The 72,089-nt window shown below is 33.3% G+C and overlaps 1 protein-coding gene and 1 long non-coding RNA gene across 3 annotated transcripts; both read left to right on the top strand.

The window, feature by feature from the left end:
- The first annotated feature begins 27,326 nt into the window (after nucleotides 1-27,326).
- Nucleotides 27,327-40,164, top strand: LOC143066385 (uncharacterized). The gene is made up of 3 exons (XR_012975589.1): nucleotides 27,327-27,420; nucleotides 30,042-30,115; nucleotides 40,063-40,164. It is a non-coding gene; the product is annotated as an uncharacterized LOC143066385 (long non-coding RNA).
- A 2,870-nt stretch (nucleotides 40,165-43,034) lies between these two features.
- LOC143066384 (uncharacterized) lies at nucleotides 43,035-69,328 on the top strand. 2 transcript variants are annotated; one of them, XM_076239330.1, is made up of 14 exons: nucleotides 43,048-43,146; nucleotides 45,172-45,189; nucleotides 50,959-51,038; nucleotides 52,428-52,577; nucleotides 53,685-53,763; nucleotides 54,386-54,471; nucleotides 55,584-55,724; nucleotides 57,009-57,105; nucleotides 58,222-58,298; nucleotides 62,218-62,352; nucleotides 64,380-64,590; nucleotides 66,682-66,773; nucleotides 68,308-68,454; nucleotides 68,940-69,328. In XM_076239330.1, the coding sequence occupies exons 1-14, from the start codon at nucleotides 43,108-43,110 to the stop codon at nucleotides 69,064-69,066; spliced, it is 1,479 nt and encodes a 492-aa protein (XP_076095445.1). In that variant the 5' UTR covers nucleotides 43,048-43,107; the 3' UTR covers nucleotides 69,067-69,328. The 2 variants fall into 2 exon arrangements, with proteins under 2 accessions (XP_076095446.1, XP_076095445.1); XM_076239331.1 differs by lacking the exon at nucleotides 45,172-45,189 and having other exon boundaries at nucleotides 43,035-43,146; nucleotides 68,940-69,326.
- The last annotated feature ends 2,761 nt before the right edge of the window (nucleotides 69,329-72,089 follow it).

The raw sequence follows: 72,089 nt of genomic DNA, 5'->3' as shown, positions 1-72,089 counted from the left end.
GGCGTTCTACAGGATCCCCTGGTCGTTCTACATGATCCCCTGTAGTCTGAACCTCATATATCTACTACAGAACGTTCTATAGGATCCCTTATATTGTTTGTTTATCATGTATATACACTAAAGGACGTTCTCATGGTTCTACAGGATCCCTTGTTGTCTGAATATTATATATCTACTATAGTATAGAACGTTCTCTATAGGAACAAGTTTTTGGTCAGGATTCTTCTGAAAAAGCTCATACCAAATTTATGAAATATATTTTTGGTATAAACTGAAAGTCAAGTAATATAGCTGTAATGTCAGAGATTGGTAGATATCCTATGTATTTTACTATAATTTTATCAATGTTAAAATATTGTCATAGACTGGAACGTTTGAAAGAAGGATTATTATTTGATGCATTTATATGTTGTAAACATACAGTTACATAGTTCTTATGTAAATACATGGTATTCTATAGTATAGATTATATTCAGAAAGAGATTGAATTACCAAATTTTGACCAATCAATTGTTTTTTTTATGTCAGTATGTTAAAAATAAACTATGTAAAAGTTCTTTCATATTTTGGAATAAACTGAAGCATCAAACCATTAACTCCGAAAAAGGGAAAAAATTGTTTTAAGAAAGAAAAATATTTAGAATTACAGGACTTCAAAAAAAAGACAGTCAATTTGTAAATTAAGAATAAGCGCTCATTTTAAAATTGAGACAAACAGATATTCAAAAAAACATATAGAAAGATCTGAGCGTCTTTGTTCTAATTGCTCATTCGGTAAAGTTGAAGATGAGCTTCATGTTTTATTAGAATGCCCTCTTTATGATATTCAAAGGGACGATTTTTTCCAAGACATTTCTAACAATTGTTATTATTTTATAAATTTAAATAAATCTTCTAAATTTTTATGGCTCCTGACCCAAGAAAATGTTACTCTATGGAAAAACTGGGCTGTTATATTGGTGACTGTTTTGAATTAAGGAGATCAGGTATGAACACTGCCACTAAGTCAAGTAAACAATTTGAGAATAAATACATATATAATGTAATTTTATTATTCTTTTATTCACAATATATATGTGGTTTTTGGCTTGATTCTGACCAATGCTTATATTCCAAATATATATGTATATGCCTCTATAATTGTTGTTGTTACCAATTATGTAAATCAATTGTATCTGATTTTATACCCTTTATGGGCCCTGTAATTTTGGGAAAAAATATATATAGGATCCCATATTGTTTGTTTATAATGTATATACTAAAGGGCGTGTTCTCCAGATCCCCTGTTGTCTGAAAATTATATATAAACTATAGAACGTTCTATAGGATACACTATTGTTTGTTTTTGATGTATCTACCAATCTAAGAGAACGTTCTATAGAACCCCCTGTTGTTTGTTGTTCAGGTTTATGGTATAGGGCGTTCTACAGTATCCCCATGGCGTTCTGCAGGATCCCCTGTTTTCTCAACATTATTTACCTACTATAAGACGTTATAGCAGGTTCCCCTGTTGTTTGTTTTTCAAGTGTATACTATAGGGCTTTCTACAGGATCCCTTAGGCGGTCTACATGATCCCCTGTTTTCTCAACATTATATATCGACTATATGACGTTCTATAGGGCCCCCTGTTGTTTGTTGTTCATGTTTATACTATAGGGCGTTCTACAGTAACCCCTGTTGTTTGTTTATCATGTGTATACTAGAGGACTCTCTACTGGATCCCTTGGTCAGTCTGTGGGATCCCCTGTTTTCTCAACATTATATATAAACTATAGAACGTTCTATAGGATACCCTATTGTTTGTTTTTGATGTATCTACCAATCTAAGAGAACGTTCTATAGAGTCCCCTGTTGTTTGTTTATCATGTGTATACTAAAGGACTCTCTACTGGATCCCTTGGTCAGTCTGTGGGATCCCCTGTTTTCTCAACATTATATATAAACTATAGAAGTTCTATAGGATACCCTATTGTTCGTTTTTGATGTATCTACTAGGCTAAGAGAACGTTCTACCGGATCCCCTGTTGTTTGTTTTTCAAGTGTATACTATAGGGCGTTCTACAGGATCCCATAGGCGGTCTACAGGATCCATCGTTTTCTCAACATAATATATCTACTATAGGACGTTCTGTAGAACGCCCTATAGTATACACTTGAAAAACCAACAACAGGGGATCCTGTAGAACGTCTTATAGTAAATGAATAATGTTGAAAAACTGGGGATCCTGCAGACTGCCAAGGGGATACTGTAGAACGCCCTATAGTGTAAACATGAACAACAAACAACAGGGGACCCTACAGGATCCCCTAGGCGGTCTACAGGATCCCCTGTTTTCTCAACACAATATATCTACTATAGGACGTTCTATAGGGTCCCCTGTTGTTTGTTGTTCATGTTTATACTATAGGGCGTTCTACAGTATCCCCTGGGCGGTCTACAGGATCCCCTGTTTTCTCAACATTATATATCCACTATAAGACGTTCTATAGGATCCCCTGTTGTTTGTTGTTCATTCACTGGACGGTCTACACGATCTCCTGTTGTCTGGACATTATATATATACTAAAGGACGTTCTATTAGACCCCCTATTGATTGTTTTGAATGTTTATACTATAGGTCGTTCTACAGGATCCCCAGGGCGGTCTACAGGATCCTCTTTTGTTAAAAATTATGCATCTGAGAAAGGAAATTCTATAAGTCCCCCTGTAGTTTGTTTTTCATGTATATACTATAAGGCTTTTATGATCCCTTGGGCGGTCTTCAGGATCTCCTGTTTTCTCAACATTATATATCTACTATATGACGTTCTAAAGGGCCCCCTGTTGTTTGTTGTTTGTTGTTCATGTTTATACTATAGGTTGTTCTGCAGGATTCCCTTGACGGTCTGCAGGATCCCTAGTTTTCTCAACATTATTTATTTACTATAAGACGTTCTACAGGATCCCCTGTTGTTTGTTTTTCAAGTGTATACTATAGGGCGTTCTACAGGATCCCTTAGGCGGTCTACAGGATCCCCTGTTTTCTCAACATAATATATCTACTATAGGACGTTCTATAGGGTCCCCTGTTGTTTGTTGTTCATGTTTATACTATAGGGCGTTCTACAGTATCCCCTGGGCGGTCTGCAGGATCCCCAGTTTTCTCAACATTATTCATTTACTATAAGACGTTCTACAGGATCCCCTGTTGTTGGTTTTTCAAGTGTATAATATAGGGCGTTCTACAGGATCCCCTGTTTTCTCAACATAATATATCTACTATAGGACGTTCTATAGGATCCCCTGTTGTTTGTTGTTCATGTTTATACTATAGGGCGTTCTACAGTATCCCCTGGGCGGTCTGCAGGATCCCCAGTTTTCCCAACATTATTCATTTACTATAAGACGTTCTACAGGATCCCCTGTTGTTTGTTTTTCAAGTGTATACTATAGGGCGTTCTACAGGATCCCTTAGGCGGTCTACAGGATCCCCTGTTTTCTCAACATAATATATCTACTACAGGACGTTCTATAGGGTCCCCTGTTGTTTGTTGTTCATGTTTATACTATAGCACGTTCTACAGTATCCCCTGGGCGGTCTGCAGGATCCCCAGTTTTCTCAACATTATTCATTTACTATAAGACGTTCTATAGGATCCCCTGTTGTTTGTTGTTCATTCACAGGACGGTCTACACGATCCCCTGTTGTCTGGACATTATATATATACTAAAGGACGTTCTATAAGACCCCCTATTGATTGTTTTGAATGTTTATACTATAGGTCGTTCTACAGGATCCCCAGGGCGGTCTACAGGATCCTCTTTTGTTAAAAATTATGCATCTGAGAAAGGAAATTCTATGAGTCCCCCTGTAGTTTGTTTTTCATGTATATACTATAAGGCTTTTATGATCCCTTGGGCGCTCTTTAGGATCTCCTGTTTTCTCAACATTATATATCTACTATATGACTTTCTATATGGCCCCCTGTTGTTTGTTGTTTGTTGTTCATGTTTATACTATAGGTTGTTCTGCAGGATTCCCTGGACGGTCTGCAGGATCCCTAGTTTTCTCAACATTATTTATTTACTATAAGACGTTCTACAGGATCCCCTGTTGTTTGTTTTTCAAGTGTATACTATAGGGCGTTCTACAGGATCCCTTAGGCGGTCTACAGGATCCCCTGTTTTCTCAACATAATATATCTACTATAGGACGTTCTATAGGGTCCCCTGTTGTTTGTTGTTCATGTTTATACTATAGGGCGTTCTACAGTATCCCCTGGGCGGTCTGCAGGATCCCCAGTTTTCTCAACATTATTCATTTACTATAAGACGTTCTACAGGATCCCCTGTTGTTGGTTTTTCAATTGTATACTATAGGGCGTTCTACAGGATCCCCTGTTTTCTCAACATAATATATCTACTATAGGACGTTCTATAGGGTCCCCTGTTGTTTGTTGTTCATGTTTATACTATAGGGCGTTCTACAGTATCCCCTGGGCGGTCTGCAGGATCCCCAGTTTTCCCAACATTATTCATTTACTATAAGACGTTCTACAGAATCCCCTGTTGTTTGTTTTTCAAGTGTATACTATAGGGCGTTCTACAGGATCCCTTAGGCAGTCTACAGGATCCCCTGTTTTCTCAACATAATATATCTACTACAGGACGTTCTATAGGGTCCCCTGTTGTTTGTTGTTCATGTTTATACTATAGGGCGTTCTACAGTATCCCTTGGGCGGTCTGCAGGATCCCCAGTTTTCTCAACATTATTCATTTACTAAAAGACGTTCTAAAGGATCCCCTGTTGTTAGTTTTTCAAGTGTATACTATAGGGCGTTTTACAGGATCCCCTAGGCGGTCTACAGGATCCCCTGTTTTCTCAACATATTATATCTACTACATGACGTTCTATAGGGTCCCCTGTTGTTTGTTGTTCATGTTTATACTATAGGGCGTTCTACAGTATCCCCTGGGCGGTCTGCAGGATCCCCAGTTTTCTCAACATTATTCATTTACTATAAGACGTTCTACAGGATCCCCAGTTGTTGGTTTTTCAAGTGTATACTATAGGGCGTTCTACAGGATCCCCAGGGCGGTCTACAGGATCCTCTTTTGTTAAAAATTATGCATCTGAGAAAGGAAATTCTATAAGTCCCCCTGTAGTTTGTTTTTCATGTATATACTATAAGGCTTTTATGATCCCTTGGGCGCTCTTTAGGATCTCCTGTTTTCTCAACATTATATATCTACTATATGACTTTCTATATGGCCCCCTGTTGTTTGTTGTTTGTTGTTCATGTTTATACTATAGGTTGTTCTGCAGGATTCCCTGGACGGTCTGCAGGATCCCTAGTTTTCTCAACATTATTTATTTACTATAAGACGTTCTACAGGATCCCCTGTTGTTTGTTTTTCAAGTGTATACTATAGGGCGTTCTACAGGATCCCTTAGGCGGTCTACAGGATCCCCTGTTTTCTCAACATAATATATCTACTATAGGACGTTCTATAGGGTCCCCTGTTGTTTGTTGTTCATGTTTATACTATAGGGCGTTCTACAGTATCCCCTGGGCGGTCTGCAGGATCCCCAGTTTTCTCAACATTATTCATTTACTATAAGACGTTCTACAGGATCCCCTGTTGTTGGTTTTTCAATTGTATACTATAGGGCGTTCTACAGGATCCCCTGTTTTCTCAACATAATATATCTACTATAGGACGTTCTATAGGGTCCCCTGTTGTTTGTTGTTCATGTTTATACTATAGGGCGTTCTACAGTATCCCCTGGGCGGTCTGCAGGATCCCCAGTTTTCCCAACATTATTCATTTACTATAAGACGTTCTACAGAATCCCCTGTTGTTTGTTTTTCAAGTGTATACTATAGGGCGTTCTACAGGATCCCTTAGGCAGTCTACAGGATCCCCTGTTTTCTCAACATAATATATCTACTACAGGACGTTCTATAGGGTCCCCTGTTGTTTGTTGTTCATGTTTATACTATAGGGCGTTCTACAGTATCCCTTGGGCGGTCTGCAGGATCCCCAGTTTTCTCAACATTATTCATTTACTAAAAGACGTTCTAAAGGATCCCCTGTTGTTAGTTTTTCAAGTGTATACTATAGGGCGTTTTACAGGATCCCCTAGGCGGTCTACAGGATCCCCTGTTTTCTCAACATATTATATCTACTACATGACGTTCTATAGGGTCCCCTGTTGTTTGTTGTTCATGTTTATACTATAGGGCGTTCTACAGTATCCCCTGGGCGGTCTGCAGGATCCCCAGTTTTCTCAACATTATTCATTTACTATAAGACGTTCTACAGGATCCCCAGTTGTTGGTTTTTCAAGTGTATACTATAGGGCGTTCTACAGGATCCCCAGGGCGGTCTACAGGATCCTCTTTTGTTAAAAATTATGCATCTGAGAAAGGAAATTCTATAAGTCCCCCTGTAGTTTGTTTTTCATGTATATACTATAAGGCTTTTATGATCCCTTGGGCTTGTCTTCAGGATCTCCTGTTTTCTCAACATTATATATCTACTATATGACGTTCTATAGGGCCCCCTGCTGTTTGTTGTTTGTTGTTCATGTTTATACTATAGGGCGTTCTGCAGGATTCCCTAGACGGTCTGCAGGATCCCTAGTTTTCTAAACATTATTTATTTACTATAAGACGTTCTACAGCATCCCCTGTTGTTTGTTTTTCAAGTGTATACTATAGGGCGTTCTACAGGATCCCTAAGGCGGTCTACAGGATCCCCTGTTTTCTCAACATAATATATCTACTATAGGACGTTCTATAGGGTCCCCTTTAGTATATAAATAATAAACAAACAATATAGGGATCCTATAGAACGTCCTATAGTAGATATCTAATGTAAAGACAACCGGGGATCCTGTAGACCGCCCATGGTATCCTGTAGAACGCCCTTTAGTATAAACATGATAAACAAACAACTGGGGATCCTGTAGAATGTTCTATAGTAAATATATAATGTTCAGACAAAAGGGGATCCTGTAGACTGCCCAAGGGATCCTTTAGAACGCCCTTTAGTGTATACTTGATTAACAAACAATAGGGGATCCTATAGAACGTCTTATAGTAGATATATTATATTGAGAAAACAGGGGATCCTGCAGACCGCCCAGGGGATCCAGTAGAACGCCCTTTAGTATATAAATAATAAACAAACAATATAGGGATCCTATAGAACGTCCTATAGTAGATATCTAATGTAAAGACAACAGGGGATCCTGTAGACCGCCCATGGTATCCTGTAGAACGCCCTTTAGTATAAACATGATAAACAAACAACTGGGGATCCTGTAGAATGTTCTATAGTAAATATATAATGTTCAGACAAAAGGGGATCATGTAGACTGCCTAGGGGATCCTATTGAACGCCCTTTAGTATATAAATGATTAACAAACAACATAGGATCCTATAGAACGTCTTATAGTAGATATATTATGTTGAGAAAACAGGGGATCCTGTAGACCGCCCAGGGGATCCAGTAGAACGCCCTTTAGTATATAAATGAAAAACAAACAACGGGGATACTTTAGAACGTTTTATAGTAGATATAGATTTTTAAACAAATGGGCATCCTGTAGACCGCCCAGTGGATCCTGTAGAAAGCCCTATAATATAAACATAAAAAAAAACAATCAACAGGGCATCCTGTAGACCGCCCAGGGGATCCAGTAGAACGCCCTTTAGTATATTAATAATAAACACACAATATAGGGATCCTATAGAACGTCCTATAATAGATATATAATGTAAAGACAACAGGGGATCCTGTAGACCGCCCATGGTATCCTGTAGAACGCCCTTTAGTATAAACATGATAAACAAACAACTGGGGATCCTGTAGAATGTTCTATAGTAAATATATAATGTTCAGACAAAAGGGGATCCTGTAGACTGCCTAGGGGATCCTATTGAACGCCCTTTAGTATATAAATGATTGACAAACAACATGGGATCCTATAGAACGTCTCATAGCAGAAAAATAATGTTGAGAAAACAGGGGATCCTTTAGAACGCCGTATAGTATAAACATGAAAAAACAATCAACAGGGGGTCTTATAGAACGCCATTTAGTACATATATAATGTAAAGACAACAGGGTATCCTTTAGACCGCCCAAGGGATCCTTTAGAACGCCCTTTAGTGTATACTTGATTAACAAACAATAGGGGATCCTATAGAACGTCTTATAGTAGATATATTATATTGAGAAAACAGGGGATCCTGCAGACCGCCCAGGGGATCCAGTAGAACGCCCTTTAGTATATAAATAATAAACAAACAATATAGGGATCCTATAGAACGTCCTATAGTAGATATCTAATGTAAAGACAACCGGGGATCCTGTAGACCGCCCATGGTATCCTGTAGAAAGCTCTATAATATAAACATAAAAAAAAACAATCAACAGGGCATCCTGTAGAACGCCCAGGGGATCCAGTAGAACGCCCTTTAGTATATTAATAATAAACAAACAATATAGGGATCCTATAGAACGTCCTATAGTAGATATATAATGTTCAGACAAAAGGGGATCCTGTAGACTGCCCAAGGGATCCTTTAGAACGCCCTTTAGTGTATACTTGATTAACAAACAATAGGGGATCCTATAGAACGTCTTATAGTAGATATATTATGTTGAGAAAACAGGGAATCCTGTAGACCGCCCAGGGGATCTTGTAGAACGCCCTATAGTATACAAATGAAAAACAAACAACGGGGGATACTTTAGAACGTTTTATAGTATATATAGATTTTTAAACAAATGGGCATCCTGTAGACCGCCCAGTGGATCCTGTAGAAAGCTCTATAATATAAACATAAAAAAAACAATCAACAGGGCATCCTGTAGAACGCCCAGGGGATCCAGTAGAACGCCCTTTAGTATATTAATAATAAACAAACAATATAGGGATCCTATAGAACGTCCTATAGTAGATATATAATGTAAAGACAACAGGGGATCCTGTAGACCGCCCTTTAGTATAAACATGATAAACAAACAACTGGGGATCCTGTAGAATGTTCTATAGTAAATATATAATGTTTAGACAAAAGGGGATCCTGTAGACTGCCTAGGGGACCCTATTGAACGCCCTTTAGTATATAAATGATTAACAAACAACATGGGATCCTATAGAACGTCTCATAGCAGAAAAATAATGTTGAGAAAACAGGTGATCCTTTAGAACGCCGTATAGTATAAACATGAAAAAACAATCAACAGGGGGTCTTAAAGAACGCCATTTAGTACATATATAATGTAAAGACAACAGGGTATCCTTTAGACCACCCAAGGGATCCTTTAGAACGCCCTTTAGTATATACTTGATTAACAAACAATAGGGGATCCTATAGAACGTCTTATAGTAGATATATTATGTTGAGAAAACAGGAAATCCTGTAGACCGCCCAGAGGATCCTGTAGAACGCCCTATAGTATATAAATGAAAAACAAACAACGGGGGATACTTTAGAACGTCTTATAGTAGATATAGATTTTTAAACAAATGGGCATCCTGTAGACCGCCCAGTGGATTCTGTAGAAAGCCCTATAATATAAACATAAAAAAACAATCAACAGGGCATTCTGTAGACCGCCCAGGGGATCCAGTAGAACTCCCTTTAGTATATTAATAATAAACAAACAATAAAGGGATCCTATAGAACGTCCTATAGTAGATATATAATGTTAAGACAACAGGGGATCCTGTAGACCGCCCAGGGGATCCTGTAGAACGCCCTATAGTATAAACATGAAAAACCATCAATAGGGGGTCTTATAGAACGACCTTTAGTAGATATATAATGTTCAGACAACAAGGGATCCTGAAGACCGCCCAGGGGATCCTGTAGAACGCCCTTTAGTATATACTTGATTAACAAACAATAGGGGATCCTATAGAACGTCTTATAGTAGATATATTATGTTGAGAAAACAGGGGATCCCGTAGACCGACCAGGGGATCGTGTAGAACGCCCTATAGTATATACTTGAAAAACAAACAACGGGGATACTTTAGAACGTCTTGTAGTAGATACATAATGTTGAGAAAGCAGGGGATCACACAGACCGGCCAAGGGATCTCGTAAAAATTCCTCTATTAGATACTTCAAAAACAAACAATAGAGTATCCTATAGAACGTTCTATACTTTATATATAATGTTCAGACAACAGGGGATCCTGTAGAACGTCCTTTGTTATATACATACACCAATAAATCTAAATGTGTTCACTTCAGAAAATCAAAATGTAAGCAGACTGATTACAATTTCATGATCGGAAGAAATAAACTTGAAGTTGTTGACCAATACAAATACTTGGGTGTTATATTTACATTTAACGGAAATTTTACCACAACCGCCGAAGCACTGTCAAAAGGGGCTGGTAGAGCACTTGGAAAAATAATTTCTAACATTCATTCATTTAAAGAGATTGGAATAAAGTCATTTGAAAAGTTATTTTACTCGTGTGTTGTGCCTATACTAGACTATGCATCCGGAGTTTGGGGGAACCGAAAGTTTCAAGCCATAGAGAACATCCAGAACCGATCTATACGTTACTTTTTAGGAGTTCATCGTTTTGCCCCACTTCTTGGTATTTATGGGGATATCGGATGGATCCCGTGCCACTACAGACATTGGACTAATATTGTGCGTCTCTGGAATAGACTTGTTCAATTTGATGACAATCGCATTACAAAACAAGCCTTCAATCACGACTATGAAAAATGTAGACATAATTGGTGTTCTGACTTCAAAGACATACTCATGAAACTTGGTATTGTGGACTACTTTGAGCGCAAGGACGTTATAAGTATGACTTTGTTCGAATCCATCTTGAAGGAACACTATAACTGTTTATGGAAAAATGACATTGTGAAAACTCCAAAGTTGAGAACTTATGTGAAAGTAAAGACTAATTTTGGAATAGAAACTTATGTTAAATTAAATTTGAACAAAACTGAACGATCTTTCCTAACACAGCTGAGATGTGGAATTCTTCCTTTGAGACTAGAGACGGGTAGATATAGCGGCGAGCAACCAAATGAACGCTTATGTAAGTTTTGTAACAGCAATTCCATGGAGGACGAGTGTCACTTTATTCTCCACTGCTCCTTATATAATGACTTGAGAGAATCTACTTTTAATGATATATTTTCTGGCAATGAACTAATAGATATGACAAACGATGAAAAAATTATCTTTTTGATGACAAACTATCCTAGAAAGCTGGCTAAGTATACAGTGAAAGCGTTCCGGCATAGACGTGAAGTGTTATATAATACATGAACAGTTTGATAAACAGTATATTGCAATTCCAGTTGACAGTATTGATTGTATTTGACTGTAATATGAAAATGTAAAAAGGTTACCTCATGGTCAATCTAAAGATTTCCAGTTTTCTTTATTATAAATATTAATTTATTATGCATTCAACTTGACATTTACTAAATCGATTTTCTAATAACTTCATTTTTTATATAAGTTTGAATTTTTCATTATTGATTAATTATGCATTCAACTTGACATTTCTTAAACCGATCTTCTAATAACTTCATTTTTAATTATTTTTTTTTATATAAGTTTGAATTTTTCATTATTAATTAATTATTTTGAAATTTAGCTTAATCTTACTTTTCATTAATTTGTTTGAAATCCGTGATAAAAGAATTATGTTTTATTATTTGAAAGTGACTTATAGACCCAATGGGTCGGGTGTATTTTATTGTGTATGTAATATTTTTGTACTTTATTGAAATGTGATTACACAGGTCACTATAATAAACATTTACTTACTTACTTACTTACATGATAAACAAACAATATAGGAGATCCTATAGAACGTTCTATAACTATAAATATAAGGTTCAGACAACAGGGGATCATGTAGACCGACCAGAAGATCCCGCAGAACGCCCTAATAGAACATGTAGCTTCATTATAAACAAATAACAGGGGAAACGAAGACCAGCACCCCCTTCCCCACCGCCACTATCACCACCCCCTCACACCCTGTAAAGGTAATGTCTCGTTTCTAAGAACGTGTTAGCTACATGTTTTTTTTATCAATTTGCCTACATCAAAGTACTCTATTAAGCAGATAATAAAAATATTATTAACTCCATAGTATATTCAAAGCCATGGGATCACGTGCATGGGACATTTGCAAGTCTTTACAACATAATTAAGGCACCAATACTGTGTGTCATATATACTAGTATGTGAAATATCATATATATCTCAAAAAGGAATATGTATTTGCTTAATGAGGGCACAATGATATATGCTACTGTAATGCGGAACATTTTCCTATTTAAGTTCACGTTGAACGTGAAATAATTTCTGTCATGAACGTTGCACGAAAAATAAAGACTTTAAGGTTAACCTTTTGTGACTGAGTCACTGTCCTCTTGTATATATGAAGTCTTTGTTTTACTTAATATTCCCTATTTAGTGTGTACACATTTTATGATATAAATAATTTACAGCTTTTAGAAAAGTATATATAAAGATATCCTGAACTTTAAAAATGCAAATAAAGGAACAACATCATTGGTCTTACCGCCTTATCATTTCTTATCACGGAAACAAAATTATATCAATTTCGTTCTTGTCCATGTTGACGATCCCTGTTTAGTGTTGTTTTTTTTTTTTTTTTTAAATACTGAGCACGCAAAATAAGCATTTGAATCACGAAGCACGTATAAAATTTACATAAGCAGAACATATTGAACATGTTGAACACCTCGCTGTTTTGCACGACTGAACGTTAAATAAAAAAGTAAAAACACGTTGAACGTGAAATAAAAAAAAACCAATCACGTACCACGAATATAACCCTCTACCACTCTCCATGAAAGTTAATGATTTTGCATCGTTTTTTTTAGATAGTTTTACATGTTAAGAAAATTCTATTTTTAGCATTAGTATTTTCCGAATCGTTTAAAAATAGCCTATAAATAGAATATGCATAATTCATGAATCGTGACGTAGGGCGGTCTACGGGATCCCTTCTTCCGCTTACCTTTACAAACACTCTTTTTCTACACGAAGTTTTTGACGCAGTTTTACAAAAAAATGAGACGAAGGACATATAATTTTCATTGGATTTGCTGAATGATATATGTACACAGTTTCAGAAACAGGTATAACTTCAAGCGATTGAAATTCTACTTTTAGCCAAATTTTGGGGAAATATGTGACATCTTTCCCACTCCTTTTTGCAATATTTTTTAACAAATAAATGCAGATTGTTGCCATGGATACACCAAAAAGAAATTATATTTTACCATTTTGTATACTGGATATAAAATCTATCATGAAGATTCTGATTACATACACATGCCCATATATGACACAAACAGTAAGCTTGATATTGCAAGAAAGCAATGAAAAGGGGATGGTAAAATTCATAAGGGGAAATTTTAGTATTTTTTCCTAACTGTTTATTGCTACCTTATGGCATACTTACCAAGCTCAGAATTGTATAATTTAAGACTTCTCATGCCACAAATCTATTGTTATTTAGATTCTAAATCAACTTCTGAGTAAATTAAGTGTTTAAGAATGACAATATATGTCAATTTTATTGTTTACAGTCCTTAGCAACCAAAATTAGACATTTTGACACAAGGCTTATTTTTGTACTCTATCGGCTTAACTCTTGCTTCTGATGGATTCGGCTGCATGTAGTAGCCTTAGTATTGAACGCGTTGGTTTTTTTCTTGCGAATATATCAAATTATTGTTTTTATCAAGATTTCATGTTACCTTTTGGCATATATTAAATGTATAGTTAAATCAGATGTAAGAAATTGATTCCCTATCATCAAGTTTTTTAATCAAGTCTTTGGTATGCAATAAGCATAAAGATTAACATTTTTATGCTTGAAATTGCTAAATTTTATACAATGTTGCATCATCAGAGATCTTATTAAGATATTCAACATTAAAAAACTGACAAAAGAGGTACAGTTTTTAAGATTTGGCTAAAAATTGAGGAAGAGACAAGATTTTACACTTTGACTTGGCACCTTTCTTTAAAATCAGTTTTTGTCGCGTTTCAGTGTCAACTGCTAACCTTCATTAAATATTCATTACTCAATTAATTATCAAAAATAAAAGGCCATTTTTACTCGTATTAGCTAGCAGAACTCAGAAAATAAGTTAAAAGGGAGAATTTGAAAAAAAAAATTTACTATTAAGGTAGCAATACACAGTTAGGAGTTTAGTTTCGCATATTGGCCCCTGTGGATTTTTCAAATAGGAAAGTTATTGTGTAATAAAATTCATTTTTAGACAGATGAGTGCTAATTTAGCCTTCAAAGATGGTTTATAAGTGCATCAAGATTATTTTTTACATGTTTTATGGGCTTTTTTCTGTTTGACAATCCGTATTTTCATAGCTAGACCGGCCATCGGCCCAGAAATTAATGTACTGTTTACAAACACTCTTTTTCTACACGACGTTTTTGACACAATTTTACAAAAAAATGAGACGAAAGACATATGATTTTCATTGGATTTGCTGAAGGATATGTGTACACAGTTTCAGAAAAGGTATTAATTCAAGCGATTGAAATTCTACTTTTAGCCAAATTTTGGGGAAATATGTGACATCTTTCCCACTCCTTTTTGCAATATTTTATAACAAATAAATGCAGATTGTTGCCATCGAAACACCAAAAAGAAATTATATTTTACCATTTTATATACTGGATATAAAATCTATGGAAGATTCTGATTACATACATATGCGCATATATGACACAAACAGTAAGCTTGATATTGCAAGCAAGCAATGAAAAGGGGATGGTAAAATTCATAAGGGGAAAGTTTAGTATTTTTTCCTAACTGTTTATTGCTACCTAAGTATAATTTGGTAGGTCACATTCTGGAAAAGGTTACGGAAATGTAGTTACGACATAAGGAACATATCCGTTATCTCCTGTGAAACGGTTATTCCGCAACGGTCAACCAACTCGTGATGGCTTCCGTAAAATCACGAACGAATGAATTCAGCTTCACCACATGGAACTCTTGGTTTTATAGCTTCCTTTGTGAATCAATGAAATCAAGATAGGAAATACAAGCCCTGAAATATCAACCCGAAGCATTTATACAGGCGCTTCTATCATGTTGCTACATAGAAACGAAAAGTATTCTATTGTGGAGCTGAAATCATCGGTTTTGTCGTAAAGTTTTGTTTTCAACTGACAATTATAGTCAATTTCTAGATGTAAGTCAAGATATTGTGCAGACTTAACTGTATCTGATGGTTATCATTATCCTTTATCTCTAGTTCGATGGGATAGGCGTTTAAAATAGTCACAAAATTTGAAGTTATTTAGATTATGAATATCATATTTACAGCGGAAGATTGAGCTAAAAGATACTGCTTACATCTTTCTTATTCAAAATATTTTCCTGTATGAAGGAAACCTCATATTAATAAAGCAACAATTCGACAAGAATAGTGGCACAGAAAAAATCTTAAGAACCACAAATAAATGTTATCTGTATTGACACAAGAAATTTTACTTTCAAAAACGGCACGTTTGATAATTACACCGTAAACAAAAACTATGAAAAATGGTATACCATCATTTGTACTATGCTTAACTTACTTACATTTTTTTGTAGTTTTAAACACTTTGATATACTTTGAGAAGATACATGTGGATTACAAAATCACCTTGACTGCCATGTTCGTGGTACCAGTGCTTGGTAAAATCAATAGATATCATATGAATTCTTTACATTTTAAATGTAAATTCAAAATTAACATATATTCAAAATTACGCAAAAATAAACTGTATTAAAAAGAGGTCACCCATCGCCAAATTCTAACTTTTAATTTATTTTATGTTATTAGAAATAAATCCTTTTAAGATCAATCATTATTTCAATTAAAAATTAGTACTGAAATAAATTTCTTTCCAGCTTGCTATTGATGTAAATGACTTTAAACAAAAACTGTACAAAGATTGTGGAATACGAATAATAATCAAATGGGATGACGGATGCTTAGAGAAACAATACTTTTAATAAGATCCTTATGCAGATATTTCGCCGATATTCAGTTAGCATCCATGTTCTTATTTAATATTAATGATACCCATAAGATCTGTTTTAATATATAGTTCATATTATTTTTATCTGAAATCATTCCCTAGGATTTAATATTCATAATCATAAATTTCAAATTTTGTCCTTTCGGATTCTAGTGTTTGCAATCATACATAACTTTCACAGTAATTCGTTACAGCAAAATGATAAGCTATAATTTCATTACTGAGGACAATATCACAAATCAAAAGTTTGTAATTTCTGAATCGCAAATGAAATAATATTTTCTGTATTTAACGTCACTACATTTGCCCTAAAAAATGGAAAACAGAACTTTCAAAATGGCGTCTTATGTACAATGTGTTAAAGATTTTTCTTTAAATTTAGAATTTTTTTTTTTCAGATTGCATGTTTGCTATTAGCATAGTTTTCTACTTCAAAATACAAAAGGTGTGGTAACTTTTTATTTCAAATTGATAATGTTGTAAATCGTTCACTTTAATTAAGATAGCTTGTTATTCTTATTACACAAACCATGAACTAAGAATAGTAACATGCATTTGATTTTTTTATATTCTGCAAAGGAAATCAGTAAACTTGCAAGCTATGTTTATCTTACCAAAATGAGCATTTCAATTCAGCGAATGACAAAACGTTCATTCCATATTAAAGACAACGCGGTTAGTAAATTAACTTATATATATTTTTTATTTAGAAAACTACCCCTTTACATCGGGGGCACCAGACATCAGGGTTGAAGTGATGGTGCGTCTATACTATATTATTTACAATTATATACATTTTAGTTAATGTTTTCATTTTAGAATGTCTTTGAAACAATAACATACATGGCACATTAATAAGACAAAAATAGAGATTTCTAAAATACATAATCATAATAAATAAAAAAAAGACAATTTATAGAATGTTAAAATATACATGTAATTAAAACACTCATAGACAAATATGACCATACAGCATGTATAAAGCATAAAAACTAAGATCAATCAATATATAATAGTACATACGAGTAAGTTAACTCAAAGGTTTATTTTGGTTCAACCATAGTTTGACGTAATCTAAATAATTCTAAGAGATACATTCTTCCATAAACATCATAAAATAACCAATTTCATCGTTAAAAGCATAACCAATATCGCCAACTAAAAATAATACTTGTGCACGTGGCGACAGTTCCAGAAAACTTACATTTCTATCATTAAAAGAGGCAAATAAGGTGAAAAATTTAGACCTGGTTTGTTCAAGAGATGTACACCCGAGCAGAATATGTTCTAAATCTTCTGACTCCCCTGAATCACAAATGGGGCATAGGTTGTCCTCGGACATATGCATTCTGAAAAGAAACTGTTTTAATGGCAAATAATTTGTTCTTGCGAGCAGTTTAAGACGGGATGAATTAAAATCGCTTATGTCCTCTAAGTATAGCTGGCTACCTGTCTTAATATAGCAGTGCTGATACAAATCAAGGCTACTTTTAGTAGTAACATCAATAATTAAACTTTCCCTTATGGCATTACCATATTGACAGTTAAATTTATCAGACCTAATACTTTCCGTGTAGGTGTTCATCTCTTGAACATATTTCCAGACACTTTCGTTTAATTGAACCATTTCACTAAAGACTCGCTTGCACAGTCTATCGTCTGGTAGGTTATTAATCCTTTTAAAGTACGCAACTTTTTGGCGGGTGATAAATGCAGATACGGGTTCCCATCCAAGCTCGAGAAGGAGAGCGGAACGGGGAATATTCATTTTAGTGTTCATAATGATCTTAGCTGCGCGGTATTGCCAACTGTCGATGATCGATATATTTGTAGCTGAAAGTGGCATCCAGACGACGCATGCGTGTGTTAAAGAAGGCCGGAGCACTGAGTTCCAAAGGGCGTCTCCAAATTTAACACGGTTAAAATTTCCATGTTCACCGAGGACACGTAACAAATAGTTCAGCATATTATCCATCTTATCTTTCAAATAGTTATTTACATGGAAATTTGACTTTAGTGATCTATTTATGTAGTAACCGAGGTATTTATATTCGTTCACTTCCTCGATATTTACATCACCAAGAGACCAGACTCGTTCCGGATTCAACCGCTTCCCAACCACAAGAACTTTAGATTTCTTATGATTAAATTTCAAGTTCCATTTAGTTGCGAAATCGTGTGAAATCCGAAGTAACGTCTGTAAGTCTTCTGGCGATTTGGCAACAAGTACAACGTCATCTGCAAATAGGAGACAATTTATAAGTTTAGTTGTTGCGAAAGATCAAAACCTACACCGCTTTCATTAAGTATATCAACCAAGTCATTCATGAGCACAGAGAATAAAGTGGGTGATAATACACAGCCTTGTTTGACACCATATTCCTGTTCAAACCAGGTAGATTCAATGTCACCAAATAGTACCTTATTTTCTACATGACTATAAATATTCTTAACTAGACGCCATACCTTCCCTTGTATCCCACTTTGCCATAATTTAACAAAAAGCCCATCGCGCCATACCCTATCAAACGCCTTTGATAAATCCAAAAAGGCTAAGTAAAGGGGTCTTTTAGAAGAGCGTGACAAAGCACAAATACCTTGTAAAGCAAATATTTAAATTTCATACAGAAATAGTTTTAAAAAATCTAAATATTGAAAGATATTCAATTTATCCTAGTTAAATTCCAGGTGACACGGGAATAATATATCAGTGGTTAGTATACCAACAGAACAAACATTACTACTGCTATCAGTACGGCAGCTACAAGAAGAATTATGTTCTAGATAGTAGTTTATATAAATTATTACCGTGTACAGCAGATTTATGGATTCGATACAATGCATTTTTTCCATTATATATATATATCTATAAACGCACATATATTAATACAAACAGAAATGGATCAAGTATTTGGGAATTTCATATATTCACGCGATACGTAATACTTGTTAGAAACCGTAAGTAAAAAGAAGTATGTTAGAATAAATCAATGTTTACGAAATATTTCATATTTTGTAGAATCGCACCATATATAATGAGCTATACGAGGTAAAAATATTTGAACTCCTGGATGCCGCTAAAAATGGGAACGTTCCTGAGTTACGACGGTTAGAGTTTTAATGTATTCTCCTTGGTATTTACTCTAAAAGCCCCAAATTTCGTAAGAAAATTATCGATCCTTCTTTGGTACCTGGTAACTTGTCTGTACCCTTAAACAAATCAGAATATCATCACTTGAATCTGAAAAGCAAACAGTTGTAAAATGAAGAAACAAAGGTCAAAATTATTTAACTAGATATTTAAACTTGACTGTCAAAAAATTAACGATCCTTTTTTTAAATGCACTAAATGTTTCTTTTCAATTAATTGCATTATCAAATCTCAAAAGAAGCTCGTAGCCGAAATATTTGAAAATCCAAAAGTCTATGACAGGTGGTAAAAAGCTTATTAAATCAAAAAGGGACAAAATGTCACTCCAATACCAGATATGGAATAAGAGTCATGCACGAGGGAGATTCATTTCATAATTCAAAACTATTTCGAAATATCATGAAAGCAAATTTCATTTAAAAAACGTATCCATATTTTCATGCCGGTACCTAATTACTGACTCATGGACTGGTAAACCGTTCAGAGTCAAACAGTCCAACATATCGACCCAGTGCTAGAAATATCATCAAACTATACAGATTTTAGTGCACCAGATAAACATTTTGACCATTTTGACAATCCTTATTGATGCTCGAGGCCATAACATTTAAAAATCCAAAAATATTACAATGAATTAAGAATTATTAACTGTTGTGTTAATCGGGTTTGTGATTCTATCTTATATGAAATACCCGGTGTGGAATTATCAACATTCATTCCATAACAAGAAGGTTCATATAAAATCAACAAGAAAATATAATGTTGAACCGTCATTATTCTAAAGTAATTGTCTAAGTTTAAAAAGAGTAGTTACAGAAAACTAAACGAAGCAGATCGAAACGTAATTTGTATTTCCACACCGATAAACAATCTTATAAAACTATGAGTTTTCACTTTGATCCGTTTGGTTTGTTTATCGCTCATGTTTGATATACAGTCAAAATGATACATTTGGTTTTATTTGATTTAGCATAGCACACGAGAAATACGTAGAAATGCATGATGTTGATTATGACCAGCGGAGTGCTCTACATTTAGCTGCTTGTGAACTCAAAGTAGAAACTGTGCAATACCTACTAGATCATCATTTCTATATCCCAGGTGCAACTGATAGGTATATATCTATAATACTAAAATTACGAGGTCCAATTTGTCAGCCGTCATGCATCACGTAAAAACGACGAATCACAGAATTCAACTTTATATATAACTAATATAGTACAAAGGTGTAGATTAAAAATTACACCACTCCAGGCCCTTTTGTTTTCCACGTAATTAATATTGCCAATAATTAAGAAGTTCCGGGTCGAGTCCGCTACCGATACCAATAGTATATTCACCTGTTACCTATTACCTTATCTGTACGTTCCGCATCTGACAGGCGCACCACCAAACGTTGTATTCAGGACTAATATGCTATGTACACGGGTCATAACCACAGGGTTAATTTGACACTACTAAATTGTAAAATTGTTACCTTTTGTAGTATTTTAATCAGTAAGACTTTCTAAGATAACACTACGAATACTAAAAATCTGGACTAAAAATAAGGTGTATAGGTACAGTTTTCAATTTGTTAGTGGGCATGACGTAAAACAGCAAAGCAAAGAATTCAACTTTATTTATGACTTATATAGGACAATGCTGTTGATTAAAAAATACTCCATTCCAGGACCTTTTGTTTTCCAAATAATTAATATTACCAATAACTGATAAGTTCCAGTTCAATGGGTTCAAACAGAAAGACTTGAAAGCAGAGAAAAACTGTGTATCTTATAATTTGTCAGCCGTCATCACGTAAAAACGACGAATCACAGAATTCAACTTTATATATAAAATATAGTACAAAGGTGTAGATTAAAAATTACACCACTCCAGGCCCTTTTGTTTTCCCCGTAATTAATATTGCCAACAATTAAGAAGTTCCGGGTCGAGTCCGCTACCGATACCAATAGTATATTCACCTGTTACCTATTACCTTATCTGTACGTTCCGCATCTGACAGGCGCACCACCAAACGTTGTATTCAGGACTAATATGCTATATACACGGGTCATAACCACAGGGTTGACACTACTAAATTGTCAAATTGTTACCTATTGTAGTATTTTAATCAGTAAGATTTTCTAAGATAACAATACGAATACTAAAAATCTGGACTAAAAATAAGGCGTATAGGTACAGTTTTTAATTTGTTAGTGGGCATGACGTAAAACAGCAAAGCAAAGAATTCAACTTTATTAATAACTTATAAAGGACAATGCTGTTGATTTAAAAATACTCCATTCCAGGACCTTTTGTTTTCCAAATAATTAATATTACCAATAACTGATAAGTTCCAGTTCAACGGGTTCAAACAGAAAGACTTGAAAGCAGAGAAAAACTGTGTATCTTATAATCGACATGACTTTATCAGATGACAATACTAATACTAAAATAAGGCTTGCGCATAGTTATATACTTTAATTCAGTCACGGACCCGTGATATCACGGGTGTGTTCTAGTGTCTACTATAAACCAGTTTAAATAATTGTAAATGATGATAACTTATTATTGCTTAAGGTTATATTTTCATAAAGTTTTGGCGATTGCTCAAGATTGCTTCTTCCACTACTATATGTAGTATGATATCAATGAGACATTTGAATTTTTTATGTTAGAATGGAATACGTAGCTTCGCCAATAGTGCATAATACGCCCTTACTATGGATATTGGATTTTTTACAAAAGTACAAAGAGCTATTCATAAGACTTTTATTCAGAAGCAAAATAGAATAACATGCAGGATACCCGTATGCGTAAAAAAAACAGGTTTAATTCACCATTTCTTTTAGTAAATGCCTAAATATTTTTATGAAGGAAATTTTGCGATTTTTAAGATATTTTTCTTTCACTCGGCTAATAATAGAGTTTAATAAGCTTTTATTTTTAGAATTTATATTTTTTTACAAAATTTAGTGATATAGAAAGACGTAGAAAGAATCAAAGAGAAAACAAGCCCTCAATAGGATGTTCATGTACCAATTATTTTATACTATGAAGGGGGGGGGGGGAATGTTATCCTTGTATTCTAAAATATTACTTGAAAAAATAATGTCATTCCAAATATTAAAAACAATTTACAAAGAAAGTGAAATTTTTAATTTTAGGAACTGTTAGGAAATCAAAATATTCAATCACACATGTCTTAACATTGTAAAATCACGAGGTTCCAACAAGTCAATGTGTGCGTTTGAAAAATAATAAAGCTATATCATTGGAATTATGTAAAACAAAATATGCAAAACTGGAAGGACCGATTTGTGCTGAATTTGCTTCACTCGCATACGAAAGTAGTTAAAAGCTACTAGAATTTGAAAACTGTAGAATCCATATGATGTTCTTAAAACATGTCATTTTTAAATGTTTGCATCGTAAGACATCATCAATCTAAATGAATCAAATGATGTACTTTTATCTTATATCATTTTGTGTTGTTAAAATATTATATCTAAAAGATTTGACTAAACCTGAGGTGGGAGAGAGTTTTAATTTTTGATACAATTTTGGTATGATAACTCTAAATCTATCCATATTGCAGTTTCTAGCCATTTCTAGAGATTCATCGAAATTAAGTTTACGTGTTCAGAAATATAACATTATGCTGTTAGAGCCTTGGTATAAGCAAACGAAGCTGTCATCATATGAATTTTAATCAAAATCGGTATTCTGTTTTTCTTAACTGTCACTCAAGTGAAATATATCAAGTGAAACTTGCCCTATATCTGTTTGAATTATTAATAAAACAAAACAATAGTATAAGTAGCTGTATTGGTAGGTAGATATAGGAAGATGTGGTGTGAGTGCCAATGAGACAACTCTCCATACAAATAACAATTTAAAAAGTAAACCATTATAGGTTAAAGTACGGCCTTCAACACGGAGCCTTGGCTCACACCGAACAACAAGCTATAAAGGGCCCCAAAATTACTAGTGTAAAACCATTCAAACGGGAAAACCAACGGTCTAATCTATATAAACAAAACGAGAAACGAGAAACACGTATATATTACATAAACAAACGACAACTACTGTACATCAGATTCCTGACTTAGGACAGGTGCAAACATTTGCAGCGGGATTAAACGTTTTAATGGATCCAAACCTGACATATTAAATGATGTTATAAAGGAAACTATTACAATTAATTCATAAATAAAATAATTGTTTTAAAACTAAGGATGCAAATTCTTTGGGCAAGGTGGATGTGTATGATTAATTTTTAAGGTCATATTTTGATACTCACAACATGATTTTACATTTGCTTTCAAACATCTAATCTGATGAAGTTATTTTAGATTAATTGATTGTTGGTTGCTTAACCTCTAGTGGCAAATATTTCATGCATATTCAGGACGAGAACAAGTTCACAATAAATACAATAGGTAGGTCATGTCATAATAGAGACCATAAGGGATAATGGTCGGGGAATTTTCGACTGCCACTGAAAATTAGGGTATATTGGATAAAGACAGCAATTTTGCCTTACAACAGCCACCTACGGGCCCTCAAAGAGTTGTTGTAAGGGTTCTTAACGTGCAAAGAGCGTGGCACTCTCTTTACACGAGACATCTGATTTAACGTCCTCATTCTGACAGGACGTGACTGCGAACTTAATACATCCCGCACAGCCAAACGGACGCTCCACTTCGTCAAGCGTTTTACTGCCGGTCGGGAGAAGACCAAGTGACCATATTTCTATTCCCCAGTCACCCTTGGGGTAAGTTATTTTAGAAACACGACGACTATTATTTAGCAGATTTGTATATTTTTGTTCCCAATGATCACTGGGGTAAAGCTGATGACCGTAACTGCATTCACGGTCATCCCAAGATGTCGGATGAAAAATTAGGTCAGTTTCTGTATTGTCTGTTCAAGTGTTTCTATATCATTTTCTTTACAAATCATACATTGAAACGATGTAAATTTATAAAAGAATCACTCGGAAATCACTAATTACTTCTGAGAAATGTGCATGAAACGGGAAATTCGATTTGAAAAAATCGCCAAGATGACCGTAAATCACAATCGAGATGACCGTAACAGAATCAGCGATTCATAACAAGGCTGACCGTAACTGCTTTTAAGATGACCGTAATTTGTAAATGATGACCATAACTTTTAAAGGATGACCCTCAATTCTAAGAAATATCCGTATTTATATAACTATCTTTTTGTATCAAATGATTAATCGTGTTGGTATACACATATTAATATGAGAGTTTTATCCTATAGGTAGAAGAAAATAAGACGTGCTTCAAATGCAAAGATTACCATATGTATCTTTTTTACAGTAGAGTGTTTAATTTTAAAATGAATTTGCCAAAAGACATGCAAATGAACAGGAAGGGAAAACATGCTACAAAAGCGCGATAAAATGACACCTTACAAGCATAATGAAAAAAATGCGGTGCACAGTTCAACTGCTCGACATAAGATTTTTTTTTGTTTCTGGGATTCCTTTTAATGACATATAATAAATACACATTTTTAAAAATGCCAAAAAAATGCATGTACACCCTGGCATTGATATTATATCGTCTTTCATTTTGTCGTGCAAATAAAATTACAGAAATATTTTGAAAATATCATTCGAATAAACTAGTGAAGGTGAGCTCCAGCAAAGTAGATCCTTAAAATAGTATTGTACGAAAAGCGTATCACAAGGCGGAACGTTGTCAATTTGTATATACAATGTATACAGAAATGTTATTCATACAGTCAGGATTCTACTTCTTCAAAATTATCTCCCCATTACGCCAGTTCATGCTCAAAATCGTAGAAAGGGAAGCCATTGTAGGGATGACGCTCTGCCAATTTTGCTCTTGAAAACTGATAAATTTATCCACATAGCACCATTACGATCGATCGTTATATGTCAGTTATATTTTAAAAGACAAATGTATCTACTAGCTAATGAGCATTATTATTTAGTTAATGATCTTGTCTGCATTGATTCAACTTAAAAATATTGTCTGTTCTGATGTCAGATGGAATTTTTGACAATTCTTAAGCATTTAAAAAAATTCTAATTAAATATTTCGTGGAAGGGTAGACTAAACAATTTTAGTGGTTGAAGATTATAAACCCTAGTTATCACACACAAGAAAATCATATTTTTTCGAAGATATCCATTTTCATCATCCAAATTAAAAGACTGTCGTCAAGTACTTTTAGAAAAAAAATAGCTATTCGAACACACCTACTCTGTTTTTGTGATTCATTAGATAGGTATCTCACTTGACCCATATATTTCATCTTTTCGTACTGTCATTTTTTTACGTTATAAAGTCAACCTGTAGCTTTGACATATAATAATGATAGAATCTGAAGCGAGATGCTATATAAAATACTCTTGCTTTGTATGTTTTAAAGACAAAATATACACCCAAACATGCCCTAACATAAAAAGGTGCACTCGATTTTTCTCTTTTCGATACAATCGTTACCTGTTTTGGGGAATTGTTTCTTGATTCACATAATGGAAGGGCAGACACGAAAATTTCTGAACTATAAGATTGATATGTTCTCCGTCCGTGATAAAAAAAAAATCGGAGGTTATGCATTTTCTACATCCAACTTATAGATACTATATATAAAAAAGAAGATGTGGTATTATTGCCAATGAGACAACTATCCAGAAAAGACCAAAATGACACAAACATTAACAATTATCGGTAACCGTAAGGCCTTCAACAATGAGCAAAGTTCATACCGCATAGTCAGCTATAAAAGGCCCCGATAAGAACCATGTCGTCGACTTGATATCTTATTGTTTTGCATTACTATGTAATAGATACATTGAAAACTTATGCAAATGGTGCTTTTAGAATAAGAAAATTGTCGTTTTATTTGTTTCTATTAACTTTCAAGAATTTTGTTACTATATCAAACATTACAGTTAACATTTATCGCTTTCTCGATACACACAGAGCTTCGATTCTTTTGTTCTATTTCAAAAGTGTTTCCGCCTGCATATACCAAGACAAATTAAGATTTTAATCTGCTTCCTCTGGAACCATACACATGGGCTCGATTACTAAATATTCGTATGTATTATTAATGTTTTTAATGCTCCATTTATTGGCATTATGTTTTTCTGGTCTGTGCGTACGTTCGTCCGTTCGTCTGTTTGTTTGTCCAGCTTCAAGTTGAATAAAATTGAAACTTAGTACACATTTTCCCTATAGTATGATCTTTTTAATTCTAATGCCAAATTACAGTTTTATCCCATTTTCATAGTCCACTAACCATAGAAAATGATAGTGTAGATGAGGCATCCGTGTACTAGGGACACATTCATGTTTCTTCAAATTTTCGTCGTATCGCTGTCAATTTGTGTTAAAATTTTAACGTCGATATCAATAAATATTTCATTGTTTATGAGAAATATGCAATTTACTATCATTGTTATAAATCCTAAATATGGCCAATTATATTATAGTTTAAAAAAAGAAATTGATGAAACATATTTATATCCGCTAACCGTCCCCCTATTAAGATCGACAAACTCAACAAAAAAGCTTTGAATACAATACGGATGTTTCTTAGAATTGATGGTCATCCTATAAAAGTTACGGTCGTCCTATATAAATTACAGTCAGTCTTTACAAATTACGGTCATCCTTTACAAGTTACGGTCATCTTTTTACCAATCACGGTCATCCTTGTTTTATGTTACGGTCATCTTGAAAATATTTTGATTATGATTTACGGTCATCTTAACGATTTTTTCAAATCGAATTTCCCGTTTCATGCACATTTCTCGGAAGTAATTAGTGATTTTCGAGTGATTCTTTTATAAATTTACATCGTTTCAATGTATGATTTGTAAAGAAAATGATATAGAAACACTTAAACAGACAATACAGAAACTGACCTAATTTTTCATCCGACATCTTGGGATGACCGTGAATGCAGTTACGGTCATCAGCTTTACCCCAGTGAATGATGTTTATATTCTGATAAACATTGTTGGTACCAATGTATGATGTAATAAAAATGTTTCTTCAGATGGAATCGCACAGCACGTGAAGATGCAGAATGGCACCAAATGTACGCCGAAAACATGGACCATAGCGAAGTTATATCCCTTTTAGCTTTAGCAAAATATAAAACAAAGAAAACAAAAACGGTGAGATCAAGAAAATTTAACATGAAAAATATTGAAAAACGCAATTTATTGACTGCAATGTTTAAAATGTTTTTATGCCCCACCTACGATAGTAGAGGGGCATTATGTTTTCTGGTCTGTGCCTCCGTTTGTCTGTGCGTCCGTTCGTCCGTCTGTGCGTCCGTTCGTCTGTGCGTCCGTTCAGGTTAAAGTTTTTGGTCAAGGTAGTTTTTGATGAAGCTGAAGTCCAATCAACTTGAAACTTAGTAGACTTGTTGCTTATGATATGATCTTTCTAATTTTAAAGCCAAATTAGACTTTTGACCCCAATTTCACGGTCCACTGAACATAGAAAATGAAAGTGGGAGTTTCGGGTTAAAGTTTTTTGTCAAGGTAGTTTTTGGTGAAGCTTAAGTCCAATCAACTTGAAACTTAGTAAACTTGTTGCTTATGATATAATCTTTTTAATTTTGAAGCCAAATTAGACTTTTGACCCCAATTTCACGGTCCACTAAACATAGAAAAAATGAAAGTTGGAGTTTCAGGTTAAAGTTTTTGGTCAAGGTAGTTTTTGGTGAAGCTTAAGTCCAATCAACTTGAAACTTAGTAAACTTGTTGCGTATGATATAATCTTTTTAATTTTGAAGCCAAATTAGACTTTTGACCCCAATTTCACGGTCCACTAAACATAGAAAAAATGAAAGTTGGAGTTTCAGGTTAAAGTTTTTGGTCAAGGTAGTTTTTGATAAAATTGAAGTCCAATCAACTTGAAACGTAGTACATATGTTCCCTATAGTATAATCTTTCTCATTTTAATACCAAATTAGATTATTACCCAATTTCACGGTCCATGGAACATGGAAAAGGATAGTGCGAGTGGGGCATCCGTGTACTTTGGACACATTATTGTTTTCATATTTCATAAAACCTGCCTGAATAAAAGTTTTATAAAATTATTATTTTTAGATACTTATACAGCCGAGGATTATGCCAGCAATGGGCTAAGCACGAGAAGGAAGACGTAAACACTCTTTCCGAATGGGTTAAGGCAGTGAGGTCGTTGATACAAATCAGAATTAAGAAACTGAATAGGTCTATCAATGCCCATGCTACGTCAATCTTTAAAGACCCTACCTCCATGACAAATATGTTGTTGTCCCCGCAGATAAAGCCCCAAGCAACATCGTTTTTGTGTGTAAAACTCATTACATTAACTGCTTGATAAACGAATTAGGTTATGACAATTCACTTTGAAACTCAACATATACCCTTACGACACTTACCAAAGAGGAAATCCTGGATAATCATGGTCTGTTCTATGTTCCTTTGGAATTCCAACCAAAGATGAAGAACTGGATCTTCCATCATTTGATTGGATACCTAAACTACATAAGTGTCCTTACAAACAACGGTATATTGCTGGGTCTTCCAAGTTGGTATTGCTTTGCTTCATAAAAAAAGAATGGTCAACGTAGATACAAGTATTTTGTCTTAGGGAGGAATAAATTCTACTTTGTAAAGGATTACTCTGATTAAAACAAAATATTATCTGAAACTGATATTATCAAGATGCTTGATTTCTTGATTGACAACATATTTGTTACGTTTGGAGGACGTGTTTTTCAACATACGGTCGGCATTCCAATGGGAACAATATGTGCCCCTCTACTTGACGACTTGTTTCTTTATTATTATGAGGCTGACTTCATGCAGGAACTTCTTAGGAAGAAAGATAAGAAGTTAGCAATATCATTTAATTCTACTTTCCTCTATATAGATGGTGTTCCATCACTAAATAATTCAAAATTTGGTGACTATATGGAACGCATCTATCCCATCGAACTAGAGATAAAGGATACTACAGATACAGTTAAGTCGGCCTCGTATCTTGACTTACATCTAGAAATTGACAATGAGGGTCGGTTGAAAAGAAAACTTTACGACAAAAGAGATGATTTCAGCTTTCCAATTGTGAACTTTCCATTTCTACGTAGCATCATTCCAGCAGCACCTGCATACGGGGTACATATCTCCCAATTGATACGATATTCCCGTGCTTGCATTTCCTATCATGATTTTCTTGATAGAGGGTTGCTGCTTACAAGGAAGCTATTAAACCAAGAGTTCCAAATGGTGAAGTTGAGATCATTCCTTCGTAAATTTTACAGACGCAATCACACGAGTTGGTTGACCGTTATGGAATAACCGTTTCACAAATGATATCGGATATGTTCCTTACGTCGTAACTACAATCCCCTTCCCTTTCATGAATGTGACCTACCGAATTAGACTATTTACCGGATTTGTTATCACATCACATAAGCTACACGACGGGTGCCACATGTGGAGCAGGATATACTTACCCTTCCGGAGCACCTGAGATCACCCCTAGTTTTTGGTGGGGTTCGTGTTGTTTATTCTTTAGTTTTCTATGTTGTGTCATGTGTACTATTGTTTGTCTGTTTGTCTTTTTCATTTTTAGCCATGGCTTTGTCAGTTTGTTTTAGATTTATGAGTTTGACTGTCCCTTAGGTATTTTTCGTCCCTCTTTTATATAGGCAAAATTATTTATCAATTGCTTAATATAAATCAATTCTGACTACTAGAGTTTAGTTTCTGATATAAAGTGATTTATATTGCAGGAACATTTCAGAGAAAAATGTGCTACAGAAATAATACATGCAGCGAAAAATGGAGAAATCCACACTCTACGGAGGTAATTTCACTCTATTAAATGCAATGCGTATATCTTAGCTGAGATTGTTTATCCTTATGTATAGTACGCATGTAAATAGAGGTCAGACCACCGATTACTCCCTTCAAATTAGAATGTAAGCCTACTCGGACAAAAAATAGTGCATTCGATGTTATTATTTACTTAAACTAACCAACAAATTGCCAGAAATGAAGCTTTTTGTGAAAGAGAAACATATTAAGACCATTTTCAGCCAAAATGTACTTGTCTTTGAGTTTGCATTTTACATTGGGAATAAGTGCACTCCATAGTATACTAATTTAAGATTTCTAGAAAACCAGGGGTCAATTTTGGTGGTACCTCTATTTGATTTTAAAGGTATGTTAAAAATTGGAACAACAACAATACTTTATTTTAAGAGGGTTACACAGTTAGCTATATAACTAATCTTCCCTGAGGCCCTCATCACGAGAAATCAAACGAAATGCAAACATATACATTGCATACATCAGTATAAAAAGTCAAGTATGATAATAATGTGCAATACAACTTGATAAAATGTGATGAAAAAATAAACATGATGACATGATCAGTTTTTAATATTATTGATACAGCTAGGTTGATTTCATTAAATGATCTGTTATTTTGTATTTGAAAGAATTAACATTTGTAATATTTCTTAACGGTATTGGCAAATTATTCCACAAGAATGGTCCAGAATACATAAAAGATTTTTTGAACAATTCTGTTTTTGGTTTAGGGAGTTTGAGGTTTCCTTGAATAGCATTTTTCAAGTGGTATGGTTTTCTGTCTGAAACGTAATGAAACTTGTTAGTAAGATATGATGGGGCATCACATTTAATGCACTTAAATGTCATCACTAACTTATGATCTTTTAGTCTCTGTTCAACTGTCATCCATTTTAAGTGTTTAAATAAAGGTACTGAAGGAGCGAATGGGTCTGTTTCTAGTATGACTCATTCAGATCATCATACTAGTGACAATAGCAATATTACACATATATACAGCCATGCTCCGTTCTCCTAAAAGATATTTTCGATTTTGACTTTGAACAACACTGTCGCGTTTCGAAATGTGAAACCCGAGGCTGCAAAACTTGTGAAATTTTAATAACAGATGCTTGATTCACTAGCAATTTAAGTAAGAAGTCATATTTTACAAGAAGTTACGATGATCTGAATTGTAAATCGATAAATTTCGTCTTCGTGTAACCTTTTAGGATTGGTATACGTCGGTGAAACGAAAGCAAGGTTAAACAAACGTATATGCTGTCATAGATGGGGCAATATGCGCATTTGTTTCTACATAGGCGGTAATGGTAACGTTTTCTTCTGTTGCTCAGGCCAAATCATAAACTTGTATAAGTATATGTATGATGGCTTGTTTCGAAGCTGAGACATTTTTACATATGTGGTTAAATTTTCGGGGTACGAAGTGTGATTCATTTTTCCGTAAATTAGCAAACCCCGAGTATCCTTTTGCGATGTGGCTCCTCATGGTAAAAAATCCCATTTTTGACACAATAAGTTCTACAAAAATTTAATACTTTGAACACATTTAATGGCTCCATAGTTTTTACACATTTATTCTGTGTTCCCTTACTTTCTAAATTAACACAAATGGTTCAGCTTAGTCATTTGTTTATCATAGAAAAGTGTCAAATATCACTACACAGAGATTTTTTGTTTACACGTGACTTTTGAGTTCCTCATTTCAAGGCGCATTAGGGATATTGTCCCATATTGAAATCCATAGTTCTGATTTGACCAAATATTTTAGGTGATCTTCATCGGTATGACATTCTGAATAAATCTGTGTTTTTTTGTCCATTTCTGAAAAAAAATAAAGTCGTTTCAGCACTTTATGGCAATGACACTTTTATCGCTATATTCATTTATTTTTAATACAATGTGTATGTATAATTAATTTCTTCCAGTATACCTTCACTATTCAAAACAAGGACAAAACTTCTGATGATAACCTTAAATTACAATACACAGACCCTGTTAAAAGCATTCCATAACATTTTCTTGTGTCTAAAAGTGCATTTTGACACAGAAATTATGCAAAAATGTAGATTTTATAAAAAAAAAAAACCACCAAAATAATTATATTTACTAGTGGACATCTGGTACCTAATACTGTGGAAACCACTCGAAACTACTGAGAAATTCATTCTTATCATGTAATTAGAGTGCAATGAAGTGCAAATTTTCAAAACTTGTCCTTTCACATAATTCTTTTTGAGAAAAAAAAAAGGCTTTTTACATGTATTTCAGTAAAAACTTTTATCAGTGAGAAATCCACATGAGGTATTAAAGGAAACATTGTGACATCACATGTATTATGGCGTCATTAAATAACGACAGATCAAAATAGTGCTAAATATAGTTTGCAGTGTTACATGGGAAACAGTTGCCGCAAGATTCAACTCGAAATATCGAGTCGAAAAGATCAGTAACCAAGCCTTTTCATTTAATATCAAGACCATAGCAACAGTTTTCATATTAGCATATTTCTAACATACCGACTGTAATTTCAATTGCACAAATACCATAAATAAATAATTTAGAGCTTGCCTAATAAAACAAAATGCTTACCAGTTATTCAGGACTTTTTAAAACCTTTGCCATCTCATGTAAAAAAGTAATGATATGTCTGGAACTGAAATAAGACAAAAAAATTTACTCAAGCTGTGTTATCATTTATTTTAAATACATAAGTATTTTTGAGAGAGAAAAATCTAACTTTTGAAAGTTTTATCGTAAAGAAAGAAAAAAGCTTTTCCTTGTTGCTTAGCCACCTTCACTCAGACCGTTTATATTAGATGCAATGAGTAGTAGCTAACTAGCTTAATAGTTGAATAGCAATATTGTTTTCAAGAAGGTTTGACCCTCCCCCTTTTCACTGAGAAATGTCAATATCTAGTGTTTTGCTCGTGTGTATTAAAAATAGTAATTCATGATTTTCTTGATACATGTACATGTTTGTTTTCTGTTTATTTGCATATGATATCTACTGACCAGGGTCAAATCATTGGATAAAAGCACATGTGATGATGACGTATCTCACTTTACTCGTGTGAAGTGTGTTATCTCCCTTGATTGTCAGTTATTCCTGTAGACCAGAGTGATAATTACATAACCAAGACTATATTGTGTCATGTTTACTTACGATTTAATAATATTACATGTAAGTTATTTCTTGCAGCCTTTTTCAATAAATAAACAATTCCTTTCGGATCTCTCGGGGCTAAACAAAGTTATGATTGTGCCTAAAAAAAGTGTTCAGCCCCGTGCCAGTAATGCATTTTAAAAGCGAAAATTTCATTGCCTTTTGGCTGATCTTTATCAAGAATATTTATCTTAAACTGTTTATGATAACTAGGTATAAATAAAAAATACTAACCATCATTTTCACTATTTTCTGTGGTGTACAAGGTGAAGTCATCTTAAGATATCTCTGGATTTTTTGTTAGAAGATGGGGCAATATGCGCAATTGTTTGTACATAGGCGGTAATGGTAACGTTTTCTTCTGTTGCTCAGGCCATATCATAAACTTGTATATGTATGATGGCTTGTTTCGAAGCTGAGACATTTTTACATATGTGGTTAAATTTTCGGGGTACGAAGTGTGATTCATTTTTCGGTAAATTAGAAAACCCCGAGTATCCTTTTGCGATGTGGCTCCTCATGGTAAAAAATCCCATTTTTGACACAATAAGTTCTATAAAAATTTAATACTTTGAACACATTTTATTGGTCCATAGTTTTTACACATTTATTCTGTGTTCCCTTACTTTCTAAATTAACACAAATGGTTCAGCTTAGTCATTTGTTTATCATAGAAATGTGTCAAATATCACTACACAGAGATTTTTTGTTTACACGTGACTTTTGAGTTCCTCATTTCAAGGCGCATTAGGGATATTGTCCCAGATCAGACATTAACCTCAATGCAAACGACATTATTTACCAGCATTTAAATCAGCCTGATCATTCCATCGTTTCTATGACAGTTCGCAAAAATATACCACAACACTAACAATCCTCATCTTGCAACGCCTCCCGGTACAGAAAAAGAGGGCTACTGGATTAGACAATTGGGAACTACGACACCATATGGTTGCAATGACAAAATTGATGGTATATGTATTCTATCTAGTCCATCTTGTAGCTCGGTGAATGTGGTGAATATTTTCAACTCTACTCCTCGGCGTAGACGCAATCATGGTCGTCGTCATTATACATCACCTACTTTCCATGATGTCTCTATTAATGACTTGCTGCCATTTATACAAAAGCCGTTGGATATTCATCACCTTCGCACGAAACTTTATTCATTACCCCTTTCAAAACTTCATTCTCTGTTCAATAAATGTTTGGAAACCACCGTTACAAACCCTCATTCAAACCAATACAAACTTACACCTATCATTACGGATATTGCAAGTCACAGACTTTTCAAACCAGTTCGCATTGGAAAAGATGAAAAAGAGAAAAGATCTTTCCTTAATCTTTCATTTGCCAACAAAGGTCTCGATGGCGTCAACTTAGGCAATATCCGTCATCATAGATTAGTTCAATAGAAAATACCTCCTTATTTCAAAGATCAGTCTGTACCAATTATTTCGTATACCTATGCCAAACCTATCGCAACTAAAATTTTCAATTACAGACAGGTTTTGCAGGATCTCAATATTGACGACTTCAAGTCTAAACTTCCCCATTGTATTTGTGCTAGATCCGAATTCACATATAATCCGGCTGGCCACGTTATTACGGATGACCTAAACATTGTCAATAACCCTTCTCTGCGAAATGTGTTACGAAAGGTCCGAAATATCGTGTGCCTTAATCCATCAATTGGAAATACAACTTCAAAATTTTGATGGATTCAGTCGAGGATTATGCCAGGCAATGGGCTAAGCGCGAGAAGGAAGACGTAAACACTCTTTTCAAATGAATTTAGGCAGTGAGGTCGTTGATACAAATCAGAATTTAGAAAATGAATGGGTCTCTCAATGTCCATGCTGCGTCAATCTTTAAAGACCCAAATGTTGCAAAACACTTATCCTACCTCCATGACAAATATGTTGTTGTCCCCGCAGATAAATCCCCAAACAACATTGGTTTTGTGTGTAAAACTCATTACATTAACTGCTTGATAGTTATTGACCAAGCAAGTCGGTATTTAGGATTTAATATGCACGGCTCGTGTGACCCTAGTTAACCCGAACGACTTAGGAGTGTTGAAGGGTCACACGAGCCGTGTAATTTAAATCCTATATACCGATTTGATTTGCCAATAACTGTTTTAACACATGACGCAATCAATGTACGTGAACGTTTTAGAAATGTGGACGACATTCCGCAATCTACGGATCATAGGAAAGTTTCTTGTAGGGTAAAGTAAGGGGGAAATACTACTTTGATAAGTTATGAATTGATGACTTTTTTATATTTAGACTTTAAAAGTAGGTTTTTTATCGTTTCCCAATTTTTTTATTTAATTAGACTAAGTGACGATTAAGACTTTAAAAAAATGTGTACTTTCAAATCGGTGTATGAAAAATAACATAACTGAAAGGGTTATTGAGATTAGATTAATTGCTTTTGAATTTCTTTCCCTCAATGTTATGCTTGCAGAAAGATGAACCGAGGTCGAAGGAAGATGTTATATTACCTAAATTTAAAATGTTGAATAAATAGAAAATACGTTTCTCTTTCCAATCGTTTACCACCCCCCCCCCTCCCTCCAATTTCTTTTTATCTACTATATCAATTTTTAAAACACGTCCATCTAAATGAAGTCTGATTGAACTCCAGCTAATCCCCCCTGTTTTGAAACAAACTTAAATATGATCCTCATTAAATTCGATCAAAAAAAAGTCACTTTATAGGAATAGATATATAAATTCCATTGAGTCTAAAACTAATCCAAATCAGATTTCTGTTACTCGGATATTCTTAGATTCATTTCTTTTTTTTGGGCAGAAATTTGCAAAAAATGTTTTGGCCATCTTCCTGACTTTAAAACACTGATTTAAGATTTACGTTGTACACAAAATATAATAAAAATATTTATGTCTCAGCTTAGATACATCGTACGATTTAGATACAAAAACGGAATGAGAGACCTTTCTTTTTTCCTATTTTGAAACTATGATGTTTGTGCAAAGTTCAACTTTGTCGTAATTTCAAGGCAGAATACAGATTCGGGATTTGGGGCGGATTGGTAGTTCACCCTTAGATTGGACACAGTATCATGTTTAAGCATAAAATCGTCACTATTGTTTGGTGTTTTTGTCTCGCTACACTCTGTGAGATTTAATTTTAATTTTATAGACTGATAACGCCCCTTTCAAAATCAAGCAACCGCGCCTATAGGTAAAAATAGATTTGAACAGTGCAGTATATCTGAGGTAGTTAATGCACACCTTCGCTGTGCATTATTGATTATAGCACAGTAAGAACAAAGACATGCTACCCATGTTATGTGTTAACATAAACGAATTTGGTATTGACAATTCACTTGAAAACTCAACATAAACGCTGACGACACTTACCAAAGAGCAAATCCTGGATAATCATAGGTCGGTTCTATGTACCTTAGGAATTTCACCAAAGATGAAGAACTTGATCTTCCATCACTGTATTGGATACTTAAACTACATAAGTGTCCTTACAAACAACGGTATATTGCTGGGTCTTCCAAGTGCTCCACGAAACCTCTTTCTAACTTATTAACATCTATTTTATCAGCAATCAAAGCCGGGCTTCAAAGTTATTGTGAAACTGCCTATTCTAGAGATGGCGTGAATCAGATGTGGATACTGAAAAAATCTAAAGATATTTTAGAGTACATACTCTCTTTCATCTTGCAATAGTATTAAAACATTTGACTTTTCTACACTTTACGCAAGTATTCCACATTCCAAACTAAAAGACAAATTGAAAGAGTTGGTATTGCTTTGTTCCATTAAAAGGAATGACCAACGTAGATACATGTACCTTGTCTTAGGGAGGGATAAATCCTACTTTGTAAAGGATCACTCTGATTCAAACAAACAATTCTCTGAATCTGACATTATCAAGATGCTTAATTTCTTTATTGACAACATTCTTGTTACGTTCGGAGGTCGTGTTTTTCAATAGACTGTCGGTATTCTAATGGGAAGCAATTGTGCCATCTTCTTGCCGACTTGTTTCTTTATTATTATGAGGCTGACTTCATACATGAACTTCTTAGGAAGAAAGATAAGAAGTAAGCAATATCATTTAACTTTACTTTCCGCTATAGAGATGATGTTCTCTCACTAAATAATTCAAAATTTTGTGAATATGTTGATCGCATCTTTCCAATCGAGCTAGAGATAAAGGATATAACAGATACATTTAAGTCGGCCTCATATCTTGACTTACATATAGAAATTAACAATGAGGGTTGGTTGAAAACAAACCTTTACGACAAAAGAGATGATTTCAGCTTTTCAATTGTGAATTATCAATTTTTAAGTAGCAATATTCCAGCAGCACCTGCATACGGGGTACATATCTCCCAATTGATACGATATTCCCATGCTTGTATTTCCTATCATGATTTCCTTAATAGAGGGTTGCTGCTCACAAGGAATCTATTAAATCAAGAGTTCCAAATGATGAAGTTGAAATCATCCTTTCGTAAATTTTACGGACGCCATCACGAGTTGGTTGGCCGTTATGAAATAACCGTTTTATAGATGATATCGGATATGGTTCTAACGTTGTAACTACAATCCTATTCCCTTTCATGAATGTGACCTACCGAATTAGACTATTTACCGGATTTGTTTAAACATTAGCAACACGGCGGGTGCCACATGTGGAGATAATCTGCTAACCCTTCCGGAGCACCTGAGATCACCCCCAGTTTTGATGGGGTTCGTGTTGCTTATTATTTAGTTTTCTATAATGTGTCATGTGTACTATTGTTTGTCTGTTTGTCGTTTTCATTTTTAGCCATGGCGTTGTCAGTTTATTTTCTATTTATGAGTGTCACTGTCCCTCTGGTATCTTTCGTCCCTCTTTCAGGATATACATGGTTTCTATGAAGTAAAACTTAAGGTAAAATATTTAGAACGCTGTAAAAATTGCAAAATTTGCTTGAACAGATAAGGACTTTTATACAAAATTTGGTCCTTTTAATTTTTGAAAATCTAAGGCTTTTCTACCTCAGGCATAGATTACCTTAGCTGTATTTGGCAAAACTTTTAGGAATTTTGGTCCGTAATGCTCTTCAACTTCGTACTTTATTTGGCCTTTTGAACTTGTTAGGATTCTAGCGTCACTGGTGAATCTTTTGTAGACGAAACGCGCTTCTGGCGTATATACAAAATTTGGTCCTGGTATCTATGATGAGTTTATTTAATTGGTCGTCTGTCACCTAAATATACATGTAGTTTAATATTCAAAATCATATGTAAAGTTGATAACATACACACTAGCACGGAGATGAAATTAAGATCTCATGAAAGGATTCAAACAATGATTCGAACTATTCAACACACAGTGTATGTTATACAAATCGATATACCTTTCCAGTATGCACTATAAACGACAAAAACTCTTTTTGTGACGTCCTTGTTGATTTTACACATTTTTTTTGGCTGCTGAGTCACATTAGTTATTTTTTTTTCAAAATACTAAGGATTGTTGGCTCCAGGAATTATCTGAATTTAGGCTGACTTCCGATCGTTCTTGGCTTGTTCGAATATAACAGGAAAGCTTGATTTTTTTAATATAAAATTTCAGTTTTACATTCCTCATCATGGGCACAACAACCGAAGCACTTGCAAGCACGTGCCTTCTTATGAATATGATAGTTGCTGTCCATTCGTTTGATGTGATTTGTTATTTAATTTTGCAACTTGAATTTTCCTCGGAATTCAGTATTTTTGTGATTTTACTTTCTTCTTATTAAAGCTGGAAAGTGTTCTTTATTATGATATAGAAATTGCCCTCTTAGGTTATAGGTGCCAGAGATTTATAATTATCTTCGACAGCTTCCAATTATTGCCACCTTCACTGTTCCGGTGCTAACCAAATGGTGATATGGTCGTTCTTGTCACTATTGCCGTTATATAGCCTTTTTGTGCTGATGCAGCGTCGGACAGTCACCAATCAATCAATCAATCAATCGTTCTTGTAAATAAGAGAGAGATGGATACTAAATACCAGGTTTCGTGCCTTATCAGTTGCCTGAAATTGGGTGATAGAATGAGTCGACATCTTCTTTAATATACGATATAAAAGGATTAACACTAATAAAAATCCGAGAATTCAAATGGCTGTTCGATTTCACATGTTGGTCGTTTTAATGTATTACATGGTGTGAAAAAGAGTTATCTTTCAAGATGTAATAGTAATAGATAATCTTGTTTATTGCAAATACCAGATAAATATTACATAGTCGATGGGTGACATTATATGTTATACAAAGAGTCATAAAATTTCATATGAAAAATACTGACTGTGAATATACCTCTATACTCTCACATGATTTAAAACTTCTGGCTGTGTATATGAACATAGTTCAAAATAGTATTGTCCGTATTAAAACTTAGTATTAGGTTTATGTGTGAAGTTGAATCTGTAGATATGAAATAATGACAGTGATCAATCAATAAATAATAGATGATGTACTCTTTTCTTTCTATTATGTTTAGGATTCTAACAAAATTGTTAAAAAGGACTAATAACTTGTGAAAATTTAACAACGTTATATATAGTATATATCATCAAAACTGTTAGTGTACAATACTGCTCTTTTTATTGGATCTCTTTATTTCTACTATATTTCAAGAACGGACCAGTTTATGATACATATCCTTATCAGATTGGCGTTAACTATGATAATAAAATTTTTTATGATATACTATCATGGTTCTTATTTCTTCAATTTTTAGATTACATCAATTCGGTGTGGACATGGACCTTTCAAACTCAGAAGGTCGAACCGCCTTGCATGCAGCGGCGGTTAACGGTATCGAAAGTGTGGTTGATTTCCTAATCAATGAATGCAATGTTTCTCCATTTGTGAGATGGATGTGAGTATGTTGTATAAGAATTGTTTTTTTCTTAAACTAAAACTGAAAATTAGAAATATCCTAGTAGATATATTTATCCTAGTAAAGTTGTTTAGTAACATGAATTAATTGCTAATTTGTCAATGTGACACTCAAAACAGAGAGAACGCGACTGTCTTTACAATTAACATATCTTACATTTCAAGTGAGTGCAACAACTGGTTTCCACTAAATCATAAAGAGGACATTGCTGTCAAACTCTATTTTTAACTTACATCGTCTTTTCAAATTACAAAAAGAAACAATTTACAATGCGTTATAAAGTATCACGTTTCATGTCTTCTTTAGAATAGATGCAATCTTATTAACCATCGAAATGATCTCCGACGAATTCCGCAGGTCGTTTGACCTTAAGAAAAAATGAATATAAATATAGATACACAGACAAGCACATGTAATTAAACAAGGACGATTTTTCAAGGTCCGTTTGATTTCATGTTAAAGATTAGAAAATACGCGAATCGTCGTTCGTACTGAAATATTGTTTTGTGAGCAGAACAATCCAACGACATGGATCTTCTCGGTGGCTGCCTCATTTCACTTTTCATTATTGTCATTCTTTTCTTTTAAATAACTGAAGATACCTAGCAAATGCGTACCCCGTCCCAAGTTAAAAGGTTAAATTGAAGTTTCTATGACACGGCTTCAAATGAGTTGAATTATTGATTTACAAGCTAATAACACATACACGATGATTTCCAGCTAAAATTGAACCAAAACTGACAGCTAATAGCGATATAGCATGTGAAATTCAATTGTAATAATTGTTTGAAACAAGAAAAACTCATGTCAGCTAATGTCCCTCTTTAGTTCACCTTGCCCTTCAATCACAATTTTTGTCTGTGTATATTTTATATCTGAAAAAAAAACAGTTAAGCAAGATCTAAAAACAATTCAGATAGTTGATATTGTCTGACATCCCTTTATTGGAGTTATTGCCATTTAATGAGGATTTTTGCCAATATTTAGATTTTTTTTTACAAAAATCTGAAAACTTTAGTACAAAGAACAAACAAGGTAAGATTGTACACGCAGTTCGGTAATTTTGTTATTCTTCTTTTCTCTATAATAGATTGTCTGTAACTTAAATAAGCTAAAATGAATAGCAAGTCGAGTTTTACAAATATTGAACACGGTTGAAAGCATAAAGATATATATATATGCTACAATGATCCAGGTGTTTTGAAACCATGTGAAATCATTGAGAACATGCAATTATGTAAACATTTCTTACTATATACAATGAAACAACCGCAATGTTTTGGAACTAGATGGCGCACTGACCACCTAGTCGAACAAAAAAAGCCAGACTCAACTTTATTCTATTCCAAATTCTCAAAAACTGGTAATTAAACTCATCATAGATACTAGGACTAAAATTTGTATATACGTAAACGATTATGAAACATTTTCTAAAACAACTTCATTGTTAATTCCATCTGATTTGCAGCCACCGTGAATTTTCAACCTTCAATCAAGTGTGTTATTATGATTGGCAGCTGTAGCCCCGCTAGTGCTTAAATGTGTGTACCGAAATAAGTTTCACTACAGCCAAATTAATCAAATGTCGTAAATTATCTTTCGTTTGTTCCATCTTGTGTACAACGAACAATTTTTTTTTCTTTCTTATTACAAATTAATTATGACTTCAATCTTGAGATTGATCTAAATATATACATATCACATGTCATATTTATATTAGTACATCTAAAGTTGAAAAACACAAGTATTAAGCGTTGATTTCTTAACATGGCTGTCTTTACCAAAACATTCCGTTTTGCTTTTGTCGACAAAAATTTATAAAAGTTCAGCTTTAAAATGTGGTATTTTTAAAGTGGAAACCCGAGTATCAGCTAAAGAACATATAGGAAATAAGCGAAGGTCTGATATTTCTATTGCAAGTATTATTTCAGCAAAAAGCTTAACGCTAAGAGAAGTATCAGGTCCCTTTTTTGTTTGAAAGAATTAGAAATGTTCTTCATAGTTTTCACAGTATAAAAACACCCAGTGGTTACAGAACTAAACACATTCTTCATGTCTAAAGAAGACCGCGATTTCAGCAGGGGTTTCAAACTAAAACAAAGAGAAACAACAGAAACAATGAAGTACAACAAAAAACAACAATGCAACACACACTGAAACGAACTGTAAGATAACAATTCACATTTTCCGGACTTGATACAGGACTTTTTAAGAAAAAATGGTGGATTGAACATGCTTTGTGGCTATCCAAACCTCGCGCTTTTAAGACAATGTTTAATATAACACTAGAATGACAATATTATTTCATGGATTCAAAATCAAACCTAATCAAATTAAATTCATACTTATTCTTACAGAATATACGAAGAGGGGATAAAGAAATAATCCGTTGATTTATACCTCGATTCGGCTTCTAGAAAAGACGAATGCACTCCGTTCGAAGCATCCATCCTCCGTTTTCCAGATACACATAGCTAAAATTGATAACAATTAAAACTATACAAAAAGCTAAACTTGTAATGCCATGATGACAGCATAAAAAACTAAATATAAGAATTGAATACTTTTTATTGTAATTCTAAAGGATAAACAATTGTTAATCGTGTGCACATATTTGGTATGGATCGCTTTTAAGAAAATGTGCTTCTGTGCGATAACACTTTTTTTAATTAAGCGTTTAATTATTCAATAACATAAATAATTACATTTGTTTTGCCTCAATATTCTTTTTTTGAAATGTCAAATGATTGATAAGTCAGATTGGAATCTTTTCTATGTAACACTTAATTGGTGATATTTTACAGGCAGAAACGACCTGTTGATTATGTACCCGATAACGGGAATAAAGTCAATCGGCACATAAGGCAGAAACTACGTGCCTACATGGATGCAATACTACTGAAATCTGCAAGCAAGTCAGAGGTAATACATGAGTGATGATAATACATTTTTTTTCGTTAAACAAATTACAAAAGATTATCTGCCAATCTTTACAATTTCCAGGAATTTTTTTTGTATTGATTACTTATTATCCATATACAGGTAAAGCCCCAGTCCCACTAGACCACGATCGCACCACGCTCACCGCGATCTAAAATAAATTTAGATCGTGGTGAGGTCGCGGTATGAGCGGCATGAAAATGTAAATTTTCGTTGCTTTCACGATGCTACTACGTCCTCTCTACGCTTCTACAAAGATCCCGCTACGATTATACCACGTTCTCACCGCGCTTATTCTGCGACCTCACTACGCTTATCAAGATCTTTCTAGGCTCTTCACGTTCTCACTACGACCATACCACGAGTTATCCGATTGCAACACGATCTTGCTGCGATTATAACACGTTCTTACCACGATTATAATACGTTCAAAGCGCGATCTTACTACGTTCTCAGCAATAACGTCAACATCGTGTTCCATATCAATACAGTTCAATTTCTTCTGTTTCTGATTAAATTAGATTTCTCGGAAACAATACAGTCATGCCATCAAAATCTACCAGTACACGTGGGCATGGTGGTAGGAGTTGATGTAGAGGCAGAGGGAGCAACCTAACGAATCCTGATCAAGCAGAGATTTCGGACCGACCAATCCAACCTAAATTACAACATATTGCTGGTCCATAAAGCTCAATGACGATATTTTAGTGAACAATAGCAGAGATAACATAGATGTATCAATATATATAGGAAGATGTGGTATGAGTGCCAATGAGACAACTCTCCATCCAAGTAACAATTTATAAAAGTAAACCATTATAGGCCAAGGTACGGCCTTCAACACGGAGCCTTGGCTCACATCAATCAGCACGTTATATAGGACCCAAAATATTACTAGCATGGTTGAGCCGTTAGAGAAATTAATAATTACATTAAAAAAAACAAAATCTAGGAAGCTTTTTTTATATATTTTATGTGAAAATGACAATGAGAATGATGGTCGTAGTGTGAACGTAGTCAGGTCGTAAGAAGAGCGTGATGAGGACGGCAAGGGCGTGCTAGAATCGTACTATGGTCGTGAACAGCGTGGTATAGTCGTAGTGGAAGCGTAGTTGGGTCGCAGTGAGAACGGGATGGTCGTAGTGAGGTCGTGATAACGTCGCTGTGCGATCGTAGCGCAGTCTCTCCGAATAGAATCACGCTTTCGCTACGCTTTCGCTACGCTCTCGCTACGATTGTACAGCGACCGTAACGATCTTACTACGATCTCAGTGCGCTCTCACTACGCTTCTACTACGACCTGATTTCACCACGACCGCACCACGATTGTTTTGAACATGTTCAAAGTTGGCCACGCTCTTCACGATCTTGAAGACCTCACCACGACCGTGATACGACCTTACTGCGATCTACACGATCGCACTACGATCATCAAAATTTGCATTTTTTTCACAGATCGTAGTGCGATCGTGGCCTAGTGGGACTAGGGTATAATATAGCTTCAAGTGTAAATATCATTTTATCATATGTCTTTTATACTGTCTTTGAATCAGATTTAATAATCCCCAAAATATTAAGAGCAACATTGAAAAAAATAGTTTATATATATGAGAGTGACAGTTTTAATAAAGACACTTTATTAACGACTTTAATGCACTATCTAAAATTCGGCTATATCATACACAATTCGAAAGCGTATTAGCTGTACTTTTTGTTTTGACCGATCCTTAAATCGTACGGTGCAGTTTTCGTTAAATAAAGGTCAAAGGTCAAAACTGAGCTTTCATATTTTTTGCTTCAATTGAATAAAAATGTCCTTCTCTGGTACTTGTATGATATTTTTTTTATAATGTCTGAACCGTATCTTAGGTGGGCGCATTAAAAATGAAATGTTATGGTTAATGTCACTGGTCTTATAACAAGACCTTTCTCTTTGTCGTCTAAATGATATTTAAAAAAGTCTCTAAAACTAACCAAACTATAACAATGTATTTTCTATTATAACAGTTGCAAAACAAAACTGAGGTAAAAGACGAAGGTTGAAGTAAAATCATTAACTTATTTTTACACTTACTAATAAATTTCTAACTTATAAATATAGTCTGTTTTATATAACAACGTCACAGACAGTAATTGGAAACTAAGAAAAGTTTGTCAATAATACATCAACGATGTTGTATGGCTTAGTTTTGGCGAATTTTCACCTAACTAACTGCTGCTATCGAAATATTATTCCAAAATTCTGTTTTCATTAATACTCGGGGGGGGGGGGGGGGGGGGGATCGTTTTTCCCATTTTTCTTTAATTGTAGGTAATGGCCCTTTGTTTTTTTTATTCTATATTTATGTATTGTTGTTGTTGTTTAATTTATTTTATTTGACTGTCTGTTTGTTTGTTTATCTACTTGTTTGATTGAATACTTTTAAAAATATATTTTATGCTTGGGCTCATCCTATATAACGATTTTTTTCTGGATTCAAACTAGCACTAGATACAGGCAACAGTAGTATACCCACAGTGTAGATACTATTCTGTACGCTATCCGGAAGTCGCGATTTTCGAAGCGAGAACTTTTTGGATCACATTTTAAATTTGATGGGTATACTGAATTAAACAGCAAGTTGATCATCTGTACATTGCTTAATGATTAATTCAGCCGACATCGATATTCTCAAATGGTTTAGAATTAAATTCCGCACATTCAATATTCGTGTCTTTGCCTTAATCAAGAGATTTTCAAGTGCATCACTAAGAAAATTCAGTCGGCTAACCTAAAAACAATCTTTTTACCCTCTTAGTATACAAATTAACGTAAAAACAGACTTAATTAACTCAATGAAGTATATTCCAAGTGGTGGTAAAAGTTTCAACCAGATATTTGAAGCCAGAAATAAGAAAATTACACTTGTTTGAATTTCTCACTGTACGATCAGTCTCTCTTGCTATTTTAAAACTGTATGATCAGTCTTTATGTCACTGTATTCTAGTGGTGATTTATAAGTTATTTACGATACATTAGAAGGTGGCATTTTTCTAAATAACACAAATATATTTCAATACATTCACATCCTGAAAACTTATGAAACATGTTTTAGCTTGATAGGGTGTACTCGACTTACTACATTAAGTATAAGGATGTTTAAATGTTGCTAAAATAAGAGGAAGGTTTGATAGTATACTAGTATATAAGTTTCAGAAATGTCCTCCGTTATACTTAAAATTGTACAAACACACAGATTTAGTTGTTATATAAAAATGCATGTATTTACACACATTCGAGGCCGTACTGTAGCCTATAATTGATCACAGTTCCTTCACTTTGTTTAAGATGTAGAGTTATATAAAAAAGAAGATGTGGTATGATTGCCATTGAGACAACTATCCACAAAAGACCAAAATGACACAGACATTTTAAAACAACTATAGGTCACCGTACGGCCTTCAACAATGAGCAAAGCCCATACCGCATAGTGAGCTATAAAAGGCCCCGATAAGACAATGTAAAAGAATTCAAACGAAAAAACTGTCTCTTTGACACACAATTGTACACCACTTTGTCAAGCGGGGGGTTATAGTGATAACGAAGTCCGTCTTTCCGTTCGTCCGTTGGACCGGTACAATATGTTTCGCCGGTTTTGTAAGCGCATCTCCTCATAAACCACTTAATATACATTGGGGGCTCCGGACATTTTTAAATGGAGAGGGGTCCAATCCAGGAGAAAAGGGGATTCCAAATATATGTTCCCATACGTTAAATAAGGGTTTCAAACTGCCGGATCCTATTTTTTTTAATCCGTCACTGATATAACTATTAATTAATCTTATTCGGATTCCTTATCATAAATGATAATGACTGTATTGTGTACCGTCTATTTCGAATTTTAGTAAAAATCTTTTATGGGGTTACTTTATATAAGATACAGACTTGAACATTACATTATATGGGGGCACCTCCAACACCTCCTAAACCAATCATTAAAGTTTTCTGAAATTGCTCCATTTTACTCGATTAATGCATTATGGACCTTCTATTTCTGTAAACTTACCAAAATTATATCACATGAATTATCCCCCTACGGAAAGCTGTCTTTATCCATTTTTTGTTATTTTAAAAGACAAGCTTGATTTATGTTATCATCAATTGGTCAACGGCGGACGGTGTAAATAATCTTTAAAAATGTAATAGCTAAACAGATAACTGTAACGATACACTATTACAAAGTCCACAAGCGAATCATGTATTTCTTTTTAGGCATTTGATTTTAAATAAGACTGATGGAACAAAAATACAATTATTTTGCCGTCTAAAAAATTCATCAGAAATATATTTGTATTGTCTGATGAAAGTAATTACACGTTATAGTTCCCTGGATAGTTCATAATATCACATATACACGTATATACCTTCAAATTGCTGTTGTTTTTTCTTCAAAATCACGACTGGTCATACAGTCAAAAAATCTGAAATCGCTTCTAGAATACAGTCAGTTTTAGACTGATCGTACAGTAATTTATTTTGGGATCCTCAAGCAAAACATATTTTTTATGGGAAATACGAATATTCTACTTAAATACGAAAAGAACATTGAAACAGTATATATTTAACTGTAAACTGATGCAAATATTTGCAATAAAAGATTATTTGCTTTGTACTACGAGAGCAAAATTGTCCATCGATTTCACTTTTTTCTACCAAGTTGATGTGATGCACACGTATATTTTATATTCTAATGCATGTTTTTGTTACAGTTACTCATATTTATGATGCTATATAATACCTTGAAGATGTTCAAAGCACTTTGTAGATATAGGAGTAAACAAAGGATGAGAAACGTTACCGTAGGCAAAACCGTCCTGTTAGCCAGTTGGAAATCATCGCTTCGAAAATCGCGACTTCCGGATAGCGTTCAGAATAGTATCTACACTGTGATACCGCTGTTCGAAACTCATAAATCGATAGAAAAAAATCAAATCCGGGTTACACTCTAAAACTGGGTAAAACGCATTAAATATAATAGGAGAACAACGACACACTGAAACGACTTAAGCATTTGACAAAATCCGATGAGAATAACAAATGTAACATCAAAACTAAATAGCTGAATTTGGGATAGAAAAGTACCGTGACACGTCTTATAGCAATGCGAATTAACTCTCAAATAAACGACACAACATTAACACAACGTTAAAATGTAACACACACAGAAACGAACTATAATATAACAATGGCCATATTCCTGACTTGGTGTAGGACATTTTTTGAAGAAACAAAATGGTGGGTTGAACCTGGTTTTGTGGCATGCCAAACCTTCCGCTTTAATGACAATGTTAAATATAACATTAAAAATGACAACATAACATTACAGGACTACAATACAAATAAATAGGAGAACATATTGGACAAAGAAACACACGAATAATAGCTAACAAAAGGCACCAGGTTTAAAATTTAATACTCTTTTCATTTGGTATTTGATTCACTTTTAAAATTGTATAAGTACAATAGAGAACAAGGTATTTTCATCGCACCATAAATCTTATTGTAGAGATTTTACAATCAAACTTAAAAACGAAAATATATAAATCAAATTATTTCGTAAAATTGTTCTAAACCATTTTTTATCAAACATGCAACCCCTTTTCATTGTTCTAATTTGCTGTTCGTTTTAAAGTGATCACTTTGATTGCTATCTGAGAAATTTAAATTATAATGTCAACTGTTAAGATTCCTATTATTCTAGTGCATATTTTCTTCAACACAGTTACTCTTTTTCATCTGAATTAAGGTAATTTATTCCCTGTGCATAGCGTTGTCTTCTGATCCCGTCGACTAGGTAGAACATTCCAATTTTATATAAGTCTATAAACCAAAACAAAGTGCTCAATTATGATTCAGTTCAGTTTCATCAATATGTGGCTATTCCAGTTAGTTTATTGCTTTTAAAGCCGCGAATTTTCAAAATAACCAATGTGCAATGAAGTAACACCTTCCAATAGATCATCTTTGTCTGACTATTATATTAACATAAATTGTTACTATCAACTATCGATATTTTTATCTTCTTTTTTTTCCACCTTTTTGACTATATGAGAAAAATACTGAAAAATATCTTACCAAGTGTAGTTCTCTGTCTTATTTTCTTTAGAAGTCTATTAAATTTCGTTAAAAAACTAATTCTTTGGTATACTATTTGAAACATAATTAGGATTGAATACAATGTATTGATAAAATAGTTTATCTATTTCATCAAGGTGGCAGCGTTTTTCTGTTTACGTTAAATCTATGCGAAACTGCTGATACACCAAATGTGTGCGTTTGTTTTCATTTTTCTTTCCTCACTTCACTTGCCTAATATTCATTTGCCAATTTAACTGTTATACAGTAGTCATTTTCATTGACCCATAGACAGATAGTTCGTGTTTGGCGTTTTCGTGAGGTGTACATGTATTCTGTCGTTATTGCACTGTTTCTTTCTGTTCACTTTACTTTTATATGTTTTTATATGGACACAAACGTTCATTTTTTGATTTTCTATTAAATACATTTAATAAAACTGTTTACATTATACATCTTTAACCATCCCTAGTTCACCAGCAAATATTATTATAACATTGCAATATTATTATCGAATGAATATAATTAAGCTGAATTTTATCTGTATCAGAAGACAAAAATTGTATGTTTTATTTTTATTTATTATTTTCTCAAACAAGAGACTAATTGGAAAGTAAAATTTTTTTGGGGGGATTTTTTCTTAAATTACATATACTTATTGTGTAAAAGCTGGCCATTTCTGCCTTTTGTATGACAACTGTCATATGAGTGAGAGATTTGGCGCTATAAAACTAGGTTCTATCCACCATTTTTTACATTTAAAAATGCCTGTACCATGTCAGGAATATGACAGTTTTTGTCCATTCGTTTGATGTGCTTTATTATTTTGTTTTCTGTTTTGAAAATTCACTCAGTATTTTTGTGACTTTACTTTTTATTGTCGATTTCGACGGTACAATTCGTGGAGGATTAGCGATACATTGGTCCGAAGTTATATTGTAATCTAAAATAGGCCAGATTAATATCATTCATTATCAGCGTTATAATTTTCAAAGTTATGTATCTAGCATATTAATCTATTGTAATAAAAATTCATAGTATCTAATATAATTTGTAGATTTAGCTAACAAAGTCCTTATATTTGTATAAAGTAACATTCGTTTATAGTGTAAAATTGTTTTAACGTTAAATAAACTTCAATTAAAACTTGCTAGCTATTCCTTCTCTGTAATTAATATTAGATAACTGGTTAATTTTCCAATCGATCTATCATGAAGGACTTTTATTTATAGTCTTATACAAACATGATGAACGGTTCTTTATATTGGTATGTAATCATTTTAAACGTTTCAAATTTGTGAAATTATATTCGTACATTAATGTTTTTTTATACACCAATAACAAAAACTGTAATATATTGAATTGATACATTTTGTAATTATTCAAAATTACATCAGAAACCTATACTTAATAATTGTATCGTTAAAAACGTTTCGGTAAAGTGAGGGAATTTTAACAATATTGGAGACAGCAACTGTCCTAAAGTCCTGTCATTATGAAACCATTATATATAACATTTCTAATAAATTAGTCTAATAAACTGCAAATGGTTTACATTTTAAATATACATTTGATGATTTTTAATGTGTTAGAAATCATATCTCTTTTGCTATAAACTTATTATATTTGATGCAGACATTCATTACATGCATTTTCATCTTATCTTTTTTCACAAATAGGAACTACCACCAAATAGACAAACACAAATCGTTCGTTTGTTGAATTGTGCATCTAGGGGAAATATTCAACGCATGAAAAAGTAAGTTTTTCACATTTCATTATAAAAAATAAAAACAATATAGCTTTGGTTTTTTTTTTGGTTTTTTTATTTGGTCGGGTTGTTGTCTCTTTGACACATTCCCCATTTCCATTCTCAATTTTATAAGCATTATAACCAACGAATCGAAAACTAGTTTTTATTGTACAGACATACTTAATAGTCCATGGCAAGATCTGAGTCACTATCATAATAGATGAATGAACTAACAGATACTAGAAATCGACAGACGACTATACAATATCGTCGTGGTTTTTTATGAGAATGAATCTTCAGAAAACAATACGTTGAGATGTATGGTCCTATTGTTCAGTGAATGATCTACATGTCTGATGAGGAAATGAATATATTATTATTTTTTTTTAAATGATTTGTCGGAAAAACAATACAAATCTGTTCTAATATCCGACCATGAAAATTCCCTACATATAATGCGCCTGGTCGTCGATGAATTATTACTGATACTCCATCGTCGAAATAGAAATATACTTGATGATATCCTCGAAATGCGAAATTAACCATTCGGGTCAAATGCTGAATTTTTGTTTATGATAAAAGCCATATAAATACTTCGACGCCAGCACGATCGTATACGTGCATACGAGCGTTTTTCTAAAACTATGATAGAAATATTTTGGCGGAGGCAGTGTAATGTAGAAACACAATTCTTAAAAAGTAATCTTAAGGTGGCACTGTAGTATTTCCTGACCCATAAGGGATAATGATAGCCTTTTTAGAATTTTCACCAATTTCTAACACTGCAAAAAATTCTACATTCACAGTTGACTGAGGTACTTTCATTTTACTATTCAGAAATGAATTTGAATGTGTATCACGACCGTTTACTTTTTTTTTGATATTTTTAAAACCCAAGGCCACTAGTGCTTTTAGGTCTGTTATCATGCAGTGAATACACAATTTAAAAAAATCTCAAAAATTCATTTTCATCTGTTTGTAAAATTATTTCATACTTTTTCTACACCTGATTCGTCCCTCAGTTTGGAAAAGTGTGTTCAGTTGATACTGTATTTTTTGTCCAATCACACTGTTCAGATACATTGATTTAGGTAGGGTACACAAAAGAGCAACGTATATTCTGAAATGCATATACTACCGTGCCACCTTAATGTTTACAACGTCTAGCAGTTTGACTGCTTTGCGAAATCGAGATAATTTTCTTCAACTTAATTTTCTGCCTTGTACATTAAGAAGGAAAGAATCGGCATGTTGAAGATATGACGCATATAGCATGGTGAAATTAAAATTAAAATTTGTATTTGTTATTTATTGAATGAATTTTTTTTAGTTATTATGTGACTTTTGTAAGACATAATGTTTTCAACTCTCTTTACGTATCTTTTCACTTTGTAGTTTTAAAGAAGCAAAATATGAAATGGACCTTTGTGATTATGATAACAGAACAGCTTTGCATATCGCTGTCAGTGACAACCAGGAACATATTGTCGATTTTCTTTTGGGCGAGTGCAATCTTCAAAATGTAGCACGTGATATGAAAGACAGGTATTTTATTAAAACTAGAGTTTTTTTTCAAAAATGGATCGTTGGCAGTAAAGTCTAAGTAATTAGTATACAATGGTTACTATGAAACCGAGAAGAAATGGTACAATTGCCAATAAGATAAATAGCCACGAAAGGAACAAAGATCAAGAATGAAGAAACTATTGGTTACCATACGACTTTTAACAATAGCAAATCCCATTCTTTTATATAGTAAGCTATAAAACTCTGGACTGACAAAACGCACATCAATTTAAATGAAGAAACCAGAAAACAACACATGTCAACCACGGTATTACAGGATCCTGACGGAGACAGATTATAACGTGATTAACTATGTACTCAACCCTATATTTATTAATGCACAGTAGTATAGCTGCAAGGCTGTAAAAACAAGCGAGAAAGGGCTTGACTAATAAGATATGCATGAACTATTAAATACAACTGACGAAAATACAAAACACATGACGAAAAAATAAAATACATGACATACCGATCAAAGGGTATACGCTGTTACTGAAAACCCTATTAAAAAACTAACAAAATACACAACTTAAAGTGTAAGTTTATAAAAATTGGCTGGTTTTCTACGTATTCGTAAGAACGTACTTTTTTAAACTGTTGAAAAACTTACTGTTGACCTATTGTTACATATGAAGACTAAAAGATGAAAGCCGAAACCTCGGAACAACATTTACGCTTTCAAAAGAAAAAGAACAAGAACTTTAGTTGAAATCAAGAATCCCTTCCTTCAGAGGCATTTTTTTTAAATGTCAAGTAAACCTAAACTGTACCAGTGTCAAAATATTGACAATTATTCATGAAACGGAACACATGATTTTGAAACAGTGATATGAAAGGATGAGAAAAATAAAAAATCTTACCGAACTTTAAAAGCTAATTCAGAAAGGGGAAGTTCAGAATAACTGACAAAATCGAACACTATCAATGAACGGAACAAATGAGAAACAATTGCCATACTTCTTATTTGGTACAGGACATTTTCTATATAAATTGTGGCTTATACCTGGTTTTAAATCTAGCTAAACCTTCCACTTGTATGAAAATTGCTATGATTATTATCATTAGTTTTTAACTTTCTTATTTCAGATGGAACAATACCCCATTATCAATTGCAAAAGAACCTGGATATGAAGAAGTTTACAAAGTGTTTTTGAAGCATTGTATAGTAAGAACATGAACCTTAATGATGGAATGTGATTACTGAAATGTCATAAAAATCAGTAAAACAATATTGCGTACATATGTAAACGTGTTGTACTTATCGCATTGTGTATGTCGCATGTCTTAAGTGCACAAAAGTAGACTTTTGTTAAGGCACAAAGATAGCAGTTAAACTATGGCAATGTACAACTAGAATAAATCATTTAATCGTCGCGAAGACGTTATCATTATTCACTTATTTTTTTTAAAGATATTTATTCGATAATTTTTCAAAAAGCTAAATTTTGGTCCCTGTTTCATGGCTACAAATGGATGGTATCAAGAACACAAAAAAATCATCGTTGTCAGAGCTATATCGATGCAAAAAGCAGCTTACAGAGAGTTTCATTGATTATAATTGCATTCAGTATTTGCAAAATGCATACACATATCAGCTTCAAAGAATGCTCATAGTTCATATAACTGTTTCAAAGTGATGCAGGCACTTATTCTCATCGCTAGGTTGTTATAGAATGGCTGGACAGAAAAAAAATCATTATTTTAAATCGTAAAACAAATGCATTTTTTTAATCGATAAATACATTTTGTTTCTTTCTATTGTGACTCTTCTGTCTTTATCTGTATAGATATTAGTCGATACTGAAAATGACGAATATAGAACTTATGAACTACTTAATGCTGGTGCTCACGGGAAAATTGAAGTACTCAAAAGGTATTTTGCTCCAGTTTATCAATATAATTATGATTAATTATTACACCTAGACAAATTTGACTGTTTATGGCATTTAGATATAAAATTGACCCAGTAAAGACTATGAACAGTGATATGAAGGGTAAAATAGAAACCAATAAGAACCTCCACCAAAATTATTAGTCGAATTTAAAATCACAAGTTTTATAAAAATCCTGATCACGGAATAGAATTACAAACATAAATCTGAGATAACTAATTAAGATTTTTTACCGACACAAAATGTAATTGGGACAAACCAATTTTACTTACACTTACACTCCAACTTTTGCCAATCAAGACCATATGTCGTTTAGCTTAAACACTCAATAAATAACATGCACCTTGTAACTACTTAGAGGAGAACTACAATTGAAGATCAGGGTCAAAATGTGCTCACTACTACAGGAAAATTACTCGAGTAGCTACAGCCTGTTGGTTGAATATTGCATAACTCTTCATAGATAATGATGCAAATAGTTTAAATATCCTTTACACTTTAATGAATCTACAAATAAAGATATGTATTCTCTTGAGACTCGAATATATATATAAAAAAAACAAGATTTGTCTCTTCATCATAACTGTTGTATGCGAAAATAGAACATGTCAACTTATTTTAATAAATTAGCTCTCATTATTTCAAGACAAAAAGTTTTTTTTTTTCACAAATTCAATACGCACGGAATGAAATAACACAGTCACGTGATGATTTGTTCAAAATATTAACACGTAGTCATGAATTGCTCTCATAAAAACATTTTACTTTGATAAAAAATAGTTTATAGTAACAGTTAATTCAGTGTTTGTCTCGTGTGTCAGATCTTAATATTTTAGTAATTTTGAGTATTGGGTGTTGATGATATCTTTGATAGCTTTTGTGACACTTATTTACAATCTTTTGATCTAAAAACGATTAAGTAGAAATTCAAATCTGTTTATTATTGAAACTGTATATTTACATTAAGATGTCCTTTAGTGCCTGGTGTAGGTTAGGTGTCCCATTCATTATGCCCACATTGATCCACTTATTTTTCTTTCACTTTTTGTTTTGGCTTTCTTAGATGCAGCATATTTTAAATGTTTATTTACAGATTGCATAACAAGAAAGTTAATATGAATTTAAGAGACTATGATGGAAGAACAGCTTTACATCTAGCCGCTGCTGAAAATCAGCTTAAGGCCGTTGAGTTTCTTGTAAATGAAGCAAACGTAGAAACATCTATCCCTGATAGGTAGATATCTGTTCTGAAAAAAAATACTTGTAATAGCATAAAGACGAAACATTAACAACACAAAAATCAGCATTTAATTGAGCGATACAAATTCCGCAAAAGCCAGTAGTAAATTATATTATAAAAAAACAAGAAATGAGATGTAGTCAGTGAGAGAAATATAGATTCCACAACTGCAAAAATTATGTTACGATATTTCTCAACTGGAGACATTTAGATTTTAATATTTAAAGCGCGTGGCTTGCCGAGCTTTTTAAATTTCTAAAATTTAACTGTTGACAGTTGATAAATATCGTAATTCACCAGTTATAGTGGTGGAATCTGTTTCTCATAATTGTTATCCTTCCTTTTCAAAGATTTGATGAAAGTTGTGTACTTTTTATGTGGCGTCATCATGTATGGTCGCCTTTTTTCATGACGTCACAATAGGAAAACTCAGAAGAAACCAAGCAAATTTAACGTCAAACTTAAATTTCGTCCAATCATTTGCGGAGAACAGATATATCACTAGTGAGGAGAACTAGTTTTCTTACACCGATCAAGAAATGTGAAAATAGCGCACAAATCAGGTAACTATGTATCGAAGACTAAATGCGATATTTTTAATTCAATCCATAGTTCAACAAACTGACTTCAACGTCGGACTAGACATTATTGAATATTGGCAAAATAACATCGCCGTATAGAAAAACAAAAGTGACAATTGGCTTCGAATTATTTATTTTATTTTTAAATATGAACCAGGTTTTTGATATCTACTCGATCAATCAAATAAACTCATCATAGATACCAGGATTAAATTTTGTATTTACGCCAGGCGCGCGTTTCGTCTACAAAAAAATCATCAGTGACGCTTGAATCCCAAAAAGTTAAAATGGCCAAATAAAGTTCGAAGTTGAAGAGCATTGAGGACCAAAATTCCTTAAAGTTCCTAAAACGAATGTTTAGTGATTTTGGCCTCAAATTGAATTCTTACATCTTACATATATTGCTGACAATAACATATTTCAGATAATCTTGTTTGTTTTCAGTGTAACACTCTCCATGGGCTAGTGATATTCACCTATTTTATAAAATTAACACCATTCTACTGAGTTTCTATAAATCTTTTAAACATTGAATACATATGCGGTTGTTGACTTTTTTCGTATTATTATTCCAGTTGTCACATTTACTTTTACATTATAGTCATTTTTTTCTAATATCAAATTCAAAGAAAATTTGCGTAACTTTTGGTCATAGATTGTAAAGGCTCATGTTATCAAGAATGTTTGTTCTTTTCAGAGAAAATAGACGACCTTTCAATGAAACTAAAAATAAAGAAATTAAGAATCTTTTGCAAGACTCAGATACTAAACATACAAGCGCTACATACGTCAAGGTGAGTAAGCTGATTATTAAACATTTTAGATTCAAAAATATTTATGATATCGATTACTAATAGAACAAGATGTGCATTATGGGAACTATATTTTTGTTATGTTATTTTTTCTTTTAAAACAGTAATTAGTTTCCTGAATAAGAGTTTTTTTAAACACCACATGGATCAAGTGAGTTTTACTTGAAACTTTAAAAGCGTAGTACGAAAAAGACAGAAGAGATTATTTGTCTTATTTTGATCACACAGACATTCATACACCATTGCAGACTATATAATTTATTATCAAAATTCCCCTTTTTTGTATATATTGTATTTGTTAATAACTTGCTCTGTATACTGTTGATCTCTATTGCTGAAGTTTTTGTCAAAAACACAAAAAAACGTGTAACTCCCTTATTCTATTTAAAGCCATGTCGGCCATGCTGATGAAAAGGCTGAGACTTTCAAAACCAGACACCCCATTGATATTTGTAACCAAGTTTGGTTAAAAACAATTTCAGTATTTTTAGGAGACAGATTATCCTGACTTGGTACAGGTGCATAACCGCGGCAGGGTTAAACGTGTGTTATTGGATCTCAACCCTCCCCTATACCTCTAGCCAATGAGGAATTAAAAAAAAAAACATGCAATACGCACATTAAAAAACTGACATGCCAGCTCCAGACCTAAATTAAACATATTGAAAGAGTATAACATTATCGTATGAAAATCAAGCACTGTCCCTCCCGTAAGGTTAAGTATCATACCATATACGAGAACATAACCTATATCATGCCAAAAAAGGTTTTAGAATAAATGTGTTTATTTACGTCGCAAAGACCCTATATGGGTGAATCAATATATTTTCCCAAAAAAATCATCATTAATGACTTGACAACAGTATCGTTACTATATCCCTTCTGAAAAAGTCAGTGTAACGGTTTTGGTTAGCTTTTGGGGTGAATGGCGACATTTTGTGTGCTTTTAAAATAATATTCCCATAAATGATGGGATATGAAATACCTGAATGTAAAGGATGTCTGCACATTGATTTATATTTACGAATGATTTTCAATGTACCTATTATAAAATTTAACAACTGGATCATGTTAAAATGAGTTTATTACATGTTTTAGCCTTCAACGAGTAGTCAAACAATATTCTTGGTTATGGACGCAGCTTCAAAAGGACAACTGCATAACCTGAAAGACAGGTATATAAACACTTTTTCTTTCTAATCCGTTTTATGATATCAGATGATTTTGGAATCAGTGGTTCCGTACAAATTAATTTTGACCGGAACTTATCACCGACACGTTAATGTTTAGCTTATCAAGATACCTCTGACCTACGATTATCAAGTTGAGTTAAAAAGTAAATTTGTTTTAAAGTAAACTATTTGCTATCAGCAATTTGAAAGTTGGATTACCAAAGTGTACTAAAATAGATACTGTTTACTCTATGTATTATTGCCGTAGTCTAAATAATTTTCAGCTTATTCGCTGAAGCTATAATATTGTGGCATTTAGCTGTTTATTCGCATAAATCTATAATCTGCATGTTTGATTTATATTTCTGTTTCACGATTTCACGCTCTAATGATATTGACCATCCATACTCATAGTTTGACTCTTATTTTATTCAAATGTGAATAAATAATGTGTCCCCCCTTTTTATCAGTTTACCTGTTCCAAAGGGCCAAGTGAGCTTTTCTCATCACTTGGCGTTCGTCGTCCGTCGTCGTTCTGCGTCCGTCATCCGTCGTCGTTAACTTTTACAAAATCTTCTCCTCTGAAACTACTGGGCCAAGTTTAACCAAACTTTGCCACAATCATCACTAGGGTATCTAGTTTAAAAAATGTGTCCGGTGACCCGGCCAAAAAAACAAAGTGGCCGCCGTAGCTAAAAATAGAACATAGGGGTAAAATATATATTTTGGCTTATATCTCTGAAAACAAAGCATTTAGAGCAAATCTGACATGGGGATAAAATTGTTTATCTGGTAAAGATCTACCTGCCCTCAAATTTTCAGACAAATCAGACAACCCGTTGTTAGGTTGCTGCCCCCGAATTAGTAATTTTAAGGAAATTTTGCAGTTTTTGGTTTTATTATCTTGAATATTATTATAGATAGAGATAAACTGTAAACAGCAATAATGTACAGCAAAGGAAGATCTACAAATAAGTCAACATGACCAAAATTGATAAGTGACCCCTTAAGGAGTTATTGCCCTTTATAGTCAATTTTTAACCATTTTTCTAAAATTTTAGTAATCTTTTTAAAAAATCTTCTCCTCTGAAACTACTTGGCCAAATTTAACCAAACTCTGCCACAATCATTAATGTGGTATCTTGTTTAAAAATGTGTCCGATGACCCTACCCATGAACCAAGATGGCCGACATGGCTAAAAATAGTACATAGGGTAAAATCCACTTTTTGATTTATATCTCTGAAACCAAAGCATTTAGAGAAAATCTGCTATGATAAAGTTGTTCATTAGGTCAAGATCTATCTGCCCTGAAAATTCCAGACCAATTAGACAAATTTTTGTTGGGTTGCTGCCCCTGAATTGGTAATTTCAAGAAAATTTTGCAGCTTTTGGTTATTATCTTGAATATTATTATAGATAGAGATAAACTGTAAACAACAATAATGTACAGCAAAGTAAGAAATACAAATAAGTCAACATGACCAAAATGGTCAATTGACCCCTTAAGGAGTAATTGCCCTTTATAGTCAATTTTTTACAATTTTTTTTAAGTTTTGTAAATTTTTGTGTACATTTTTACAAATGATTTTCAACTGTCACTAATGGGCCAAATTAATTATAGATAGAGATAACTGTAAGAAGCAGGAATGTCCAGTGAAGTAAGATCTACAAACACATCACCAACACCAAAATACAATTTTGTCATGTGTCCTTTGTTTAATATGCACAAAGACCAAGGTGAGCGACACAGGCTCTTTAGAGCCTCTAGTTCTTTACACCATGCTTAATGATAACAAACGCATATAAAAAACCATTGGTTTAAACGCTGATGCATCAGGAAATGCTGAGTGTAATGTTTATGATTTAGTCAAAGTTTTCTGCAGTGGGATATTACAAAGTTAAGATTCGAAATAACAATAAGTGTAAAATTGCAAATTTTGGATTTTTTTGTAAATAAGTTCATATAATGAAATTTTCCAATAAAGATGCTTTGTACCTATGATTGAGTGTATTAAATAGGCTACAAATTTTTTAAGTCATGTTACTCCACAATCTATTACAAAATTTTAACCCTGGTATCTATGATAAGTTTATTTACGTAATACTAATACATTTCATATCCTTTAAATGTTAGCATCTATTGCACATAATCTGAGTGAAATAACGATTCATTATTGGTTTCATTGTTAAAGTTCGTGTTCACCAAGTACTGTTATTTGTATCGTTATCGAAGAATGGTAAAGTTTGATATTATCAAGAAAAACGCAATAACAAGAGCGCTCGTGACTTTGAATTACTGTCACTAAACACTAGAAGCGTCTATTAGCCCGGATAAGTGATACCTTCTACACTGCACCTCTTTGTAAAAGAGGGACGAAAAATATCAAAGGGACAGTCAAACTCATTAATCTAAAACAAACTGACAACGCCATGGCAAAAAATGAAAAAGACAAACAGATAAACAATAGTAAACATGACACAACATAGAAAACTAAAGAATAAACAACACGAACCCCACCAAAAACTAGGGGCGATCTCAGGTGTAAGTCGTGTATTGGTTGGTGTTTTATTCAATTATGTAAAACATGTATATTTTAATCTTTACGATTACATACAGATTGTAGATAACTGACAATCTCATCAATGAATGGTTTATGAATGATGGTGTTGCAATACTAGTATCCAAGATTGAATAGTATAGAAACCTTTAAATCCTTTTAATATTCCAATATATGTCCCGCTCCGGGTTTCTGAAGATCCAATATAGACTTCAGAAGAAATTATTCGGCGTGAAATGACGCAACATTTTCAGTATTACTTTTTTTTCCAAAGGCTTATTTAAAAGTGATGAGTATATCTGTTGTACATACTAGAAATAATAACATTTGACTTTCGATTTAACGATTACGACCCAAACAATAAGTATAAAAAATTCTAAAAAGGCAATCAAATCTGTTAATTAGTTGTTATTATGTTGGATTTTCTTGAGATAACTGAACCAATGCATGTATATATCATAAACCTAGTCTTCTGTGTACACTATTGTCATTTTTATGCATCCATACCGTAAAATCGTCAAAAAACAAGTTATTCCGCTCTATGATGTGAAAATATAAAAGCTCTTAATTGTCGTGATTTGAAGCCGTAGTTTTTTTTTATTTGAAGTTTCATATGCCTTCAATGGAAATGTTTAGCGTTGTAACTGAACGATGGCAAATTTTATCTGAATATAATAAAATGTCTGACACTCCACTGAAGCATGTCAGACGTATAACTATATAATAAAAATTCAAATTTTGTACAGGGACTATTTCAATATAGAATGATTGTTGTTACAAATTGGTTGAAACACCGTTTTGCTTTTTAAAAGTTTATCTAGGCGAGCTATAGCTATCGTTTGCAGAACAATCTAAATAAAAAGTAAAAACACAAAAATACTGAACTCCGAGGAAAATTCAAAAAGGAAAATCAAAAATCAAAAGGCAAAATCAAAAGTCCAAACACATCAAACGGATGGATAACAACTGTCATATTCCTGACTTGGTACAGGCATTTTCTAATGTAGAAAGGCAACACTAGTATACCACAGTTCGAAAGTCATAAATCGATTCAGAGAAAAACAAATCCGGGTTACAAACTAGAACCGAGGGAAACACATCAACTATAAGAGGAAAACAACGAAACAACAGAAACACTAAAGTGCTAACTAAGCCATGACTCACTGTAGAAAATTATGAAAGAATTACTATACTGAATATATTTTGTTATGATATCTACCTTGCTATCTGTGTTCATCGACATGAAAAATTATAAATCATTTAGATGTTTTGGGATTTTTGGTTTTTTTTTGGTTTTTTTTTTTTTTTCATTTTGTTTATTTGATTATCATGCATACAAGTGTACAGTATTCTTTCTTTCAGCTTTTCACACTTTCCGATGGATAGTAGCGAATATTTTAAAAACACGCCTTTACATGTTGCTGCATCCAAAGCCAAGTTAAAAGATGTGAGATATCTTTTAAATGAAAGAAAAGTTTCTCCGTTTGTTCGAAATAGGTAAAATACCTGATCCATGAACTTGTTTATCAAATAGTGAATGCCTCAATTTCCCTGCACACATGTTGTTTCTCTTCCTTTGACTGTTATAACAAACATTTGGCAGACTAGGAAATGTCATATGCATTGCACATACTGTAATTGTAAAAATGTCAGAGAGATTTTTTTAATGCTACAAAATATAGGTCATACCGCCATGCTTTAATAAAGTAAAGAAGATGTTTCCGTTATAATTTGCTTACATAATAATGATGAATTCATAATACAACAATTTACCGATACCGTTAATAAAGAGAAAATTCTGGATTCAAGAATTAGGAATAATCTATCATTATTTAGTACTATCAATAAATTAAAAAGTCGAGGAAAAAGAAAGAACCATCTAAAATATACACCACCATGGTTCACATGGGTCTTCATTAAATTTTATAAAACTTCATATTTGAGTTAAGTTCTTTAAAATCTGTGAAATAAAGCAAATTTGGTGAAATTCTGAATGTTCCTCTTTTTCACCCTATATAGGTTGCATTTCAGTAAATATTGACAATGCAATTTCCCATAGGAACTCCTTTTACGGCTAAAACTGTACCACTTATACTATGAAGTTTTTAAAAAAAAATTATCCTAAAATTGAAAGTTCATATGCACCACAATTTTTTTCAAAGGTCAAAATATTGGGCTGTGCGGCATATTTTCAACGTTTATATGCCCTGAACTTCTCAGAGTTTAAACTAACACTTTTCTTAACTACCCCTACCTCGAATGAAAGGTTACCACAGATTTCAATTTAAACAATATGCACACGTTTATTTACTGGTAACATTCCCAATTATGTGTCTGTGAGATGGAACACAGAGAGCATAACTGGGAACCAGTATGTAAACAAAATTAATTTTCTAAGAATATTCAAGATCTCCCCAAAAGAGGCGTGTTTTGAGAAACAGCTGTATTTACAAAGTGCAACCTACATTGAATCCAAGGTTTTCAATTTCAGCATGCCAGCTATGACTGTATATATCGTCTCTATATGAATAAGTCCTGTTGGTCTGTATTAAAACTGAACTTTATTTATGTATGTGTATGTCCCAAGTCAGGAGCCTATAATTCTTGTTTGAATTGTTTTACATTGTCATATCGGGGCCTTTTATAGCTGACTATGCGGTATGGCTTTACTCATTGTTGAAGGCCCTACGGTGACCTATAGTTGTAAATGTCTGTGTCATTTTGGTCTCTTGTGGACAGTTGTCTCATTGGCAATCATACCACATCTTCTTTCTTATATTAGCATTGTAAACAATGAACAACCAACAAAGTTGATAACACAAATACCCGAAATGTCAAATTTCAAAACCCATCAAATAGAAGTTTTGCCATTTAGTACGTAATAAACTAGGATTTGCAAATATTGAATTCATGAAAAGTTATAATTTTGCTGTCCTCATTTCGACAAAATATTTGTGAAATTTAAAAACAACATATTTGTTCTAAGTATACAACTGTATCAATTTGTTAAGACTAGCATTCCACCAATAGAGGTATCGAACATGTGGTAGTAATAATGTCAACTGTACCAATTGTTCTGAACAAGCTGCGAATTTCGACAATAAATATCTCTTCGGTGAAGCTTGTGGCAATATTTGAATATCTGAAGCTTATTTAAAATATAAACAGCCATTATAAACCAAAGGACAAAACAATATGAACAAATATGCGGACTTAATCGGCGCTGATATTTATAAAACTTCTTAAGTTAAGATTTGTTCCGATGATTATATATATCCCATAATAGATTAGTATTACGATTTGATATCTTTACTTAAGTGGTTTATGCGTATCAGCCCATATCTTTGCATGAGCGAAATATTACTATTGTGTTACTTTTCCGTTACAACTTTTATCCTTTTGGTCAATCAAAATTGCATACCGAAAATATTATATAAATTTTATGTAATCACCCTCAAACGTTTTATGCTGCAAGATTGTGTTGGGTAAAAATATTTTATTTTCTAACATTTTTGAAATTCCAGCTTTTGGAAAACACCGGTTCAATTAGTGGAAGAAAAAATGCTATATTGGCAGAAAAGAGGAATGATGGATCCTGAAAATAATGTTAATCTTTCAAAAAAAGCATCTGAAAATGTTCTGAAAGATATTATAACATTAAGAAAACAAGACTTTAAGGAAGTTAAAAATGTACTGGAATCGGCTGTTAAAGACGCAAAAGAAGGAGATGTTGAAGTAAGTTTTTTTTTCTAAGAGACATTAACTCCAGGTTGTCTCAACATATTTCATCATAAACCAATAAACAAATAGTATTATAACAAAAATGCAATATCTCTAGTCACAGCTTCATACCTCTTTCTAGGGCATCTCTTGCATTCTGATATTTAGTTCAAACAAAATTGTGCTCATGTATATTTCCATTACTTTATCTGCATTGTGCCCCAGCTAACCTGTACTTAAAAAATTGAGGATAGCAGGATTTGTTAACGGTGCACGCTGTATTTCTCCGTGTGTAATTTGAAGAAGGTATATGATTTCGCAAGGTTTCCAAATAACAAATTCGAAGGGAAATTATTGAATAAGAAGGATATTTAAACATAAAATAAAAAAGTTCATGAAATGTAGGAAAAATAATGTATTAAACGAGTTGAAGTATCCTGACGCCTTCAGCAACACAAAAACAGCACTCTACGTCGGAGTTATTATTGTGCTAGATTTTAATATTCAGCGAAATATTAAATACAACTTTTGAACTATTTAAGAAACATAAGTGGGTGTTTTGAATAGTTTATATAAAAAAAAAAGTGGAAACTTCCTGCCTTACAACAGAAAAAATGTATAACTGATACTTTAAAGGGTACATACTTTATCAATACACATGTTTAAAAGATACTCCGCTTAAAAGAAGATTTTGAAATCCAATTTTCCCATAAAAGATGCTTAAAAGTAAACAAGCATGATTAATTCTCTCATGAATAAAAAAAGAGATGGCCAGCTACTAGTGAATCAGCAGCCTTAAAATGCGAACATAAATGGTAAAAAGAGAATGACGTGTAAAACATGCAATATTCTAATCATATCTCCAGAATTCACTACTTATTTGATAGATAAAACATATAACACAAAATCTGTTTACTCGATAGTTATATTCAACAATTGTACCATATGCGTCCGGTTTTGTTGGAGGGGTGTATAATTCTACATAGTTTGGCCTGGGGGTAAATACATGCTACACCAAAGAACAAGTGATCAGTATGCTGGAATATTTCTTCGACAAGATATTTGTTGAATTTGGGGGTAGTACTTTCCAGCACTGTGCACCACTCCTAGCCGACATTTTATTATTTTACATATAAGTAGGAGTTGCTTCAAACTCTTGTCAAACCAAGAAGATTAAATAAGCTAATTTATTCAAACACAGCTATATTGATGATGTATGTTCTTTCAATTATCAATCCAAACATATCCTCATGAACTCCATCATTTTTAGAGTTAATACTCTAATTTGACAACAGATGGTCATTTTAGCACAAGAATCTATGAGAAACGAGAGAATTGAACTTCGCCGTAGCAGCAATATGCTTATTTCACATGCGTATGGAGTGTCCATTTCTAAACTCATATGATAATCAAAACTTTCAGTTGCTTCTCAAATTGTAAATGTCATCGTTGTCTGAGCAAAATATTATTGAGTCATGGTTTAAAAAACTTTTTCTTTAAAAGTTCAGCGTAAAGTACCATAGTAGTAGTAGATAATAATAATGTCTATTTTACAAATAATACAAGATGGCCTTGAGTTACAGATTTCAGGTGTTTTGTTATAACTTTATTATCTTCGGTTGGTTTTTGTCTTTTTGCTGTATTGTTTATTTTGGTCGTATGACTTTTGACGTGACACGGTATTTTTACATCCCACCATCGTGTTTTTAACTTTTTATTTGGGGCATTTGTTGCAGAGGTTTTTGTAGTGTTGTTTCTATTTTGTTTATCCTTGTGTGTATATATATATATGTATATATTTTTTTAAGTTATCCGAGAATGTGTATATTATTTCGTTTTTAGCCATGGCATTGTCTGTTTATTTTCGATTTATGAGCTTAACTGTCCCTCTGGTATATTTCGTCCCTTTTTTACATATGGTATGTACTATCAACAACAAAAAATAATCTTGAAGTCATTGTCAAAGTTGGCGTCTATGTAAGTGTGTACGTTTGTGTTATTCTTTATTCAGTTGTGTTGTATGTCTGTGATGGATCAAAATGTCTTCAGTTTTAAACCATGAACACATCTACGGATTTTGTTTGGTATCTTTATTTCTATTTTTAGGAAGATGAAAACTTTAAACACACATCAGAGCAAGAAAGGATATATATGTTTTTAAATAAAGCATCAAATGGCGATCTAAAAGCAATTAAAAGGTACTTTGAATATTAGTTTACATCTAGCCAATAAATAAAATAGGTTTTTATGAAGTACGACATGTTATATGTCGCAATCCAACTGTTTCATAAAGAATGCACCTCAATAGTATATCAAAAATAATATTTGGTCAAGAGAGCGTGGTCCTCTCTCCACAGCCATGCACATCCCGAAACTCCGAATCAACGTAGCAAGAGAACGTTACCGCTATTTCGTTGTTTGACACATCCTTGTGATTTCACACGCCATAAAACTATGTGGGTACATCTGTATTTATATGTTTAATATGAGGCAGGCATTACCTGTGAATGGGGACGAAGTCCGTATGATTTTTTTTTAAATCAAACATGTTTAAATAGAGAAACGGAAATACCGTAACGTTTCCGATGTTGGTTCTGTCATTTAAACAAGACCGGAAACGGAAGTCAATTTCTGCACAGATCCGGAAATTCAGTTCATTAGAGTTCATTTGTACAATTAAAAATTCGAGAAATTTTCCCGATTTTTTTTTTATTGAATTTTCTACTGTAATAGGGGACTTCCTCCCCATATAATATAATCACGGTGAACAATTATCTGAATCGTTCGCATTAGCAGACTACATTATTTACGGACGCCATAACGAGTTGGTTGACCGTTATGGAATAACCGTTTCACAAATGATATCGGATATGTTCCTTACGTCGTAACTACAGTCCCCTACCATTTCATAAATGTGACCTACCGAATTAGACTATTAACCGAATTTGTTATCTCATTAGCAACACGACGGGTGCCACATGTGGCGCAGGATCTGCTCACCCGTCTGGAGCACCTGAGATCACCCCTAGTTTTTGGTGGGGTTCGTGTTGTTTATTCTTTAGTTTTCTTTGTTGTGTTATGTGTACTATTGTTTGTCTGTTTGTCCTTTTCATTTTTAGCCATTGCGTTGTTAGTTTATTGTCGATTAATGAGTTTGACTGTCCCTCTGGTATCTTTCATCCCTCTTTTACAAATCCAAGAACTATTTGATAACAAGAATATCGACTACTCAAAGGAATTTTTGTATTCGAAAAACAGTTCGAGCCTAATTGTTTATTGTATCAAGTAACTTTAAAGAAGAACACCAAAGCAAACTATGTGTAGGTTTTGTTTGCATCCTATACTTCTATAGACTTGACATTGATTTAAACTATTGAGTACTGATTTATAACGTATTTAAGTAAAACGCATACAAAAAATACAAATTTAAAATAAAACAATTAAAAGTGTATGGGATCATTTACAAGCATCAATATCTCGGGCGTATTTGTATCATATAATAGTGGGCAAATAAAATAAAAAATGGAATGACCTCCCGAAAATATTTTTCTTCAAAGCCGGAAATCAGATTTTTTTCAATATGAAACAGTGAGCATTCACGCTTCAGGTTAAATGGTCGTACCCTTACACAACCTCTTATTCACTACACTTCTAGATAAACAATAGTTAAGTTGCATCAAACTACAACAGACTAGGTTATATATATAGTACGGTATGTATATTATGTTATAGCTACTTAAAGACTGATGAAGACCTCCTTCGAAGTAGTAATTATGACAAGAGAACTGCATTACATCTAGCGGTTGCAGAAGGACATTATGATTTAGTTGAATTTATCATTGGGAAAATCGATATACATCAAATCAATGAACCAGACAGGTAAGATCGATGTACTTACATTATCTTGCTTGTCTTCATATAAACCTTTGCCAGTTCTTAATTTATGTGTTATAAATTCATATATTTATATGGTCATGTTTTTTTTCGCATTTCGCAAATAACTCAAATTTATCACCATGATCATATTGTCGGATCTAGATTGTTAGAGACCATATATACGTTCACATGGTAGTTCGCCAGATCTCTCGATATTTCGATGTGTTATGATACTTTTCCACAAATTCGTCGTTAAAACTTATTTGACAGTCTATCGCGAAATAAACATGTAGAACTTCTGCTTTGATTAAAAGTTGATGGTTTGCTTTTTTAACAATCTACAGTTGCAAATCAAATAATACTGCATATTTCCTTCACTCTTCGTCATTTCCACTTTATTCCTTTCTTACTTCATCTATTTTCATGTTAAGTTAGTAAAAGTGATTCTACGTCATATAAATGAAAATCTTGTTTATTTATTTATTCAGATGGGGAAGTACGCCTCCGCATGAAGCTTTGAAAAATGGTGATGACGATATAATTAAACTCTTCAAAATGAACATGACGGAATCAGAGTTTACGACATCATTTTTAAATATGCAGTCTCCTTCATAGTAAGATAGAGTCTATAATTATAAATGTTTACACTTGTACAAAATCGAAATAACAGCTTGTGTTGCATATTTATCTGTTGCAATATTTAATTACATTTACTCTTTTGAAATTGTCAGTATTTGTTTGTGATAGAAAGAAGTAGAAATATTAGATATAGTGCTGAATGTTTGTGTCATTAAAAACAGAATATTAACAAGACAATTCTTGTGTCTTTTTATCCTTCTAACGAAAAATTATGTATTAATTCATAAAAAAAACTGGTCGGTATTATTTGGATCAAAGTTTCGTTCTAATAACAGTATAAGGTAACAAAACATTGATCAAAAGAAATAAATAGGTTGTCAATCGAAAAATCAAGCATCACAAATGATTAGTTCCGTTGCAGAGAAATATTTGTGTTGCTGGAATGAGATATTTTACAGAGCATATAATTTTCCCTCACTAACACCCGATATATATGTTTCTACGCTTGTTAATCTTTTATATGATACGATCTCGAGTTATTACTTCGTAATATTTGTAATATATGTTTTTAAATAAGAAAGAGGAATACAATGGTAAAAATGATGATACAATTGCTCGAGGATAGAGACTTAGACTGTATGTAGTCTATTTTTTTACATGATTATAATCAAGTGATTCAAGTATTACAGAAAAAAGGGCAGGAACCGATATTTTCAATCAATTTCATGTTTGCAAGAGACAAAAACAGTTCTGCCAAAACCGTTCATCAGGATAGAAACTCTGCTACTTCTTGATTTATGAACTGTAACAGATTACTAGTAAAAAGGTGGAACTGGTACCTGGACTAAATAAAAGCAACAGTATTGTATTAATGTTCAATAGTCATAAATCGATTAATCAAATTTAAATTCGGGTTACATAGTAAAACAGAGAGAAACACATAAACCATGAGAGGAAAACAACGGAACAACAGAAACACTAAAATGCTACACAAAAAAAATCCTGACTTGTTTTAGGGTATTTTGAGGAAAAAATGTGGGTTATACCTAATTTTATAGCCAGCCAAACCTCCCTCTTATATGACAATGTAAAAAAAAACCGCTAAAATGGCTATACTACGCGACTATATGATTTGGATTAGATTTTTAATGATGTTATTTTATGTTTTTTCTAGCGACTATGTCAAGAAAACTAAAATATAATTATATTTGTAATGGTATTATTATTTTTATTTTCTAACATGTCGGTCTTTTTTCTGTGTATACACAAAACAATCATGTGCATATCGTTGTTTTAAATCTCAAACCATACAAACGAAATAGCTTGTTTTTTTTTTTATCCTAACTTTGACATCAATGTAGGAATATAAAATAAAAATAAACTAACTGTAATATAAGGCAAGATAATGTAAGACCAAAACGAAAACACACTTGAAAACAAACAACATCAAACAAAACCACTGTAGACGAATCACGAGTAACTCGACTTTACTGAAAAATGACACATAAGTGAAAAATACAGAAAATACAAAATTCAAACAACAAATGATAAAACGTAACCCAATATCAAATCGGCCAGGAAAAGAAACATCAAAACTAAATACATGAATGTTGGATGTATAAATACAAAGAAACGTTTTATAGCAATGCGAATTCATATTCGGGAAAAAAAACACGTTATGTGCCTAGCAGACCAGACGGCGTAGATAGTAAAGCACAATCTAAGACGTGGTTAAAATTTCGTTAGTTAGTTTAGACACAGACCAATCGTATAGTTCTACCAATTCATGATGGTGTTTCAAAAATTTAACAAATTGTCAACTTGAATCTTAGCTCCTTTGGAGCAGTTTCTGCGTAAGGAGCACACTCCTGAATATGAAGTCCGTATAGGGTGAACATTCACGAGCATAACGTACCAATGATATATTTACTCACTATACGATTGGGCCGAGGGTATGTTACTGCTGAGAAATTTTAAATTGTTTTTTGGGAAGTACTGAAATTAGACTTTAGTATGAAGTCGTCCATTTATGTCAATATTGAGTAAAATCAAGATTTGAACCAGTCCTTCGGATATATGGGATGCAAGTACTGACTGAAATAGTTATCAAAGGTACTAGGATTATATAATTAGTACGCCAGACGCGCGTTTCGTCTACATAAGACTCATATGACGCTCAGTGACGCTCATATCAAAATATTTATAAAGCCAAACAAGTACAAAGTTGAAGAGCATTGAGGATAAAAAATTCCCCCAAAAAAGTTGTGTCAAATACGGCTACGGTAATCTATGCCTGGAACAAGAAAATCCTTAGTTTTTCGAAAAAAATCAAAGTTTTGTAAACAGGAAATTTATAAAAATGACTACATTATTGATATTCATGTCAACAACGAAATGTTGACTACTGGACTGGTGATACCCTCGGGGACGAAACGTCCACCAGCAGTGGCGTCGACCCAGAGGTTTAAATAGTTATCAAAGGTACCAGGATTATAATTTAGTACGCCAGACGCGCGTTTCGTCTACATAAGACTCATCAGTGACGCTCATATCAAAATATTTATAAAGCCAAACAATGAAAATGTGTTATTATGTGATAGGACATCATAAATATATCAGAAAGTAAAAATAAAGAAAGAATTTTGCTACATGCTTTTTCTTTTTGTCTTTTAGAAGGTGTTAAATGAATTCTGCTTCATACGAGTACAAAAACAATTCGGCAAGTAGGGGTGAACATAGTACCCATTGGAATAGCGAATGTCTGTTGAAAAATCAATCCTGCAAACTCAAATAAATGTATTGTCGATCAAACAGTAATGCATTTTGATAATATAAAATTCAGTGTGTTTTCTGAAAGAATCAGTGTGTTTCGTCACAAAATAAGAATAATTATAACCCAAAACAAGAAATTCATATATAAGATTCTAGTTTTTATAGAAAACAATATCTTTAATGAGATAGTGATGTTGATCTTTCTATTGAGCATGGGGAATAGTAGTGTAAAGCGTCGAAACATTTAATAGAAAAAATGCAGAAACTGTGATCTAAAATTTGGTAGT

This window comes from Mytilus galloprovincialis, chromosome 3 (genome assembly GCF_965363235.1).
Source record: "Mytilus galloprovincialis chromosome 3, xbMytGall1.hap1.1, whole genome shotgun sequence".
Classification (NCBI taxonomy): Eukaryota; Metazoa; Mollusca; class Bivalvia; order Mytilida; family Mytilidae; genus Mytilus; species Mytilus galloprovincialis.
Note: the sequence above shows the minus strand (reverse complement) of the source record. Positions and strands in the feature narration are given on the sequence as shown.

Excerpts from the sequence above, each read along its gene's own strand:
- LOC143066384 (XM_076239330.1), top strand. The coding sequence starts at position 43,108 with ATGGATGCAATACTACTGAAATCTGCAAGCAAGTCAGAG. Across the intron at positions 51,039-52,427 it reads AATATTCAACGCATGAAAAA|TTTTAAAGAAGCAAAATATG; the intron begins GTAAGTTTTTCA and ends TTCACTTTGTAG. Across the intron at positions 64,591-66,681 it reads CAAAAGAAGGAGATGTTGAA|GAAGATGAAAACTTTAAACA; the intron begins GTAAGTTTTTTT and ends TTCTATTTTTAG.